The sequence below is a fragment of the Sardina pilchardus genome, chromosome 11, assembly GCF_963854185.1.
Source record: "Sardina pilchardus chromosome 11, fSarPil1.1, whole genome shotgun sequence".
NCBI classification, from domain to species: Eukaryota; Metazoa; Chordata; class Actinopteri; order Clupeiformes; family Clupeidae; genus Sardina; species Sardina pilchardus.
In genome coordinates, this window is record NC_085004.1 from 17544663 (window position 1) to 17616751 (window position 72089).

A 72089-nucleotide genomic window follows, 5' to 3' on the forward strand; every position below is an offset into this window, starting at 1 on the left:
TATGTGCATAGACAATGCAGTGGCTGCCACCTTATAGAACTCGACGGACGATGCGGTATCTAGTTTTCTAATATTTATGAGGAAGAGGGTAGCTGCCACATTCTGATTCAACCAGAGGGTTCGTCCAGAGGATGATGTAAGAATTATTAATGTTCATACTGATGTGAAAGATGATTTAACACACTCATACTTGGCCCACTGGTGTGTGTGTGCATTTTTATTACTATTATTATTATTATTTTATTAATTCATAATTATTTTAGGTCAGCATCCTGAGTGCAGGTCCCTTGTCGTGCTTGTCTTCCAGAATTTTGAAAAAGTTGTCTGAACGTGCAAGCATAAAGAAACAGATTCAAACAGCTATTGATAACTGTAAAGCTATTTACAATATCCAAGCCAAAATACCACACATCATGAAGCTTTTCAGAGACCAATGGGTTAGCTGATTTCAGGGTAATGGCTAGTATCTCTACCAAATTAATCACATTAATAGGCGTCCAGAAAATCATAACAGCTACAACAATGGCAGTCACCAGTCTGGTCAGTCTGTGGTTGCTAAAGAAGGCAGTCTGATTCACCTTTTTATGGAGGCAGTAGTAAGAGCTCACTATGACGCAGACTGGAAGAACAAACACCAGCAGAGTTTCACACAAGAAAATGGCAACAGTCTCATGATCAGACCTTGAGATTTGCCGACAGTAGTTGTCCCGTCCATCCTGTAATATGTGAGCAATGGCAGCTGAAGGGCTGGAGAGAATACATGCAAATATCCACAGACAGAAGAGCAGAACCTTTTCTCCTTTCCTGCCCAGTTTGGCCCACTGGTTCCGATTAATAACCATCAGGTACCTTTGGACACTCATCACAGTTACTGTCAACACGCCAGAGTACACACTGGTGTAGGTGAGGAAGACCAGAAACTTGCAGAGAGCTGGGCTGAAGCTCTGATCAACGTTCCCGTCGTAGATCCATGCAGGTAAGGTGCTCAAACATAAGATGTCAGAGACAGCCAGATTCAGCATCAGATGCAGGGTGAAATTGTCCTTCTTAAAGTGCCGAAGGATGACCACCACGACTACAAAGTTCCCAGGAATACCTATTAGAAGACAGGCTGAGCAACACATTACAAATTTGGTCCACTACTAAGGCACTGGTGGTGTTTGAGTATGTGTTGTTTAGAATCTCCATGTTGCCAGTGTGAGGGTGCATCTCCTGAGATTCAGTACTGTAAAGTTGTGTATGTGAACAGCAAGTGAGAGCAAACTTTGCCAAGAGTGGTTAAATAAGGCTTTCTTTAGATTATGACTTCCTGTGGCAGCAAGACTTTCTGATTATTAAAGTGATATTATCTTTACCAAGAAAAACATATTTGACCTGTTACAGCTGATAATGGAGAAACAAAGTCACACATGAAAACAGGAACAAGAAATGGGATATGAGCGATGGTCATGACCTCTGGCTCAAGGACTAAGTGTGCACCTGACAAGTATTTATCAACTACACTGTACACTCTGAAAAGGTTTGGAGAATTCAAAATCCAAATTCTGCTATAAGAAAAAAAGACATAAGAAAAGAAAGGTCATTTCAAGACCAAATCAAACTGTAATTGCATCTCTGCGGAACTACAGCAGTGGGCTTTATCAGGTGCACTTCACCAAAACAATGTTTTAGTGGTTGCTAAGTTGTTGCTAGGAAAATCATGTAAGTTGCCATGGTGGTCGCTAGGGTCATACTATGGTTTTGGTTGCTAGGCTGTTGCTAAGGTATTTCATATGATTGTGAGGGTGTTTCTAAAGCACATTGATGGATGCTATGCTAAATAACACTACTGTTGCTAGGTGGTTGCTATGATGGTTACATTATATATGGTGACATTATAGTGGTGGTTGCTAAGTTGTTGCAAGGGCAATTAAGATAGTTGCTAGGGTATATATGGTGGTTGCTATGCTAAATAATGTGGCTACTATGGTTGCTAGATTCTTGCTAGGCTAATTAAGATGGTTGCTAAGGCTCTGCGAGGATATAAATGGTGGATGCTATGCCAATTAAAGCCATGTATGTGCTATTGCTAGGGCAATCATGTTGATTGCTGTGGTGGTTGCTAGGGTCACATTATAGTAGTGGTTGCTAGGTTGTTGTTGTGCTCATTTACATGCACGCTATCCACCAGCAAGCAAGCAAGTAAAGCTACTAGGTCTTCTTGTATTGTGAGATGCCGTGACAACTGAGTGCATTTGGAGTGCTGCTATTTATTCACGAGTGTCTCATTCCCTGAAAAGCCACCTCTGCTGACTTTAGCGAACCCACACTGGAGAGTATTATACTGACTTTAGCGAACCCACACTGGAGAGAACTCACTCCCTATGTTTTTAAATGATAATAAAGAAGAGTTTATTTTTGGACACACGCCTCTCTGGCTTTCTGTGACCCCGAACCCGTGTTGCCTGGTAGCTGAACCTAGTAGTAACCAGTCTCAGAGAATTCATATTCTGAGGGGAAGGGCCTCAGATGGCGTAGTCGACATGTTGCAATGTATAGCAAACCATCCACTTTGCCAGGAGCACAAGAGAACATTAGTTCTAGAGTTAGTAACAGAGTTATATCTTACCCTTTATCGCAACTTATCTCTGTGGGGCAATGAACATGTCAACCACAGGGCACACAGGAAGGATATGAAGAAAAGGCGAATGATGTTGCTCAAAGATCACAGTCTCAACTAAGTGTACCACAAAGTGGTACAAAATATAACCACCTATAGTGTTGCCATGTCTGTGAGGAGAGTGAAGCACGCTTCTCAACTTCTCTCCATTCTCTACTCCTGCAATTCCTTGCAAACTGCAAATGCTACCACACTCTCCCCTGAGCTGTGCAATGATCATTGAAACTCAAATTCTTGCTTACTGTATATATGTACATTTTACAAAATGATTACATGTTTCAAATAAAGCCATACTCATGCTCATATTCATAAGGTGACACGTGTGCATCTGCACAGACATGCATTGCACTGTTGCAGTAAGTCTGTAACAACAGACAGCAGATACTTTGGTGACACTAAGATGCAAATCTGCACCCACATTGCACAAGTACGCTTCTGTCATTGTGCAACATTGGTCATATTACGCGTCACTGTGCTGTATGGGGAGTACGTTATAAAAGGGCAGAAAAACACATCATCAATGTCACATTTTCATTAAATCTTGAAAACTTTATAATGCACTCAAATATTTCCTTACTATTTAAATTCACACAATACACCCAACTGGATGTTGCTAATTTTCAAATGCCAATGCACCTCTTTAAGGTCAAATGTCAAAATAGGGCTCTGAGTCAATGTCTAGGGGTGCCTCTCTCATTTGGGCTTTTAGACGTCCTCCCTCGCTCATCTGGCCTCGATTCTCACCGATCTACATAAAGAATGATGGGGCGGCAACAATAGTCTATCCAGTGTTAGTTATAGATCAGTGTGAACGCCCCTCGAGGAGGCATGTTGAGAAGCACCTTAGGACTGTCAGTTTCAGCACATAAAGGGAAAGTGGGTTGTTCCATTAAGCCTGTAGCTTCCTTTTAACTATAGCCCCCCTACAGGCTAAATGGAATAACCCACTCTCAGTGAATTAAGATAAACTAGGCTTACAATGTCAACTGGGTTATTACACACAGAGAAGTGAAGGGTGTGTATTCACTCATCTCATTCTGGGGTAGACAACAAATAAGCTAATTTCTCAAAAAGTTAGCATGTCCCTGGTACACAGTCATGTTGGAACAAGAAGTGGTCATCCCCAAACTGTTCCACAAAAGGAGCATGGAATTGTCCAAAATCTCTTAATGCTTAAGCATTTAGAGTTCCTTTCACTGCAAGAGACCAAGCCAGTTCGGGAATGGACCCTTCCGGTTCCAACGAGACTGTGCACCAGTGCACAAAGCAAGGTCCATAAAGACATGGATGACAGAGTTTGGTGTAGGTGAACTTGACTGGCCTGCACAGAGTCCTGACCTCAACCCAACAGAACACCTTTGGGATGAATTAGAGCACAGACTGAGAGCCAGTCTCCTCGCCCAGCGCCAGTGTGTGACCTCACAAATGTGATTATGGAAGAATGCTCAAAAATCCCCTTCAACACACTCCTAAACCTTGTGGAAAGCCTTCCCAGAAAAGTTGAAGCAGTTATAGCTGCAAAGGGTGGACCGATGTCATATTAAATCCTATGGATTAAGAATAGAATGCGACTGAAGTTCATATGGGGGTCAAGGCAGGTGACCCAATACTTTTGGCAATATAGTTTATGTCTTTTTGTATGCCATGGTACTTCTCTGCTATATCTGATAGACTTCTTGGTGATTATTCAAGGTCAAGTTCTTCATTTCATGGTGTCAGGTTAATCGTAAATTCTCGTAATGTTTACCACTGCTTCAGTTTTGCCCTAATGCTACATTTAATCCTTTGTTGGCCATGCAATTTATCTTGAGGAATGTCTGTGCCATCTTTTACTGGTGAATATATACATGTAACTGAGAAATAAGAGGTAGTGGTCCTTTAGACCAAGTAGTTGGCAAGAAACAGGTGAGATTAAGAATGAGTTTATTTATTGCATGCATGAAGGTCAAAGTCTGTATTACTGTCCTTGAAAAAAAAAAGTCGTACACATTACAGTGTTAAAGCTGCTGAATTAAAGGAAAAAAAAACCCATCATAACTTGTTGATCTAAACCAGCACTGCTAATTATACTAATTTACATACAGAGCAGTGTTACAGTACATACTTTTTCCATTTATATGTAATCGTTTCCTCATTCTTCTCTTTGGTTCTTAAAGGGACCCTATGCAGTTTTGACAAATTATTTGCTGTTTTCTCGCAGTTTTCTCTACAGAGCTCCCCTAAAGCTTCAGAACAAGCAGTTTGACAACGCTTTACTGCTTTACCCGCTTTCTGCTTTTCTTCACCGGCTCTGCCATGACAAATGTCTAAGAGGCTCCATCACTCATTGTTCTAGCTAGTGTGGTATGTATGTGTGTAGTGCCATAAAGCAATTTGCTACATTACGAGACTGCAAGTCTCACTGGACCAAAGTTACAAGGCTGGACACTAGGGCCACTGTTCAACATGGAAAAAGTCATAAAACCATTCCAATGACTCCAAAACTGTAAATTAAGTTAAGTTAAGCTAAGTTATTAAAAAAAATAATTAAAATAAAAAAATATCCTGCACAGTTCCCCTTTGACCAAAGGCTCAGTCCAACAATTGACAAACTGGAATTTCAGAGAAAAAAATAAATAAAATAAAAAATGGCATGCATATCGGTCACTCTCCACTGTGCGTATTGCCAGGCTCTGCTCTGTTAGGTCTAATAGAATTTCGAAAATGTTTTCTGAAAGTGTAAGCATAAAGAAGTGGGTTCACACAACTATTAAGAAATGTAAAGCTATGTACAATATTTGTCCTTAAATTGCAATAAACAAGAAGCTTTTCAGAGGCTGATGGGTAAGTTGATTTCAGAGCAATGGCTAGTATATGTACAAGATTAATCACATGAACAGGCAACCAGAGGATCACGAACATCAGCACAATGGTAGTTACCACTCTGGTCAGTCTGTGGTTGCTGAAGAATGCTGTCTGGTTGACCTTTTTATGGAGGCAGCAGTAAGAGCTCACTATGATGGAAAATGGAAGAACAAACCCCAGCAGAGTCTCACACAAGAGAATAGCGAGAGTCTCCTGATGTAGCCCCGAGATTCGCCAGCAGTAGTGGCGCTGTCCTTCCTCTACTATGTGAGCTCTGGTTGCAGGGCTGGAGAGAATACAAGCAAATATCCACAGACAGAAGAGCAGAACTTTTTCTCCTTTCCTGCCCAGCTTGGCCCACTGGTTTCTATGAAGTACCACCAGGTACCTTTGGACACTCATCATAGTTACAGTCAACACACCAGAGTACATACTGGTGAACACAAGGAAGAAAATAAACTTGCAGAGAGCTTGGCTGAAGATCCAATCAACGTTCAAATAGTAGATCCATACAGGTATGGAGATCAAATATAAGATGTCAGAGACAGCCAGATTCAGCATCAGATGCAGGGTGAAGTTGTCCTTCTTAAAGTGCCGAAGGATGACCACCATGACTATAATGTTCCCAGGAATACCTATCAGAAAAGAAAGACTCAGCAACACAGTGCTAACTTGTTTCTCAGAAGTGCTGGTGATGTTTAAGTTTGAGTCATTTAGATCCTGCATGTTGCTTCAGTGTGAGGGTTGCATCTAATGAGTACTAGTGCTGTAATTGCTGTGAACAGCAAATATGAGCAACCCAAGAGTGGCTAAATGAGTCTTTATTTAGATTGTCACTTCCTGCTTCCACTTCCGGCACACATTCATTAGATGTGAGTTTTGTGGTAAGTGTTGTGTGTTTTGTTTCTTGGAAATATCCTGCCTCCTACAGCTGACAATTGAGAAACGTCTCACACATCTGAAAACAAGAAATAAGCTATGAGTAGCATTTCCTATGCACCTACAGACAGTGGTGAGGACTAACAAGAGGAGGGTTCTGAGGGGGGGAGGGGGGTTGCTCAGTTTTGGAGCATATATGCATGCAATTTTTTTGTGTTAGCAAAGCATAGTTGTCACTATAGTCTTTGAGCTAGGCTCCATGCAATTGAAACTCTCCTCAATCTACATCTTGTTGGTGATTACTTATAATGTTTTCATAACCTTGGTTGTTTTTGTTGCGGTGTTTGGAGTCTGGGATGTCCACAGAAACTGTTTTTTTTGCCACACACACATACACACTGACCAGGCCATAAGTTGTATATCTGAGCCATCAATGCTAATGACAAATCTATAGGGATAAAGGAAAAAGTTAGCCATGAAACTCTTTAATGTTGCCAAAATATGCAGATACTATCATGTTTATAGATGACACAAAGCAGTACAGTCCTTACTTCCTGATATTTTGAAGTCATTATGTCCTCAATATTCTCTGATTCTAAAGGTTCAGTTCAGCAATGGACAATGGGATTTCAGCAAATAAAACCTTGTTAGACAATAAACAATACTGAAACTACTACTATAACTAATGCTACTACTACTACTACTACTACTACTACTACTACTACTACTAATAATAATAATAATAAATCATAATAAAATAAAAACGTGTGAAATCTGTAAGTAAGCAAGCATGAATCTCTGAGGTCACAGTTCAATGTTCTGAGTGCAGGCCTCTTCTCTCTCTTGTCTTCCAGAATTTTGAAAAAGTTGTCTGAATGTGCACGCATAAATAAGTGGGTTCACACAACTGTTGAGAACTGTAAAACTATTTACAATACCTATGCTAAAATGCCACACATCATGAAGCTTATCAGAGACCAATGGATAAGTTGATTTCAGGGTAATGGCTAGTATCTTTACAAGATTAATCACATGAACAGGTAACCAGAAGATCACAAAAGTCACCGAAATGGCAGCCACCACTTTGCTCAGTCTTTGGTTGCTGAAGAAGGCTGTCTGATTGACCTTTTTATGGAGGCAGTAGTAAGAGCTCACTATGATGCAGATCGGAAGAACAAACATCAGCAGAGTCTCGATGATAAGATGATCAGGCTTCGAGATTCGCCAGCAGAAGTGGTCCTCTCCATTCTTTAGTACGTGAGCTCTGGCAACTGAAGGGCTGGAGAGAATACATGCAAATATCCACAGACAGAAGAGCAGAACTTTTTCTCCTTTCCTGCCCAGCTTGGCCCATTGGTTCCGATGAAGAACCACCAGGTACCTTTGGACACTCATCACAGTCACGGTCAACACACCTGAATACATACTGGTGAAGGTGAGGAAGACCACAATCTTGCAGAGAGGTGGGCTGAGGTTGTGATTACCGCTCACCTCGTAGATCCACGCAGGTAAAGTGCTCAAACATAAGATGTCAGAGACAGCCAGATTCAGCATCAGATGCAGGGTGAAGTTGTCCTTCTTAAAGTGCCGAAGGATGACCACCACGACTACAATGTTCCCAGGAATACCTATCAGAAAGCAGAGGCTCAGCAACACAGCGCTTACTTGGTTCTCTACTGAATTGCTGGTGATGTTTGAGTTTGAGTCGTTAAGAACGTCCATGTTGTCTCAGTATGAGGTGTGCATCTAATGATAGTTAGTTATGTAGTTATGCCTGTCACGAAAGTGACAGCAAACTTGCCACAAGTGGTTAAAACAGGCTTCCTGTGGTTGCTACACTTGAATTGACAGCCATGGAAACATTTTTTTTGCAAATACATTCAAATGTATTTTACATTGTAAATAATAACCAAAAAGTAGGTAATGAGCATGTCCTCAACCTTGTCTTTATTGTTGTATGATAATTGATATTATCCACATTTAATATCATGAAATACTACATCATGAATAACAAAAATGCTGAAAGAGTTCAAATGCATGTCTGACCACATGCAGACACAGGATATGAGCTTAACAAATGCCACAGATCTGTTTGAACATGTCTCTGGTTTTATTGCATTGTATTTCATTTAGTAGCCTTAGTTATTTTTAAAAGTCCTCGGTTCAGCCCTGATTCAGCCAAGTGCACTAAAATTAGATAATAAGTACATGACTGCTTATCAGAGCAGCAGTGTACTGTACCATCACGTAATGAGTATATCTGAAGAAATGTGCACGGTAGTTTACACCAAGCACACAGTGAACTAGCCTACTATATCAAGATTACAAAACAGAAATCAAACACAAAAGTATTGTTTTTAGCAAAATTGATACCAGACGAAAAATAAATAGGCCTGTATTTTCTGTTGCTGTTCATCTTAGTTTTATAAAGCCAATCATCTTTGACTGACCCTAAATCATGTAACTGCAAACCTTTTATATGCTACAAAAACGTAAAAGCATTACACAGAACTACCAAAAACAACCAACAAAAGCATTTTGTGTGGAGGTAGCCTACAGTGCAACCACAGGAGAACGTTGTGGTTCTGTGATTCCCAAAATACATAACCAGAGGGAACGTTCTCTAAACGTTAGTTCTTGGTTTGCCTTTAGAGAACCAAATATAACATTCTCTATGCGTTAGGTGTTACTAGGGTTGCATCTGTGCAAAACGTGACCAATGTTAACGTTTTCATTTAGCTATTGTGATCATCGATGCAATCAGAGTAGCAGTCGCAAAATGTTGGTACCAACTTTTTAAATTTTTTTTGCATTTGCAAATACAGTTGAAATGAAACAGAGGAATGTGATTTGTTGATGTTGCTATTTTTGGGATTCTGTTTGGCTAACGTGGGCTCGAGCTTCTTGTTACACTACTACCTACAGGTTTCGCATGCTCTTGACGGCATATACACGGGTTAGTGTCAACGAAAACTTTTCTGAAAACTGACAAGTGTGCACATTATTTTTGAAAAAGGAATATGGGAGGAATAGGGAAGGAAATATTTGTTTATCAAATACCCATGTATGTGTGAACGTATAGCCTAAGACACATGCAAACAACTCTTTTGCGCCAAGCGTTTGATCACAAAATCACATCATTATAGGCCTTGTGATTGTGGACTGGCCACAATCGAGTCAACCAATTTCTCACTATCAAAGTGGTTCAAAACAAGGGAAGTAACCAGAGATAGCTGTATTCCCCTTCTATGTCAAACCAGAGATTAGGGGTTCATGGCAGAGGATGAAATTTGATTAATGCTCATATTGATGTGAAAGTTTAACATTGGCCCTCTTGTCTAAAAACATTTGATAGTGATTATTATCACTTGTGACTTATTGCTGGATTTTTGAAAGGAGCATCATGTTGTCGGTGAAGCTATAAACATGAAAGATATAGTATTGCCGTAGGCCAACTACTGTTACCCAGAGACAGATGGGGAAAGGAGGTGATTATTTATTACATACATGATGGTCAAATTCTTTATTAATGTACTTGGCAGTCACAGGAAATGGCGTATATACACCACAGCGGCAACTTAGCTGCCGAATTTTAAAAGAAGTCAAAACAGAACTGATACAACCAAGCCAGAATAGCTGATAAAAATAAAAGGAAAGGTAGCCATTCAACTCCTTGATGTTGCTGGAACATGTGGATACTATTATGTATTATTACTGTCTGCATTATATATTTTTCCCTCACTCTGCTCTGGTTTATAACCATTGTAAAGTTGCAGTCCAGCGTAGACAAGCTGGAACTGCAATTTCAGCAAATAAATGTCCGTGTGGTCAGAGTTCAGACTCATGAGTGCAGGCCACTGCTCTCTCTTCTTGTTTTCCAGAATTTTGAAAAAGTTGTCTGAATGTGCAAGCATAAAGAAGCGGGTTCACACAACTATTAATGAATGTGAAGCTATTTACAATATTTGTGCTAACATTCCACAAGTAAAGAAGCTTTGCAGAGGCTGATGGGTCAGCTGATTTCAGGGCAATGGCTAGTATCTTTACAAGATTAATCGCATGAACAGGCAACCAGAGGATCCCAAAAGTCAGCACAATAGTAGTCACCAGTTTGGTCAGTCTCCGGTTGCTGAAGAAGGCTGCTGGTTGACCTTCTTATGGAGGCAGCAGTAAGAGCTCACTATGATGGAGAATGGAAGAGCAAACCCTAGCAGAGTCTCACACAAGAGGATGGCCAGAGTCTCCTGATCTTGCCCCAAGATTCGCCAGCAGTAGTGGCTCTGTCCTTCCTCTACTATGTGAGCTCTGGTTGCAGGGCTGGAGAGAATACAAGCAAGTGTCCAGAGACAGAAAAGCAGAACTTGTTCTCCTTTCCTGCCCAGCTTGGCCCACTGGTTCCGATGAAGAACCACCAGGTATCTTTGGACACTCATCACAGTCACGGTCAACACACCTGAGTACATACTGGTGAACACGAGGAAGAAAAGAAACTTGCAGAGAGCTTGGCTGAAGATCCAAGCAACATTCACCTCGTAGATCCATACAGGTAAGGAGATCAAACATAAGATGTCAGAGACAGCCAGATTCAGCATCAGATGCAGGGTGAAGTTGTCCTTCTTAAAGTGGCGAAGGATTACCACCACAACTACAATGTTCCCAGGAATACCTATCAGAAAACAGAGGCTCAGCAACACAGTGCTAACTTTGTTCTCTACTGAAGTGCTGGTGATGTTTGAGTTTGAGTCGTTCAGAACCTCCATTTTGCCTCAGTGTGATGTGTGCATCTAATGAGAAGTAGTGCTGTAGTTATGTCTGTGAACAGCAACTGATATCAAACTTGCCTCAAGTTGTTAAATAAGGGTGTATTTAGAGAGTGGCTTCCTCTGGCCGCAACACCTATTGTACTAGGTGAGAGCTTATAAAGGTGTGTGCATCTAAGGAGAACTAGTGCTGTAGTTATGTCTGAAAAGCAAGTGAGAACAAACTTGTCACAAGTGGTTAAAACAGGAAACTTGAAAATTGACAGCCATTGAAACAGTTTTTTTTTTCAAATACATTCAAATATTTTTGCAAAAAATAACCAATAAGTAGGCAATGAACATGTCCTCAACCTTGTCTTTATTGTTGTATGGTAATTGGTATTATCCACATTTATTATCATGAAATACTACATCATGAATAAAAAAAAATATGAAAGAATTCAAATATGCTGCATGTCTGACAACAGACACAGGATATGACCTATAGAGAGTAGCGCCTCACCTCAGAGCTGCATGACCCTCATAGACCTCTGAAGTTCGCCTACAAAAAAGCCACCATCTTTGCCCAAATAAGGAGATCCGGTATCTTGAGATTTTTTCTATGGGAAAATAACATGGGGATTTTCAATAATCGCACCTGTTAAACTCTCGCGGGGATGATGACGTTTGAAATGCAGACGTTTTTCACTACACAGTTTTGTCCACTGCCTTCTAATGGATACGGTGATCTTCGGCAGGTGAAGACAGCACATTTTGATCTTTGCTACCCCAAAGCTAACTTACAATGCAACTTGCCATAGGCAGTTAGCTTCAATTAACTCCCGGATCTCCTTATATGGGCAAAGATGGCAGCTTTGGATCCTTTTTGTAGGCGAACTTCAGAGGTCTATAGCCTTCACCACCAGTTTTACAACCCTCTTATCCTCTCTAACCCCTCTGATCTCATTGTTTCTGTCCATCACCTGTTTTCCCCTTTTCTATTGCCATTTTGGAGACCAGTTTAGCTAGACTCCCCCAGGGTCCTTGCCCAGAACTTGGTTGCTATCTTGTAAATCCATATACTAGTCAGAGGTGTAGTGGTAAAATAAGAGGTGGGTAAACTATGAGTTCTGTGATTACGGTACGGTGGACTGTGCCATGCAGTATCAGATTTTCATAAAGGCATTCAGAACATGTTTGATGATGGCGGAGGTTATTATTCAATGTTTATAATGATACCAAATATATCAATGATTTCTAGAGTGTTGATGAATGTATGTTGTGATTGTGGGTAATACTGTAACCAAACGTTGAGTTTTGCATCTAATGATAGTTAGCGCTGTAGTTATGCTTATGCCTGTAACGAAAGTGACAGCAAACTTGCCACAAGTGGTTAAAACAGGCTTCCTGTGGTTGCTACACTTGAATTGACAGCCATTGAAACATTTTTTTTTTTGCAAATACATTCAAATGTATTTTACATTGCAAATAATAACCAAAAAGTAGGTAATGAGCATGTCCTCAACCTTGTCTTTATTGTTGTATGATAATTGATATTATTTACATTTAATATCATGAAATACTACATCATGAATAACAAAAATGCTGAAAGAGTTCAAATGCATGTCTGACCACATGCAGACACAGGATATGAGCTTAACAAATGCCACAGATCTGTTTGAACATGTCTCTGGTTTTATTGCATCGTATTTCATTTAGTGGCCTTAGTTATTTTTAAAAGTCCTCGGTTCAGCCCTGATTCGGCCAAGTGCACTAAAATTAGATAATAAGTAGCCTATATGACTGCTTATCAGAGCAGCAGTGTACTGTACCATCACATAATGAGTTATCTGAAGAAATGTGCACGGTAGCCTACACCAAGCACTCAGTGAACTAGCCTACTATATCAAGATTACAAAACAGAAATCAAACACAAAAGTATTGTTTTTAGCAAAATTGATACCACGAGAAATAAATAGGCCTGTATTTTCTTTTGCTGTTCATCTTAGTTTTATAAAGCCAATCATCTTTGACTGAACCTAAATCATGTAACTGCAAACCTTTTATATGCTACAAAAACGTAAAAGCATTACACAGAACAACCAAAAACAAACAGCAAAAACATTTTGTGTGGAGGTAGCCTACAGTGCAACCACAGGAGAACGTTGTGGTTCTGTGATTCCCGAAATGCGTAACCAGAGGGAACGTTCTCTAAACGTTAGTTCTTGGTTTGCCTTTAGAGAACCAAATATAACATTCTCTATGCGTTAGGTGTTACTAGGGTTGCATCTGTGCAAAAAGTGTGACCAATGTTAACGTTTTAATTTAGCTATTGTGATCATCGATGCATTCAGAGTAGCAGTCGCAAAATGTTGGTACCAACTTTTTTGCATTTGCAAATACATAGGGTTACATCTGTGCAAAAAGTGTGATCGATGTTAACGTTTTCATTTAGCTATTGTGATCATCGATGCATTCAGAGTAGCAGTCGCAAAATGTTGGTACCAACTTTTTTCGTTTTTTTTGCATTTGCAATTATACAGTTGAAATGAAACAGAGGAATGTGATTTGTTGATGTTGCTATTTTTGGGATTCTGTTTGGCTAACGTGGGCTCAAGCTTCTTGTTACACTACTACCTACAGGTTTTGCATGCTCTTGATGGCATATACACGGGTTAGTGTCAACGAAAACTTTTCTGAAAACAACATTATTTTTGAAAAAGGAGGAAAGGAAATATTTGTTTATCAAATATTTGAGTATGTGTGAACGTATAGCCTAAGACACATGCAAACAACTCTTTTGCGCCAAGCTATTTGTTTTTGCACCGCGGAACGTTTCTCACTGGATGAGTTTCAGACGGACCGATTATACTGGAGCACCAAGTAACGCGCATGAGTTCGGTTCAGACAAAACAACCACAGTGGCACAGTGAACATGAACAAAGAAGCTGATGTGACCGCGTTGGTTGGCCCCGTGGATGGGAAATGTTGTTACAAAAAACGAACGGATGGAAGCGTCGATAAGGGCATGGTTGTGTGCAATAAGGAATTCGCTTATCACCGCAGGTATCACCTCAGTGCAAAACATAAAGCAGCTAGCGTGGACAAAGTATTGTGATACTCCAGACACTTGAGGGAAACCTCTGAGCTTTATTTATTGAACAAATAGCAACCGAGTTGCTGTTACAGCCACAACTCACTAGAGTTCTCAACGGACCTGAAAATTACAACCCGACCCGACCCGGCCCGTGGCTTTCAAAGCCCGAGCCCGATGTAACCCGACACATAAATTTGAATTATCTACCCGAACCCAGCCCGCGGCCCGACGCCGGCGGTCGAGTTTTCCTATGTTATCTATGGAGACGTACGGTCGTTAAGGGAACAATTATGTGCAGTGGCCAACCTAACCCACGTAAAAACCTAGTGAAACGATATTTTCCACAATAGAAACATAATATAAATGGGAAAACTTACTGCTCTTGCTATAAAAAAGGCAGAATCATCCACAGAGCATGATATTTCAATAACCGCTTCATACACGCTTCATGATGAGTTGTTAGCTATAGCCCAGAGGTGTGGACTCGAGTCATGTGACTTGGACTCGAGTCAGACTCGAGTCATGAATTTGATGACTTTAGACTCGACTTGACAAAATATAAAAAGACTTGCAACTCGACTTGGACTTGAACATCAATGACTCGGACTTTCACTTGGACTTGCGCCTATTGACTTGTAAAGACTTGCTACTTCCCATAAAAAAAAAAACAAAGATAAAAAGACAAAAGTATGTTAACACGGACTGATCTATCTCTGTGTGTGCGCCTGTGCGTGTGTGGCAGAGACCCGTATTCGGCACAAGATCCAATCAAATCACTTAGATTGTTTTGATTCGACAGCGGCCAACCACGCGGAACAAGCGTCCAGGGCCAGACAACGAACGTGAATGCGCTAGCAAAATGATACCGATTATTTCGTCTGCCTACAAAAATTACGTGGAGACCAACAAGAAACGAATCACGGTGTGTAGAACTTGTTAAATTCCTCCCAACTTCATCCGAGCCTTCATCACATTAAATCCATTCCACTGGTTACCAGGAGGAGAATAGCCTAGCCTACCTTAACGTTTTGTTTTGAGCACTGGTTGTCACTCATTGGATATATCAAACTCCATGTCATGTAATGGTAGAACGGGACAACACAATGCCATGCCACGGTAACCTACCTAAATCATAGAAGTTAACATTGCAAGATATTTTCTATGACACCAGAAATATTTCCTTTACCTTGTTAGTTTTTTTAACATTCATTTTATTTAATGAAAACTATATCCTTGAACTATGCGTGACTATTTTGCTAAAACCGAATGAAACCTACTTCTTAAAGTGACAGGCACTCAATTAGACCTACACACCACCCCTGCAATATCATTAAAGACGTAATAATATGAAGTATTCAAATTACTGAATATTTTTAATTATAAGTAATTATGCAGATCCTAAAATGCTATAAATTGTTAACAAAATATGTAACGGTTTTGCCTATATTTTTGTAATGTAATAAACGGTCACTACCTGTTTCACTCAATTTTAAAAAAGACTCGAAAGGACTCGAAATTCAAAACGTAGGACTTGGGACTTGACTTGAGACTTGTTGGCCTTTGACTTGGACTTGACTCGGGACTTGCCTGTCTTGACTCGGGACTTGACTCGGGACTTGAGGGCAATGAATTGAGACTGACTTGTGACTTGCCAAACAATGACTTTGTCCCACCTCTGCTATAGCCTATCCACGAAGACGTATAGCCCAGCAATATACTGCCATTTCATTTTGTTCAAGGAGACAGCTTCTTAGAACTTGCACAGGAACTCATAAATGTTGGTGCAACACATGACAGAGCTGCCGCAAGCTCTGTCGTTCCATCTCCCAACACAGTAGCCTAGCGTCACGTCTGCCCCCGCTCCATGATTGCATGCACCTTGCATGCAGCAGCCAGACTGTCTTTACGATAGATAAATAGGCCTAGATTGATCCCCATAGAGCAGCGATGATTACTAAATGTTTTTTTTTTCCCCACTGAATGGAAAATATTTAGTCCGAGGACCGTCCCGACCTGAGTCATCTGCTTATTATTTTCGACCCGAACCCGGCCCGAACCCGCGGGTCCCAGTAATCCACCGCACCTAATTCCATGTCCAACTTCCATAGACCTAAAAGAAACTTCACACTCCGAACCACATATACAAGCACACACGCAAACTCCACCCCCCAGACACAACAATTTCATGAACTCAACTCAAGGTAACAGGTGACACACAATTAACAGGATATCACAGTATTATAGTTACAGAAGGTCTACCTATCTATAGGCTACCTGAATTTCTGAAAATGTACTATTTCTAAATATGGTATTGCTACACTTTATGGCAAAAATTGCACTGGTCTGTCGGACTTATTAATAAACAATATTTTTGTTGCTTAAGCTTAGGCCTATGTATTCAGTCATTATCCAATAGTAGGCTATACTAAAAATCCATGGGAAAAAAAAATACTTCTCACTGTTCTCAGGTCATATATTTATATGCGATTAATTTCGATTAATTAATTACAAAGCCTCTAATTAATTAGATTGTTTTTTTTAATCGAGTCCCAGCCCTACTAAAAACATTTGAAATTGATTATCACTTGTGACTTATTGCTGGACTTTTGAAAGGATGATGTTGTCGGTGAAGATATAAACATGAAAGATATAGTAATGCCGTAGGCCAACTACTGTTACCCAGAGACAGATGAGAAAAGGAGGTGATTATTTATTACATACATGATGGTCAAATGTTTTATTAATGTACTTGGCAGTCACAGGAAAAGGAGTATATATACAGCGACAACTTAGCTGCTGAATTTTAAAAGAAGTCAAAACATAACTGATACATCCAAGCCAGAATAGCTATTGATAAAAAATAAAAGGAAAGGTAGCCATTCAACTCTTTGATATTGCTGGAACATGTGGATACTATTATGTATTATATATTTTTCCCTCACTCTGCTCTGGTTTATAACCATTGTAAAGTTGCAGTCCAGCGAGACAAGCTGGAACTGGAATTTCAGCAAATAAATGTGTTCAGCAGCAAACTTGCTAAAGCAAGCAACAAATTATCAGAAATCCGTAAGCAGGCAATGCATATGTGTGGTCAGAGTTCAGACTCATGAGTGCAGGCCACTGCTCTCTCTTCTTGTTTTCCAGAATTTTGAAAAAGTTGTCTGAATGTGCAAGCATAAAGAAGCGGGTTCACACAACTATTAAGAAATGTAAAGCTTTGTACAATATTTGTGCTAACATTACACAAGTAAAGAAGCTTTGCAGAGGCTGATGGGTTAGCTGATTTCAGGGCAATGGCTAGTATCTTTACAAGATTAATCACATGAACAGGCAACCAGAGGATCCCAAATGTCAGCACAATAGTAGTCACCAGTTTGGTCAGTCTCCGGTTGCTGAAAAATGCTGTCTGGTTGACCTTCTTATGGAGGCAACAGTAGGAGCTCACTATGATGGAGAATGGAAGAACAAACCCCAGCACAGTCTCACACAAAGGAACAGCGAGAGTCTCCTGGTCTAGCCAGCAGTAGTGGCTCTGTCCTTCCTCTACTATGTGAGCTCTGGCAGCTGAAGGGCTGGACAGAATACATGCAAGTGTCCACAGACAGAAGAGCAAAACTCTTTCTCCTTTCCTGCCCAGCTTGGCCCATTGGTTCCGATGAAGAACCACCAGGTACCTCTGGACACTCATCACAGTCACGGTCAACACGCCAGAGTACATACTGGTGAACACGAGGAAGTAAAGGAACTTGCAGAGAGCTTGGCTGAAGATACACTCAACGTTCAAGTAGTAGATCCATACAGGTAAGGAGATCAAACATAAGATGTCAGAGACAGCCAGATTCAGCATCAGATGCAGGGTGAAGTTGTCCTTCTTAAAGTGCCTAAGGATGACCACCACGACTACAATATTCCCAGGAATACCTATCAGAAAACAGAGGCTCAGCAACACAGTGCTAACTTGGTTCTCTACTGAAGTGCTGGTGATGTTTGAGTTGTTAACCTCCATGTTGCCTCAGTGTGATGTGTGCATCTAATGAGAACTAGTGCTGTAATTACTGTGAACAGCAAATGAGCAAACCAAGAGTGGTTAAATAAGTCTTTATTTAGATTGCCACTTCCTGCCTACTTCCTGCACATATACTGTAGATGTCAAGTTAAGTCAAGTTTATTTATATAGCCAGTGTTGGGAAGGTTACTTTAGAAATGTAATGTGTTACAGTTACAAGTTACCCTGTTTAAAATGTAATAGTAGCGTAACTATTTGAATGACTTTATCTGAGTAATCCCAGGAAAAAATGAACTGTAAACTTTCACAGTAAAAAGTGGAATTTTCATAGTTCTATCATTGCCTTTATAGTTCCACCGTGAACATATCATAACTTGACTATGAACTCTTGCATTACTATGAACTTCATGGTCACCACCTCTGATGCGGACTTTAAAGTTTACAGTTAATAAGTAAACATGATGGTTGACTGCAATTCAGTTTATAGTCAGACTGTGGTCTTCATAGTTGTGAGGTTTACTATGAAGTTTACTGTTCAACTATCAAAATGAACTGTACAATTTCACAGTTAAGCAGTAAAATTCACAGTTCAACTTGTATATTTTTATAGTTCACTGCCTTTATAGTTTGACCATGAACATATCATAATTTGACTACGAAGTCTCGCATTACTTTGAACCTCTTGGTCACCACCTCTGATGCAGACTTTAAAGTTTACAGTTAATAAGTAAACATGATGGTTGACTGCAATTCAGCTTATAGTCAGACTGTGGTCTTCATAGTTGTGAGGTTTACTATGAAGTTTACTGTTCAACTATCAAAATGAACTGTACAATTTCACAGTTAAGCAGTAAAATTCACAGTTCAACTTGTATTATTTTATAGTTCACTGCCTTTATAGTTTGACCATGGGTTACATGTCGGCAGTCCGACATCCTGCCAGTCCGACATCCCTTTCGTCCGACATGCCGCTATTCAGACATGGTGTTACTCCGACATGCTGCCAATCCGACACATTTTAGTACCCCCATTCCGACAGTTTACAAATCCTATTTTTTTCCACGTCAATTTAACGGACCCTATGAGCCTGACGGACGCAAAGTGCGTCAAAAGACACACCCATTCTTCTCTGTTAGGCCTACATTGCTCCGCGATTATTAGTCACAGCGAGATGAGACCTATATTGCATGAAAGAGCTCAGAACCGGGGCTTTCCAACGAGACTAAACACGTGTCTGTACGATGAAGTAGCCTATGAAAATAAAAATAAAATCATGAATTTAAATGAAAGTATATCATATAGTCTATATTGCTCTGCGTTCACCCACGCAGCCACTGCTCTCGCTTGAATTACTCCGGGACCAGGCATCGCACAGACATAACACGCATATCAAATGAAAGAGGTGAAACAGAGCTTTCCATTGATACCAAACACATCGATCCTTTGGTATTATAGAAACAGACGAAGTGACAAACAAATACGAATCATATAGCTTCGGCTACCGCAACTTTCGTTTGATTTACTCGTGAAACCGTGGTTAAAAAGATACGGCTTGCATGTCAGATAAAAGAGGAGAGCTAGAGCTATCCACAGATACCAAAAACAACCTTCTAGGCCGTAAAACAGACGAAGTGACAGCAAATTAATAACTTAATTTAGCTCCACTTAGTCCGCGAATAATGAACAGAGAAGAAAACTTGCCATGTCTAACTGCTTTCACTTCCCCGAGTCGTGCACGCAATAGACACATAACCATATCAAGAAGTCTTCACAACATTTTAAATGTGAATCTTTATTATTTTACACAATTGGATATAGTTATGACATTAATAGCCTATTAATGACCTCATATCGGAATGGCACGTTGTTTGAAAAAAAAGATAAATACCGCCACTGCGACCATGAAAAAAAAAAATGTCGGAGTGGTGGGACTTTCTCCCATAAAGAGACATGCCTCCACTACGACAATTGGACGTCAGTGTCGGAGTGCTGGTATGTCGGAATGAACGGCGGTAGCCTTGACCATGAACATATCATAATTTGACTACGAAGTCTCGCATTACTTTGAACCTCTTGGTCACCACCTCTGATGCAGACTTTAAAGTTTACAGTTAATAAATAAACATGATTGACTGCAATTCAGCTTATAGTCAGACTGTGGTCTTCATAGTTGTGAGGTTTACTATGAAGTTTACTGTTCAACTATCAAAATGAACTGTACAATTTCACAGTTAAGCAGTAAAATTCACAGTTCAACTTGTATTATTTTATAGTTCACTGCCTTTATAGTTTGACCATGAACATATCATAATTTGACTACGAAGTCTCGCATTACTTTGAACCTCTTGGTCACCACCTCTGATGCAGACTTTAAAGTTTACAGTTAATAAGTAAACATGATGGTTGACTGCAATTCAGCTTATAGTAAGACTGTGGTCTTCAGAGTTGTGAGGTTTATGAAGTTTACTGTTCAACTATCAAAATGAACTGTAAGCAGTGAAATTCACAGTTCAACTTGTATTAGGCCTATTTTATAGTTCACTGCCTTTATAGTTCGACCATGAACATATCATAATTTGACTGAACTCTCTCTTTACTATGAACTTCTTGGTCACCACCTCAGATGCAGACTTTAACATTTAGGCTATAGTTAATAAATAAACATGATGGTTGACGGCAATTCAGTGGTCTTTGTGAGATTATGAAGACCAGTGAAGTTGATGAAGTGAGATGACGTTCACAGTTCAACTAAAGATTTTCAACAACAAAATCAAATCACATTTCTGACATAATACTGGGTATACTGGCTGGGAAAAACTAGATGTACCGCAAAGTGGTACAAAATATGACCGCCGCTCAGTCCTGCACATTCTCTCCGCAAAAATAAATCACGCATGTCAATTTGTTTCCATCTCCTACTCCATCCCCTACTGCATCATTGTATGTAAATGAGTGTGTGCATGTGTGCGCTTGCTTTTGTGTATGTGCTTCTCTGTGAGTTTTCGCTTGGTAGTTTGTGAGGTGGGGGTAATGGGATGTGTTTGTGAGTATGGGGGTGTGCATGCGTGTGGGTGTGTTTGTATGTGTTTGTGCATGCAGGTGCATGTTTGCGTGCATATGGCTGCCTGTCTACTGTGTGTGTATGCGTGTTTCTTTGAGTGTGTGTGTATTGTGTGTGTGTGTACTGTACGTGCATGTGTTTGAGTATGATTATGTGTGTGTGTGTGTGTCTGTGCTTGTCTGTGTGTGTGTTTCTGTGTGTGCCTGCATGTGTGTGCATGTGTGCGTGCATGCGTGTGCGTAGTGTACAGTCAATAAATGTACACATACACCGTTTTCCAAATTATTATGGAAATTGGATTCAAGTGTCATAATCATTTAATTTTATTAAGCTCATGGATGGTATTCTGTATCAGGGCTCTTTAGATCATTGAAATCTAGTGAGTCATTAAACTAGGTAGGTAAGCCCTATGAAAAGGAATTAAGAGAGCAACTGCTAAAAATGCCATTGCAAAGCACCAAACAGGCATTTGCCTTTGGAGTCCCACAAACCTGAAGATGCAAGATCCTCAAGACGTTTGCAAGTGTGCATAAACCCATATCGGCCACTCCTAAACGATGCTCACAAGCAGAAACGGTTGCAGTGGGTTCAGGAATACATGAAGACTAATTTTCAAACTGGTTTCAGTGCCATGCAACTTCCGTGGTACAAAAAATAAGAACTGTGCCTTCCGTAGCTAAATCATGACAAATGCTGCAAAGTCATTGGCTGCCCCCATCTTCCCCTGACCTCGACCCTATTGGGTCATTCTACGTCAGGTCAACCAGAGCGCACGCACTTGCGTCTCAAATTTAAAAATAAATAAATAAATACTATGTGTAGCCTACCTATGTTACCCAGGAGACACTCTGTACATTTTCTTTGTGCTAAGATCAATACCCATTACAGGCAGTTTTACGGGGGAAGGGGGGTGTCAATTTTGTTCTGCCTCTTTATTGTCAAAGTTCACAAGCTCATTTCTCAAGAACTAAAATATGTAAGAGGCTCAACTGTTGCAGCCTGGTGCATACAGTAAATAGGAAGAGTATGCAGTACAATCACCACAAGTGGTCTGGATGATCCTGCATGGTGGCAGTCCCTCAAGTTAATCAAATTTGCATTGCAGTTCTTGACTGGGCTCTATTAACGCCTTCAGAAGACATATTTTTACTCAACATATAGGCTCTTGATGCCCCTCACACAGTTGATGTTGCACTCCTGAAGAGTGGGGTAATATAGGTGTTTTAGTGTTTAAATAATTCACAAGACACCGTGCTGCTGTTCATCAGCTTGGCTGCTGTATTAATGTTCACAAATACAGGAAAACAAAACAAAGTACATAGTGTTACCCATGCTTTCCTTCGCGCTAGCATGAGTACGTTGCTAGTCACATTCTTTGTCATAGTTCTAACTAAATCTCCTAACGAGCGTGTATGAAAATAACAAAATCTTTCTTCTACGGTCGTAACTGCATAACACAATGAAAATCCCAGCACACATGCCTACCTGAAGAGTGGGGTAATATAGGTGTTTTAGTGTTTAAAATAATTCACAAGACACCGTGCTGCTGTTCATCAGCTTGGCTGCTGTATTAATGTTAACAAGCAGCTACTGTCATGTATGTGCGCATGCGTGTGGGTAACACAAGTTCATACATAAGCATGTAACGGCGCGAAGCCGAGTCAGTTACTGAGTTACTCTCCTGCTGTGCAGCTCCTTGAACACAATAAAGTCAAGTGGATTATACTCGGGCGTGGCCATCATTTTATATATAAGCAGAGACTTACACATGGTGTCAGAAGTAACGCGACGACGAAAGCGGAATGGCAAGATTTCATCCACCCGAGAACTTGGATTTTACTCGACCGGAGCAGTGGCCGGAGTGGCGGCAACGGTTTCAGAGGTATCGTTTGGCGATGAAGCTAAATGGAGAAAGCGGTGCTGTACAGGTTAGCACGCTATTGTATGCGCTAGGAGGCTGAACAAGTGTTCAACACCTTCGTGTTCGACGACGAAGAGGAGGGTGATGATTATGATGTAGTTTTAGAGAAATTAAACACATATTTCATACCTAAAGTGAACGTGATTCATGAGAGGGCGCGTTTTTACCTCAGAGTGCAAAAGCAAGGGGAATCAGCGGAGGAGTATATAAGAACGCTTTATGAGCTAGCCGAGACATGCCAATTCGGTGGGGCTAAAGTTGAAAACATTCGCGACAGGCTAGTCATAGGGATCCTCGACAAGGAATTATCGGAGAAACTACAACTGACTGCTGACCTAAAGCTGGACAGAGCGGTGGAAATGGTGCGGCAGTCTGAACAGATAAAGGGACAAGTTAGCCAACAGGCTAAAGCTAGCTCCACGGACGCTAGCTACCTCAGCGAAGTGGCGCGAAGGCAAGCTCGCACTTCGAACCCTCGCGCAGGAGGGGGATGGGGACAGCAGCGTGGAGGCAGCAACCACAACGGTCGAAAACCAGCGTACCAGGACAAGAGTGGAGAAAGAAAAAAATGCTTCAGATGCGGTAAGGACCACCCTAAACAAGCGAACTGTGTTGCCAGGACTGCTCAGTGCAGACATTGCCAGAAAATTGGACATTTCGCCATAGTTTGTAGATCAGCTAAAGTCAACGAGATTGTTAACGTCAGGTCAGAGCATGAGGCAAGCCAGAGTAGTGACCAGTTCCTTGGAGAGATTAAATCGGCGTGCACGATCGCTGATTCCACCACACCGTGGACTGTTAAATTACACGTCAGCAACACGCCAGTCGTCTTTAAAATTGATACTGGTGCCGACACTAGCGTGATATCAGAGGACACTTACCGTAAACTCAAACAGCAGCCTGCTTTAGCCAGGGACAACTCGTCTCTCGACAGCCCAGGAGGCAAACTCAGTTGCCTTGGACTCTTTCATACAATGGTGAAATATGCAGGCCGGTACTATACATTCACCATCCACGTAATCAGAACCGCTAACGGCAGCGACCTGCTGGGACGCAATGTGGCTGTGGCCATGGGCCTTGTTAAAAGACTGAACGAAATTCAGAGCACCTTTGATGCAGAGCTGGGCCTATTGAAGGTCAAGCCAGTCAAAATCCGCCTCAGAGAGGATGCTGTCCCGTACAGTGTGAGCACTGCGAGGAGAGTGTCGGCCCCTTTGTTCCCCAAGGTCAGAGCTGAGCTGGAGAGGATGGTGAGATGTGGCGTCATCGAGGAGGTGAAGGAGCCGACGGAGTGGTGCGCTCCTATGGTCCCGGTCCCGAAAAAGTCAGGCGAGGTGAGGATCTGTGTCGATCTAAAACGGCTCAACACAGCCATAAAGAGAGAGAGGTATGTGTTGCCCACCATAGATGACATACTGCCGAGGCTGGCAGACTCACGCGTGTTTTCACTGCTGGATGCAGCCAGCGGGTTGTGAGCTTAGACTGCTAAGCTCACAACATTCATCACACCGATGGGGAGATACTTTTTCAGGAGGCTCCCTTTCGGAATCTCCAGTGCCTCCGAAATCTTTCAGAGGGAGATGTCGGTGCTGTTCCGCGACCAGGTGGGAGTGGAGGTGTTTATGGACGACATCCTCGTCCATGGCCAGGACGAGAGCCAGCACGAAGAGAGACTCCAGGCAGCCCTACGTATCTTGAAGGACGCTGGCTTAAAGCTCAATGAGGGGAAGTGCTGCCTACGTCAGAAAAGGCTGACATACCTGGGTCACTGCATCGACGAGGAGGGCATTCGGCCCGACCCATCCAAGGTGAGCGCCATTATGGAGATGCAAGCACCATGTGATGTGCCAGGCCTGAGGAGGTTCCTAGGTATGGTGCACTACCTGGGGAGATACTTGCCCAACCTGTCAGACACAGTGAAGCCCCTCAATGACCTGCTGAAGAGCGATGCAGCATGGACCTGGGACACGTCCCAGGCAGAGGCCTTCAGTCAGGTAAAGCGAAACGTGTGCACAACACCCACACTGGCATTTTACGACATTAACAAGCCTACAATAGTCAGCGCAGACGCCAGCAGCTACGGGCTAGGCAGCGTGCTGTTACAGCGACACACTGATGGTCTTAAACCAGTGGCATTCTGTTCTAGGACACTGACAGACTCTGAGACGCGCTACGCGCAAATAGAGAAAGAATGCTTAGCAGCAGTCTGGGCTTGCGAAAGATTCTCACATTACTTGTACGGGCTAGAGCATTTCACAGTGCACACGGACCACAAGCCGTTGGTGCCTCTGATCAATAATAAAGACCTTGACACAGTCCCTCTGCGATGCCAACGTCTGCTCATGCGCCTGATGAAGTACAACCCCACTGCAGAATATGTGCCAGGCAAAACGCTAACAGTAGCTGACACACTTTCTAGACAGCCATTGCCTGTAATGCTAAATGAAGTGTCAGAACTAACCTGTGATGTCTCAGCATTTGAAGATGCAGCCCACTCAGCATGGCCAGTGTCTCCGTCCAAGATGGAACGGATTAAGCTGGAGACAACTGCAGACTACGAGCTCCAGGTGGTGAAGAGTCTGGTGGCTCGTGGCTGGCCAAACCATGTGAGTAACGTCCCGGCACAAGCAAAAGCATACCACCAGTGGGGAAACAGCCTGTCTGTCTCGAAAGGACTGTTGCTGTACGGGGAACGCATCGTCATCCCGCACAGCATGAGACAAGACATACTCAACCGTCTGCACGACGGGCACCAGGGCATCACTAAATGCAAAGAGAGGGCGCGCATGAGCGTGTGGTGGCCCGGCCTGGAGAGAGAGATCCAGGACCTTGTGACAAGGTGTCCGGAATGCCTGCAGGTCAGACCAACACAGAGGAAGGAGCCGCTGATCACAACGCAGCTACCGTCCAGGCCCTGGCAGAGGATTGCAGCAGACATATGTGAGTACGAGAAAAAGAACTATTTAATTGTCATTGACTATTTCTCTCGTTACCTGGAGATCGCCCACCTACCTAACATGACCAGCCAGACCACCTGTGCCCGGCTGAAGAACATCTTTGCGCGCTGGGGGTGTCCGGACGAGCTGTACACAGACAATGGAGGACAATTTGTGAGTAAAGACTTTAAAGACTTTTCTGAAACCTATGACTTCACACACATCACTTCCAGCCCCCACTACCCTCAGTCTAATGGTGAGGCTGAGAGAGCCGTACAGACGGCCAAAAGGATTCTGCGGCAGGCTGACCCGTTTCTGGCTCTTATGAGCTACAGAGCCACACCCCTACAAGCCACCGGTGCCAGCCCTGCGCAGCTTATGTTGGGTCGTCAAATAAAGACAACGCTGCCCACTCTTGAAACGGTCCTGGCTCCCAGGTGGCCAGACTTCCAAACGGTCAGACAGGCCGACGCCAGGGCCAAGGAAGGCTACAGGCGAGCCTACAACAGGCGTCATGGCGCCCAAGCGCTCCCGCCTCTCAACCCAGGGTCAAGTGTGGTGTTGAAACTGGACAATGAGTCTGGCTGGACGACGACAGGGACAGTCCAGAGTGACCACCATGCTCCAAGATCCTACCTGGTCCAGACCGACCGGGGAGTCCTAAGGCGGAACAGGCGCCACCTGCGCCCAGCCTTCGACCCAGCTGGTCAGCACGGCGAGGACGAGACTGTTCAGGTGAGCGAGCAGCAACCACGTGAGACAGAGCACGCAAGCGAGCGTGCATCCTGCTGCCCAGGGCTCACCCCAAAGACAGACTGTGTCCACAGAGCCTGCAGCACACGTCCCGACCCGGATGTCAACCAGGGGCAGAGTCATCCGCCCACCAGAAAGGCTAAAAGACTTTGTTGTTGGCCACACATAGCTCGCCAACTTGGAGCAGAATAATCTCCGGCAGCTATGAAGGTTAATGGGTAGTCCACCCCATTACCTTAGGTTATAATGTTAAATGTCTGGTTGATTGTAAAAAAAAAAAAAAAAAAAAAGGAATGTGATTATTGTTCAACACATGTACACAGACTTTATTGCAGCAATGTATTGTAAGTTTCAAGAATGAAATGCATAGCTTAGAATGTTTCTACATGTTTAAGAGTTAAAAATTACAGATATTGTGGAAAAGAGAACAGGCAACTTTCATGCACAGATAGATTAATAGTTAATTGTTTTGCCACTTCTACAATTTCAGTGTTGCCCAGTTATGGCAGTGACAACCCTTATAAATTGTGTCTGGGTCTCATAAAGGGGGAGATGTCATGTATGTGCGCATGCGTGTGGGTAACACAAGTTCATACATAAGCATGTAACGGCGCGAAGCCGAGTCAGTTACTGAGTTACTCTCCTGCTGTGCAGCTCCTTGAACACAATAAAGTCAAGTGGATTATACTCGGGCGTGGCCATCATTTTATATATAAGCAGAGACTTACACAGCTACTTCCCCCCTTACTTAGCAGCATATCTCCCAAACAGGTAGCGCCCTCTAGTGGTTACAAAAACAATTATAGTAAAAGTAATTCACATAATAAACAGTGTTGTTTGTTACATTTTACAAATCGTAATTTCATACACATGCGTTTTAATTTCCCTTTTAAACAGGTAATATAGTAATATAGTACACACTAAACTCATGAACAGGTCATATAGCACACACTTAACTAATAATCACCACATTGACACTCACACCAACACGTACACAAATGCAGTTGAGTTGCAGGTTGCAGTTGGGGATGGAGTAGGAGATGGAAACAAATTGACAAGCGGTATTTATATTTGCGGAGAGAATTGGTATTGGTACAAAATAAGACCGCCGCTCCTGCACATTCTCTCTGCAAAAATAATCTAAAATAAATAGTCTACTAATTTGTTTCCATCTGCTCCATCCCCTACTGCAACTTATGTAAAAGCACTTGCTTTAGTTTATCAATTAATGTTATTAACCTAATATTTAGCCTATATTATCAAATATGAGACTACTTTTTAATAACCATATGTCTAACCATATGTTTTATAGCTGTAATATAGCCTAATGAAAATAATTCAGCTTCCTACTTAGTTTTGACGTGTCAGATGCTTTTGGCGCCATACAACTTGATGACGCTGTCATCATACCAAGGGAGACGTTGGATGAAAGATTAGCTATGAAGACAACTCTGGTTATATCCATCTCCTCATAAATTGGACTTATTTTTCATAGCTGAGTTGAAAGAGGAGGCGAGAGGAGAGATTTCGAAAATTGGATACTGAGGCACACGAAATTGAAGGGTAAGTGCAGTTTGTCTTTATGTTTGTATCGTTAGCTAATACAGAAAATGTAAACCACCATCTTCATGGCTAACAATAGCTATCCACTAACGTTAGCTAGCTGGCTAGTTGAGGTATAACGCAGTCCGAGTCCCAGGGCCATAACCGTATTCAGGAGCGGACGTGACGTACGTATTACTTGGATGTGATTGGTCGATGACCTACAATCGTGACTGCATCCGCCGCAAAATTAATCCCGCGGTCTTTTCATAGACAGTAAAAGATAGGGTCTTTTCACCACAGCCAAAACGCGGAAGCAACGTGGATTTTACGTGCCTACGTTTATGTCAAACACATCGTGATTGGCTCATGAAGGAGCAGATACGTGAAACACGCTGCACATAGCCATATGGAGAAAGGTAGGAAACATCGTTTTTTCTCGTCCTTCAAATTTAATAATAGTTTGTTTTTTTATGTCGATCAAAATAATATTTACTGGTCAACAGACTTTCACATGTGTAAATGCTGGAAAGGGCGATCTTTAGCCCAATTCAAAGTAAAATGACTTAGGTGTAAGTAGGTTAGCCAACAATAACGTTATCCTACGTTATCCTACGTGGTAATTAGCTTAATAAATTATTGTTCTCGTTGGTTATATGTTAACAATAACGTTATCCTACGTTATCCTACGTGGTAATTAGCTTAATAAATTATTGTTCTCGTTGGTTATATGTTATATCCAACTCTTGGCTCTAACAACATATTAAAAAGCTGTGTAACACACTGAAATGTAAACTCTCAAATTGTAGATAGGCCTACATGGGAAATGAATGGCTAAATGCAATGACTATTCAATATGTTTGCATTTGAAATTTGTCTCATGTAAAAAGACGTGCAAAATACTGCAACATCTACTTTATAGCTATAAACAAAGTCCTTTAAGTGTCTCTGCTATAAATCAGTGGAATACTGATACTGGGGGGTGTTGATTTATTAATTGATTAATTTATTAATGTGACTGCTGAGCCTGTATCTTGTCATGGTTTTTCTTAAATTAAATCTAAAACATTACTATTGTTAAGTATTTTGCTAATTGGTATTATCTGTTAAGGGTCAAATAATTTTGCCTTGTTTTTCTGTTGTTTCTGTCCAGTAGGTGAGTGTTGATCATTTGTTTGGTACCTATTCCCCCAAGAGGGGTGCCAGTGTCCTGATGCTGACCAGTGCCACCGGTTCCGCCACTTGGTTCCTGCTGGAGCCTTAGCACCAACTGGATGAGGGGACTCCTCTCTGTGTTGAATTCCCGGCTGTCTAAGGCTTTGAAGTGGTATGATATGGGGTCACTAATCCTCAAATGCTGCCAGAAGGCTCTCTTTTCAATTTTATTCAAAAGTATCTGTCAATGTAAAGCACACAGAAGGGTGGAATATATCTTATTATGCCATAAATGGCACCTGCTCCTCACAAGCATTCCAAAAATATATGATTTAGGCTACTTAATGTGATCTGTCTTGTTACACCCTAAAAACTACCACTACTCAAAAGTGTCCGTCAATGCAAACTTAATGTGATCTGTCTTCATGTTACAGGAGAGTGGTGTCAAACTACAAGACCGCCAGCATGTAAACAAGGCCTTGTTTGTCCTTGTTTGGCTACTCACCACTCTTCTAATTCCTGAAGAGGCTGAAGCATGCTGGCCTTGACACCTCAGTCCTTGCTTCCATTAACAGCTGTGTTATGGTCTACTGCAACGGGTGGATAAGGAGGGCAAATGACAGGTATTTTACATCACTTTTACATTACTTTTACTGTCATATTTAGAAAATACTCAAAAAGGTAAAACTTTACTTTTTTGATATCAAAACTTACACCTGGCTTGACATAGTTGGATTGGCGTTAGTGAAACGAGTTGCGCAAGGATTACCAGACAACGCTATTCGCTTTATCACTTATCTTGGATGTCTTAATTCTGCTTTTGTGAAACCCCACTGCTGTTGTTGTCTGTTGTTGTTGTTGTTGTTCTGTGGTGTATGTGTTATTGTTGTGTGCACTGGTAGTGACGTTGTTGTGTGTTGTTTTTTGGTGGGCTGATGGTTGTTGTAGACTGTTTTTGAAAAAGAACACTAACTGTAGGCATATCAATGCTCTTGGATGGGGATTTTTGTTGTTGTTGTTGTTGTGTGATCGTTGTTGTTGTTGTGTGATCATTGTTGTGTGATCGTTGTTGTTGTGTGATGTGTGATGTGTGATCATTGTTGTTTTTGTTGTTGTGTGATAGTTGTATGATTGTTGTTGTTGTTGTGTGATCGTTGTTGTTGTGTGATTGTTCTTGTGTGATGTTGTTGTGTGATTGTTGTTGCTGTGTGTGATCGTGTTGTTGTTGTTGTGTGATTGTTGTTGTTATTGTGTGATCGTTGTTGTAGTGTGATTGTTGTTATTGTGTGATCATTGGTGTAGTGTGATCGTTGTTATTGAGTGATCGTTGTTATTGTGTGATCATTGTTGTTGTGTGATTGTTGTTGTTGTGTGATCCTTGTTGTTGTGTGATCCTTGTTGTTGTTGTTGTGTGATCATTGTTGTTGTTGTTGTTGTTGTTGTGTGATCATTGTTGTGTGAAAGTCGTTGTTGATGTTGTTGTTGTGTGAACGTTGTTGTTGTGTGATGATTGTTGTTGTTGTTGTTGTGTGATCATTGTTGTTGTGTGATTGTTGATGTTGTGTGATGTGTGATCATTGTTGTTGTTGTTGTTGTGTGATCATTGTTGTGTGATCGTTGTTATTGTGTGATTGTTCTTGTGTGATGTTGTTGTGTGATTGTTCTTGTTGTTGTATGATTGTTGTTGTTGTGTGATCGTGTTGTTGTTGTTGTGTGATTGTTGTTGTTATTGTGTGATCATTGTTCTAGTGTGATCGTTGTTATTGTGTGATCATTGTTGTTGTTGTGTGATCGTTGTGTGATTGTTGTTGTTGTGTGATCATTGTTGTTATTGTTGTTGTAGTGTGATCCTTGTTGTTGTTGTTGTGTGATCATTGTTGTTGTTGTTGTTGTTGTTGTGTGATCATTGTTGTGTGAAAGTCGTTGTTGATGTTGTTGTTGTGTGAACGTTGTTGTTGTGTGATGATTGTTGTTGTTGTTGTGTGATCATTGTTGTTGTGTGATTGTTGATGTTGTGTGATGTGTGATCATTGTTGTTGTTGTTGTTGTGTGATCATTGTTGTGTGATCGTTGTTATTGTGTGATTGTTCTTGTGTGATGTTGTTGTGTGATTGTTGTTGTTGTTGTATGATTGTTGTTGTTGTGTGATCGTGTTGTTGTTGTTGTGTGATTGTTGTTGTTATTGTGTGATCATTGTTCTAGTGTGATCGTTGTTATTGTGTGATCATTGTTGTTGTTGTGTGATCGTTGTGTGATTGTTGTTGTTGTGTGATCATTGTTGTTATTGTTGTTGTAGTGTGATCCTTGTTGTTGTTGTTGTGTGATCATTGTTGTGTGAACGTTGTTGTTGTTGTTGTGTGATCATTGTTGTGTGAACGTTGTTGTTGTTGTTGTTGTTGTGTGAACATAGTTGTTGTTGTGTGATTGTTGTTGTTGTTGTTGTTGTTGTGTGATCGTTGCTGTAGTAGTGCTTCAGTGATGGTCTTTTCACGTTCTGTGTGTTTTGTTTCCCTCTGTTTGCAGGCAGTGTGCTGTGAGGACTGCTGCCCTGATTCATACGGAAGAACCAAGCCCGCAAGATGGTGTTATCAAGCACACAGAAGGGGGGAATATAGCTTATTGTACCTTAAATGACAAGTGCTCATCACAAGCATTCCAAAAATATATGATTTAGGCTACTTAATGTGATCTGTCTTCGAGTTACACCCTAAAAACTACCAACACTGTCAAAAGAGTCCGTCAATGCAAACGGTCGTGTCCTCCTGGCAGATGGTGTTATCAAGCACACAGAAGGGTGGAATATAGTTTATTGTACCTTAAATGACAAGTACTCATCACAAGCATTCCAAAAATATATGATATAGGCTACTTAATGTGATCTGTCTTCGAGTTACACCCTATAAACTACCAACACTGTCAAAAGTGTCCGTCAATGCAAACGGTGGCATCCTCCTGGCAGATGGTGTTATCAAGCACACAGAAGGGTGGAATATAGTTTATTGTACCTTAAATGACAAGTACTCATCACAAGCATTCCAAAAATGTATGATTTAGGCTACTTAATGTGATCTGTCTTCGAGTTACACCCTACAAACTACCAACACTGTCAAAAGTGTCAGTCAATGCAAACGGTCGCGTCCTCCTGGCAGATGGTGTTATGAAGCACACAGAAGGGTGGAATATAGCTTATTGTACCTTAAATGACAAGCACTCATCACAAGCATTCCAAAAATATATGATTTAAATTACTTAATGTGATCTGTCTTCGAGTTACACCCTAAAAACTACCAACACTGTCAAAAGTGTCCGTCAATGCAAACGGTGGCATCCTCCTGGCAGATGGTGTTATCAAGCACACAGAAGGGTGGAATATAGTTTATTGTACCTTAAATGACAAGTACTCATCACAAGCATTCCAAAAATGTATGATTTAGGCTACTTAATGTGATCTGTCTTCGAGTTACACCCTACAAACTACCAACACTGTCAAAAGTGTCAGTCAATGCAAACGGTCGCGTCCTCCTGGCAGATGGTGTTATGAAGCACACAGAAGGGTGGAATATAGCTTATTGTACCTTAAATGACAAGCACTCATCACAAGCAGATAACACCATCTGCCAGGAGGACACGACCGTTTGCATTGACGGACTTGTCATTTAAGGTACAATAAGCTATATTCCCCCCTTCTGTGTGCTTGATAACACCATCTTGCGGGCTTGGTTCTTCCGTATGAATCAGGGCAGCAGTCCTCACAGCACACTGCCTGCAAACAGAGGGAAACAAAACACACAGAACGTGAAAAGACCATCACTGAAGCACTACTACAGCAACGATCACACAACAACAACAACAACGATCACACAACAACAACAATCACACAACAACAACAACAACAACAACAATCACACAACAACAACTATGTTCACACAACAACAACAACAACAACAACGTTCACACAACAATGATCACACAACAACAACAACAACGTTCACACAACAATGATCACACAACAACAACAACAAGGATCACACTACAACAACAATAACAACAATGATCACACAACAACAACAATCACACAACGATCACACAACAACAACAATGATCACACAATAACAACGATCACACTAGAACAATGATCACACAATAACAACAACAATCACACAACAACAACAACACGATCACACAACAACAACAATCATACAACAACAACAACAATCACACAACAACATCACACAAGAACAATCACACAATAACAACGATCACACAACAATGATCACACAACAACAACAACAACAATGATCACACATCACACAACATCAACAATCACACAACAACAATGATCACACAACAACAACAACAATCATCACACAACAACAACGTTCACACAACAACAACATCAACAACGACTTTCACACAACAATGATCACACAACAACAACAACAACAACAACAACAATGATCACACAACAACAACAACAAGGATCACACAACAACAAGGATCACACAACAACAACAATCACACAACAACAATGATCACACAATAACAACGATCACTCAATAACAACGATCACACTACACCAATGATCACACAATAACAACAATCACACTACAACAACGATCACACAATAACAACAACAATCACACAACAACAACAACACGATCACACACAGCAACAACAATCACACAACAACATCACACAAGAACAATCACACAACAACAACGATCACACAACAACAACAACAATCATACAACTATCACACAACAACAAAAACAACAATGATCACACATCACACATCACACAACAACAACGATCACACAACAATGATCACACAACAACAACAACGATCACACAACAACAACAACAACAAAAATCCCCATCCAAGAGCATTGATATGCCTACAGTTAGTGTTCTTTTTCAAAAACAGTCTACAACAACCATCAGCCCACCAAAAAACAACACACAACAACGTCACTACCAGTGCACACAACAATAACACATACACCACAGAACAACAACAACAACAACAGACAACAACAGCAGTGGGGTTTCACAAAAGCAGAATTAAGACATCCAAGATAAGTGATAAAGCGAATAGCGTTGTCTGGTAATCCTTGCGCAACTCGTTTCACTAACGCCAATCCAACTATGTCAAGCCAGGTGTAAGTTTTGATATCAAAAAAGTAAAGTTTTACCTTTTTGAGTATTTTCTAAATATGACAGTAAAAGTAATGTAAAAGTGATGTAAAATACCTGTCATTTGCCCTCCTTATCCACCCGTTGCAGTAGACCATAACACAGCTGTTAATGGAAGCAAGGACTGAGGTGTCAAGGCCAGCATGCTTCAGCCTCTTCAGGAATTAGAAGAGTGGTGAGTAGCCAAACAAGGACAAACAAGGCCTTGTTTACATGCTGGCGGTCTTGTAGTTTGACACCACTCTCCTGTAACATGAAGACAGATCACATTAAGTTTGCATTGACGGACACTTTTGAGTAGTGGTAGTTTTTAGGGTGTAACAAGACAGATCACATTAAGTAGCCTAAATCATATATTTTTGGAATGCTTGTGAGGAGCAGGTGCCATTTATGGCATAATAAGATATATTCCACCCTTCTGTGTGCTTTACATTGACAGATACTTTTGAATAAAATTGAAAAGAGAGCCTTCTGGCAGCATTTGAGGATTAGTGACCCCATATCATACCACTTCAAAGCCTTAGACAGCCGGGAATTCAACACAGAGAGGAGTCCCCTCATCCAGTTGGTGCTAAGGCTCCAGCAGGAACCAAGTGGCGGAACCGGTGGCACTGGTCAGCATCAGGACACTGGCACCCCTCTTGGGGGAATAGGTACCAAACAAATGATCAACACTCACCTACTGGACAGAAACAACAGAAAAACAAGGCAAAATTATTTGACCCTTAACAGATAATACCAATTAGCAAAATACTTAACAATAGTAATGTTTTAGATTTAATTTAAGAAAAACCATGACAAGATACAGGCTCAGCAGTCACATTAATAAATTAATCAATTAATAAATCAACACCCCCCAGTATCAGTATTCCACTGATTTATAGCAGAGACACTTAAAGGACTTTGTTTATAGCTATAAAGTAGATGTTGCAGTATTTTGCACGTCTTTTTACATGAGACAAATTTCAAATGCAAACATATTGAATAGTCATTGCATTTAGCCATTCATTTCCCATGTAGGCCTATCTACAATTTGAGAGTTTACATTTCAGTGTGTTACACAGCTTTTTAATATGTTGTTAGAGCCAAGAGTTGGATATAACATATAACCAACGAGAACAATAATTTATTAAGCTAATTACCACGTAGGATAACGTAGGATAACGTTATTGTTAACATATAACCAACGAGAACAATAATTTATTAAGCTAATTACCACGTAGGATAACGTAGGATAACGTTATTGTTGGCTAACCTACTTACACCTAAGTCATTTTACTTTGAATTGGGCTAAAGATCGCCCTTTCCAGCATTTACACATGTGAAAGTCTGTTGACCAGTAAATATTATTTTGATCGACATAAAAAAACAAACTATTATTAAATTTGAGGGACGAGAAAAAACGATGTTTCCTACCTTTCTCCATATGGCTATGTGCAGCGTGTTTCACGTATCTGCTCCTTCATGAGCCAATCACGATGTGTTTGACATAAACGTAGGCACGTAAAATCCACGTTGCTTCCGCGTTTTGGCTGTGGTGAAAAGACCGCGGGATTAATTTTGCGGCGGATGCAGTCACGATTGTAGGTCATCGACCAATCACATCCAAGTAATACGTACGTCACGTCCGCTCCTGAATACGGTTATGGCCCTGGGACTCGGACTGCGTTATACCTCGGCTAGTTAACTAGAGCTTTGTTAGCAAGGGGGCAGCGAACGTTCTGAGAGTGTAGACAGTATGGCGGCCGCCATGCTAACGAGAAGACCGTGGCTAGCTGGCCATTCCATTGAATCCTATGGGGCGTAAGCGCCACTTTGACATCAAATTACGTTAGAGCTGAAGCGTTTTAAGCCTTTATATGAACATTTTCTATTGTCGGGGTACATACTACATTGTGAAATTGACATAATAATCTCGTAACTGTCTTATCGGCTGAGTAATTAACGTTTTTCGAAAGTCAATGCTAAAGTGTTAAAGGCGCATGCGTCCAGCGAGAGTAAAGCGTCGCCATAGGTCAGACTCGGTCAGACTACGTGCCTACGTCACATGTACGACAACTGAGCCTGCGCAGGAGACCTATGACGGAATAAGAAGACCTAAAAAAACCGTTGAAATTTGCTTCCTCGGTCTCTGCTGCCGTCTACGTGATAGCTCTGTCCATATCTTTTACTGTCTATGTTTGTTAGGGTGAATGAAGGCCTTGTTTAGGATTAATTCGGCACCTTTTTGTCACTTCGTGCTACAAATAACATGCAGCTAATATGTGACTGACGTTAGCTATCTAGCTATGTGTAATATCAATGTTCAACCGTGACATTAGTGGCTAATGATTATTACCTTCCACATTTAGCTGTTCAGCATCTATGGGAGGCTTTGAACAAAACGGGCGTAGCGCAATGTGGCAAGTGAGAGTGTGATAATTACCTAACATAACTATCTACTAAGACAAGAGTAATGCAATTTACATCCTGCATGTCTGAGTCTTGACTTTTAAGATGAAGAAATAAAGAAAGCCTTCTGTACCTCACAGAGGATTTGCTGGGTGTTAATGGGTGTCAAAGTCCAGGTCCCAGTAGAACTGAATTCTGAAGGTGGGCTTAGCTCATTTCAGTTTTCAATATATGTTTTAAATTGCAATGCCAACATGTATGATGTGTTATATTGCCCTTGATCTTTCTGTAATCTCTTTAGGCTATACTTTTACTGCATTTGTAAATATTACAGTTCCTATGTTGCCATGTTGGCAAAAGTATTCCACCTGCTTTGACCCGCACATGAAATTAAGGGCGCTTTCACACCACTAATTCGATTATTTGGTCTAGGGGTGTCACGATATCAGAATTTCACAATACGATTATCATGTCAAAAAATATCACGATAACGATATTATCGCGATATCTATAGTAATAATGCAAAGAAGGCAGTCCTTCAAAAATATGTACATTTTATTAATTTAGAATAAATAACATGGAACAGTGTTTGATGACATACAGCACATATAACATACAATCATTTAAAACAAGTACTTAAACAAGACTTGTGTGTGTGTGACAGAGAGAGAGTGTGTGTGTGTGTGTGTGTGGTGAAAGAGAGAGAGTGTGTGAGTGTGTGTATGAGAGAGAGAGAGAGAGAGAGAGAGAGAGAGAGTGAGTGGTGTGTGTAAGACAGATAGTGTGTGAGTGTGTGTATGTATGAGGGAGGGAGAGAGTGAGTGAGTCAATGTGTGTCTGTGTGTGTGTGTGTGTGTGTGTGAGAGAGAGAGAGAGAGAGATATTTTGGTTTTATGTAAATAAAAGTTCAAAAGTTCAGAGTTCATTTAAAAATAAATAACAGAACAGTGTAAATGACGTATAGCACATAACATACAATCATTCAAAATAAGGAACGAGAAACTTTAACAAGGTGTGTGTGCGTGTGTGTGTGTCATTGTGAGTGAGTGAGTGAGTGAGTGAGTTAGAGAGGGAGGGAGAGAGAGAGAGATTATTGCAGGTTTTTATGTAAAAAAACGAGCATATTAAGCTTATCTGGTTTTAAGCAGGAGCGGGAGGCTGTTTGGATGTTTCCTGAAGAGCTGAACACCCTTTCCGAACAGACACTTGTGGCTGGTGTGCAAAGAAGCTTTTTTGCCAGCTTGGCCAGCCTGGGAAATTGTGTTTGATGGGTTTTCCACCATTTCAGTGGATCTTCTTCCGTTGGTGCAGGCATGGCAGAGTACCTTGACAGTTCTAGGGTCAGCATCTGTTCTGGAGTGGAGTCCCGTTCTCTCTCCTCTTGCTGTTTTCTCATTGCCAGGGTTTTGAGGAGACCAGAAATTCCCTTTGATGATGCAGAGCTGGCTTGAGTGATGTCTTGGTGTCCAGCAGCTGAATCGGTGCCAGCTTCCTCCACAATATCATTCTCTACCTCTCTTTTTAGAAGAGGAAGTACGTCCTCGTTTTCAACAAAACCCGAGGGTCAAGGGCACATGTCATAATGACAAGATCAGCTATTTTTGGATCTAAGTACCGGGACAGAAGATCTTGTTTGATGGCACTCTTCATGCTGCCCACTAGGTTGCTGTCCCCATCCTCCATGGCCAGGATGTCCTCAGTAAGATGTAGTAGCACTGGTTTGAGGGCAGAGACAGAGATACAAGTCTCTGAAGACAGTGAGTCGGTGAAGGCTCTTAGTGGCTTGAGTACTCTGGCTGTGTCTTCAAGTGTTGAAATATATGCTCCTTTAAGCACAAGGTGCCTGGTGTTCCGGTCTGCCATGAGTGTGGCAGCCACTGCAGCATGTTGTTCAACAAACCTGAAAGCACACAATGTAATTGGTTATGTTTATTATACGGCTCTTCATTATGCAAGTAGAACGCTCTGTTGACTTGACTTGAATGGGCTTTAGCAAAGGTCTATGGTCACTTGCTTTCCATATAATGACCACCACTGAACCATTAATGACGACTGTCAATGGCAACGAATTTTATGCTTGAGATTCACATCTATACATTATCCCTTACGTACTGAAAACATGAAAGAAAATGATGAACAGAGAAAATAGTTAAGCAAGTGTGTGTGTGTGTGTGTGTGTGAGAGAGAGAGAGAGAGAGAGAGACTACTGCTTATGGTTTAACATACCTTGAGACCATGTCGTAAGTAGATCCCCACCTAGTCACTACGTCTTGGACGAGGGTATGTTGTGGGATGTTCATCTCCATTTGGATCTTTGCTAGCTCCCTTCTTCTCTTCCAGGAGTGGTTGAAGCCCTGAACAACACTCCTGCACGCCTTGATTGCTACATCCACCCTGTCAATTTTTAAAGATTTCCCTATAGCTAGATTCAAATTGTGGCCAAAGCAGCTCATCCAAACTGTTTCAGTTTTAAATGCAGCCTTCATGTTGGCAGCGTTGTCTGTCGTCACGCTGACCACTGCGTTCTTACTGATGCCCCAGTCCTCCAACAGATTGTTGAAGGTCATTCTGATGTTCTCGCTGGTGTGGTCGAGGGGGAGGAATGCTGTTTCGAGGCATGCTGATTTCAGCTCCCATCCAGATGTTATGAAATGAGTAGTTAAACTCATATATGGGTGGCCTGTCACACTCGTCCAAAGATCAGTAGTAAATGCAAAATGTTCCCCTTCCTGCAACAAGCTCACAACACCAGCCTTGTTTTTTAAGTAGAGCTTCGGAATAGCTTTCTCTGAAAAAAACTGTCTCCGAGGGATCTTATATTTTGGAGCCAGCTGTTTCACAAAGGCACAAAATCCTGGCCTCTCCACCATTCTGAAAGGCATCATGTCTTTGGCAATAAAATATGTCAGTGCCTCTGTGATGGCCTCTGCATCATGTTCTGCAGCCTCATCTACCTTCCTTTTTCTGTTGAAAGTTTCGAACATGCTCAGCTGTCTTTCTGTACTTCCTTGACCACGTTTTCTGGATGCTGCCTGTGCCTAATCACCAGAAGAAAAAAAAAAAAAAAAAAAGACAATGTAAATATAAGGCTATTTTCACATTACTGGTCACTTTTATTAGCCTATCTGTTTTCACCAATGTGACTTCTAAAGGATTCCTAGTTTAAGCCTAAACTGTAGCAACTCTAGGTTTAAATAGGGTTCAAATAGACCATTCCGCCCTGTCAATCAAGACGAGAAATAGGCCTATCAGACAGGCTACCACCATATCGGAACGACACCTATTATCGCACTTAGGCTACGTGTATGTGTCACTTAATATTCATTTCTATACAAACACACCGTAAGTGTATCCAAATTAGCTATCAAGCTATGTAGCCTACCAAAAATTACATTTTACCGTGGCTGTAAGGTTACGTGTACAAAACATCGTTGTTTTAGAATTTTAGAATAATTGGTGTCGTGTGGTAGAACTTAGTAAAAAGTAAGATGTCTCGCGGCTCCTGTTACATTGTATCACTGTGCCAGCCACCCAAAGGTTTAACGGCAGTGCTTGCTAGTGCTAACGAACAATAATCAGAGTCTGTACTGTTCTGTTCATCATTAATTCATTCATTCTTTCATCTTCTAAGCTAAATTCCTTATCAGATATGTTAGTTATACTGTAGGCTAATAGCACTCAACTTAGGACATCATCGTAAAGTTATCAGCTTACTTACCCTCTCCACGGTAACAAAGTGATTGGGGTGGTGAATTCTTAAGTGGGAGGCGAGGTTTGTAGTATTTCCACCTTTGGCGATCACTGTCACACCGCACTCTCTGCATACCGGGGCTTCCTGTACAAGACTGCCGTCCTGTTTTCTCAGCCCAAAATATTCCCATACGGGAGAAAACACTTTTTTGGCTGGGGGAAAAAGTTGATCCATATTTCGACTTTCGAGAAGCTTGCGAAGCCAGTAGAAAGTTAGCGAGCAGGAAAAATGACATCAAACGTCGCTATAGCGACCATACAGTCGCGTGCATAGACTAATAGTTCTATAATCTATTAGGTTGCGTGTGTGACTTTTAGGAGGGAGAGAGAGAAATGGAGAAAGCGCTCGAGAGAAACAACAAGCACGAAAAGCATATTTATTTAAAAACGATTGTGTCATACGATAATATCGTTTATACATTATTCATACGATATTCATATTTTTATATTTTATCATCGCGGTGATCGTAACACCGGTATATCGCGACACCCCTAATTTGGTCCGCTTCAGGCAGTGAAATTGTTATTATGTAGCATATAGACTCCAGTGAGGTCCGCTTTCACACCAGAAAACGAACCAAAATTAGTCCGATTGATTTTTTTCTCAATGTTTATCTTCCGGTAGAAATCGGCGCCAATTTTGACTCACTATTTTGACCTACAGTCTATGGTTTGGACCCCAGTTCGCGTTCTCACCAGAGGGACCGCACCAGAGGTCTACTTTTGGTGCGGAGTCAAGCGGACCGAGACCTCCTCTTTTTGGAGGTCTCGGTCCGCTTGTTTTGGTGCGCACCCGAGTGCGATTAATGCTTTCACACCAACGAAAACGAACCAAACTAAGAGGTTTTGGTACGAATGGACCGTTTGGTGCGCACCAAACGATGTTGGTGTGAAAGCACCCTTAGTGATATCCCATTCTTAATCCGTAGAGTGTAATATGACGTTGGTCCATCCTTTGCAGCATTAGCAGCTTCAACTCTGCTGGGGAGGCTTTCCACAAGGTTTGGGAGTGTGATTAAGGGAACTTTTTTGTACCATTCTTCTAGAAGCACATTTGTGAGGTCACACACTGATGTTGGACGAGAAGGCCTGGCTCTCAGTCTCCACTCTAATTCATCCCAAAGGTGATCTATAGGGTTGAGGAGTAGGTGAATCAAGGCAGGTGACCCAATTATTTTGGCAACATTTAGAGCTGTTTTTACTGTAGGAGATGTGTTGTGCTAACGAAATGGGGACGTACACTTTCTATAGGAGGTTTACATTGTAAACATCTTGTGAATGTTCCAGCATAGGCTATCACAGAGAAGATGAGACTACAGTGTCTGCCTAGCTTTAGCAGTGGTGATTTTATTCTGTTAAACAATGAAAATATTGTTGTTATACAATGTCACTCTCCCCTTGAACATTTCTCTCTCTCCCTCTCTCTCTCTCTCTCTCTCTCACATACACACTCACATCTCTCTCTCTCTCTCTCTCTCTCTCTCTCTCTCTCACACACACATATCCTCTACAATGTTTCCCCTAGAAATGTTTCCAGCAGTGGCTATTGCCTGTCGGAAGGTGTAATCAAGTCACGGTAGGGTTTTTTTTTTATTTTTTATCTATTGATGAAAATAATTTGGCTTAATATGTGACCATTCACAGCGAAATCAGTCGTTTTGCGCACATCGTTATTTTGAGTAAATCAGCAATAACAAACTTCCGGGTTAAAATGTTGAATTTCACGTTTTCGCATAATTCGGCTGTATACAGTCTACAGTTTCATATCGTGAACGCATTTCACTGAAAAACCTACGTTTTGACTGTTAAACCCGGCGAAGATTCAACACATTTGCTGTCATTCCCGTTGTGCACGCGCCGCTTAAACAGGTGGTTTCTCCTCTTCTGGCATATCATGACAGGAGAACCATGTCAACTTTGGATGCGGTTATCTTCACGATAGTTTCTGTAATACCCTCGATATACATATTGTTGGAAAGCTTAGTTTATGGACGTTCATGTGAGCACAATAACTTAATTTTGTAGATTTTACCAAAGCGACTGTTTTCGCTATGGAGGGTCACATACTGTATGTCCTGAATAATGGGAGGCTAAGCCAGGATTTAATGCACTCAACTTGTCATGACTTTCAGAAAACAATTTCAACAATGATGTTGGCTGTTATGCTTTTAGGCTTATAATGTGAAAATGTTGCAGTGCTGCTGAAAATCCAATGCATGCGCTGTGCTGCTGCTAAATACATTATAGGGGAAACATTGCCCTCTATACCCCATATATGTCTGTTTCTCATTTACTCTCAGGAAAGATCAGGGGAAAAATGCTGTTTAACTTTTTCAAATTTGTTTTTTTTGTTCGTTAAGGCAGTTGATGCTGAGTGTGGATCAAACCATTGTACACAACAACATGCCCTCCATCATTCATGTTGTTTTTCCTTTAACATGAATTACAAAACTGGCACCAACCCTGGAGTTTCTACAGAGGTAAAGTCTTTTTGGAGTTCATTCTTTAACATTTCCACTTTATTAAATATAATAGCTGCTATGGTGGCGTGGGGGACTTCTCATTTAATGCTTGAAATGGGGGCAGTGTCCCAACTGGCTACAGTGCCCATACCATGGTCCACAGCAGCGTCTCTCAACCTTTGGGTCACGGGACGTTCTGAAAGACTTGCGGACTGAATTCCAATTTAATGAATAAATAAACAATTCCGCAGTCTACAAATGTCAAAGCCCCCATTCCAACATTATGCTATCTGAACCTGATTCTGCACATGATTAGACCTACCAACAGTTTTGAACATTCAACCAATCATCTGCTGGCCGTGGATATCAGATATTTAATTTAAATTCCAGCATCACTTACTTTGGCGGTGCGCTACTCTTGTCTCTTGCAAAGATCTAGCCTGCTAGTGTAATACACCAGGGATACATTTCTTAAAAATATCGCTAAGTAGGCATGTGGAAACGGTGCACTGCAATGTCATCCGAAGTGGAATTTCAATTGCTGTCACTTGCGACCTGCAGAAAAAGTTTTCAGAGTGCTTTTGCCTTTTAGTAGGCTACCACCTATTTATGTAAAGCTGGCTTCTCTGCTCTCACGCAGCTAAAGAACAGAGGTGCATTCAAATTTGGCAAACAGTGAACGTTCGTGGTGAACATGTTTTCTTTGAACAGTTGAATATAAATGATTTGGTGTTCATTTCATTCCATTTTAACTGAAATTGCATTGTTGCCTTCATCAAACTCTCGTCCACTGCATGTTCGCGGAGAATTACCCCTTCAGACTGTTTGTGACTGTTTGCAAACGTTCGCCGAGATCAAGGCCAACGGAAAACTGTTTACAAACCTTTGCCTATGTTTGCAAATTTGACTGAACCTCTGTATCCCTATGTGTAGGCTATCCATTAGGCTATTAAATGTGTATTCATCTTTTTGAATGTGTAATATTTGTTTTATTTACTAAAATAAATTGTCAAATTATTGGCTTGATGAATGAGTCCTCTAAATTTGGTTTTGGGTCACGACTGAGTTGGTATATTCAAATTTGGGTCATGGGGGGGGAAAGGTTGAGAACCATTGGTCTACAGTATGTACCCATGGGAATCTGGGTTCTAGTCTGATACGGTAATTTCCCGATCCCACTCCATCTCTCTTTCCCATTTGCTATCTGTCACTTTCTCCACTGTTTTATCTGAATAAAGGCAGAAAGAGTAATAATAATAATAATACAAAAATATGTATTGCTTGAATGGTGGTTTTGTTGATTGAGGTTTTGTATTAACAGTCTGTTTTTCTTTTTCTCTTTTCTTTCTCTTTCTCAAGGTGTTTCTATTCCATCAACCCAGAGAATAGATCTAAGGTGGAGAAGACAAGCACATGTCTTCATATGTACCCTAGAGTTCTCAGCCCAGTTCACTGGTCATGATGTCTGATTATTGACTAAGCTCAGTAAGAGTTTACTTTGATGTCTTTATCTACTCAGTTCTTTAAGGTAAAGAGTTCAACATAGCATTACGTTTACATGCCATTGTTACTGAGTGCTTTTTGTCAGTTTGTTGTACACTAAATGTCTGTGAATGGTTTCCCTTGAATTGACAGATTGTTTGCTCCAATAAAGTATTTGTGGTTAAAAAAAAAACTTCTGTGAGACAGCTCTAGATCTGTGTATGAACAGATGATGAAACATATTTTTATAGAAGGCTGGTATTTCAGATCTATACTTAACTTAAGTCTATGCAGTTACAATATTAAGATGTTGCTTTTGCAGTCATAAATAGTTATTAATACATCAAAAGACATTACATCATAAATAACTTTTGAGGGGTATCTACAGACAAATTAAATAGCAGTCCTATAATGAGGCTTTTGATATTTTTCAGTTAAATTGAGTGGCAACTTAATGTACATTTACTGAAGAAAAAAAATGTTTATAGCATTATGGTCATGTTAATTTACCAGTTGTTTTGTAAAGATGCTTGGTTATTAAACCGACTTTCAGACAACACAGCTGACGTTTTCTTCCACAAAAAATTACCCAGTACTATACTTTTTTTGTAGAAGAATGTGAATGCCAAACTGTGAACTATTCAGTTCACAAGTAGACATTTAATTTTCATCATAACCTGTGAATTTGGACCAAATTATCAAGAACTGCAATTAACTTTTATAGAAGAATTGTAAACATGGAAAGTGAACATTAATAGTTCAACCATGAAGTATTTTACAGTTTTAATATGAATTTTCACAGTTACATTTTCAAAGTAGAACTGTGAATGCTAAACCGTGAAACATTCACAAGTTGACATCAACTTTCACAGTTAATGTCATAGTAATTTCGACCAATTTACCACGAGCTGCTATCAATTTCCATAGTAGAACTGTAAACATGGATGATTGTTTTACAGTGAACTTTCAACTATGAAGTATATTACTTTGTAATATGAAATTTCACAGTTCATTTTTATACATTTTCAAAGTAGAATTGTGAACGCTAAACTGTGAAACATTCACAAGTTGATATTTTTTACCATCAAATTTGACAGTTAATTACATAGTGATTTCGACCAATTTACCACGAACAGCTATGAATTTTCATAGTAGAATTGTAAACATGGATGATTATTTTAAAGTGAACTTTCAACCATGAAGTACTGTGTAATATGAAATTTCACTGTTCATTTTTTATACATTTTCATAGTAGAACTGTGAATGCTAAACTATGAAACATTCACAAGTTCATATTTTTTACCATGAACTTTGACAGTGAATTTCATAGTAATTTGGACCAATTTACCACGAACGGCTATGAATTTTCATAGTAGAGCTGTAAACATGGATGATTATTTTACAGTTAATTTTAAAGTTCAACCATGAAGTATATTACTGTGTAATATGAAATTTCACAGTTCATTTTTATACATTTTCATAGTAGAACTGTGAATGCTAAACTATGAAACATTCACAAGTTGATATTTTTTACTATGAACTTTGACAGTGAATTTCATAGTAATTTGGACCAATTTACCACGAACGGCTATGAATTTTCATAGTAGAACTGTAAACATGGATGATTATTTTACAGTTAGCTTTAATGTTCAACCATGATATTTTTTACCATCAAATTTGACAGTTAATTTCATAGTAATTTGGACCAATTTACCACGAATGGCTATGAATTTTCATAGTAGAACTGTAAACATGGATGATTATTTTACAGTTAGCTTTAAAGTTCAACCATGATATTTTTTACCATGAACTTTGACAGTTAATTTCATAGTAATTTGGACCAATTTACCACGAACGGCTATGAATTTTCATAGTAGAACTGTAAACATGGATGATTATTTTACAGTTAGCTTTAAAGTTCAACCATGATATTTTTTACCATGAACTTTGACAGTTAATTTCATAGTAATTTGGACCAATTTACCACGAACGGCTATGAATTTTCATAGTAGAACGGTAAACATGGATGATTATTTTACAGTTAACTTTAAAGTTCCACCATGAAGTATTTTAAAGTTTTATTATGAAATTTCACAGTTCATTTTTACCTGGGATGTAACTAATTAGTGTGCTTGCAAAAGCACACTATTGTTCTTCCTATTATTATCATTTATCTTAACGCCAACTTTTGTCTCCCTAACTTGTCCTAGGGATTTGGAGCTAAAGACACCGTTCCACCTCTCACGCGTGCGTCCTGATGCGACGATGGTGGCTTGTATACAGCTTTTTGATACGCCTTGTCGTTCTCCCGTTATTCCAGTTTTTCCGGTCGATTTTTTCCCATAGGAATGAATGGAAAAGCAACTTTTGAGCGCTGATGCCCACACATTTTTCCACCTGTAGCCCAAACCGTAAGACATAAAGTCATGAAATTTGGTACACTGATAGAGGAGACTACCCTGATTGACACCACCAGGTTTCATGCTCGCCACTCTCACGCTCTAGCGCCACCAACTGGTCAAAGTTGGAAAACACGTTAATGCCTGTAACGTTTGATCCGTATGGCCGATTTTGATAAAACGTATACCATTGGAATCATCTGACTCAGCTGATTCCAACGCACCATGTGATGTAATTTTCCGCCATGATGGATTTTCCACCATTTTGAATTTTGTCCAAAGTCAAAGTAAAGCGACTCTGGCCGCATAGTTCCTCCGATCGTCATGAAACTTGGCACGTGTGATCTACAGACCAAGGCGGATCAACCGCCTTGATTTCGCCTTCATACGTCCAAGCGTTCGCCTGTGATAACCAATTAAATTCAGCAAGCGAAGCCGCCAAACAGGAAGTGTGCCTATCTTGGAAATACTGTGACGTATGAAAGCCATATTTGGTGGGATGACTTGAGACCCCATCCAAAGCACCCTCAATAAATTTGGTGTTATTCGGTCTGTCGATGGCTCTATAATTAGCAAAAACGTGTGTGTTGACGAATGTATACTATTAAGCAGAATAGCTCATCTTAAATTGCTTAAATAATGCCAAAAGGACATTCCAGAGTGATTTAAGATACAATGTTGATATTTTTTTTTAAAAAAATCAAAGTATGCCAATTCTTGCAAAAGTAACTGGGACAGGATCCACCATCTCGTTAGTATCATGACAGCTTAGTTGTATCGCAGCATTGTGCCGACATCTTTGTCAGACAGGCCTGAGATAATCCACAACGGTGCACTGTGGGTTGTCGGCAGCGTTGTCTCATCCCGAGACTGCGTATATCTGAACGACGCCATGGCCTCGAGAGGCAAGTACGGACTTACTCGTTGTTAATTGAAGTCAATGTCCAGGTGGTATATAAGGTTGCAATCACACGAGTTTTCACTGTGACGGTGTTTCGTTTTTGACAATTTGTAATAGTTTCTCTTCGTAATGAATTGCTATTTAGGAGATTGTAATGATTACAGGATATCGTTTGATATATTTGTGATGTTTTGAGAGTAATTCGATTTTATTTCTTGTTATTTACCATAAATGACCGGAGCATTCTGGGTAAATCACTTCCTGTAATGCACCAGTCATTATGTTCGTGCACTTTCTGAGCGAGAGAGACATTGTGCTATCTTTGGCGTGCGTGTGATGATAATTGACCATAAAGTGAGTTTGACACCTCATTCCTACATGTTTATTGTTTAGTCAATAATATTGTCACGGTCTGAGCCGACCAAGATTTCGTTTATGTTATTGCACTAGTATTTACCAGTCATTTGTTATGTTAGAGCGCCATCTACTGGCCTTATCAGAATCTACTTTGGAGTGTAGTAGGCTAGTTAATACTTCCTGCTTAGCGTTAAAACGAGAGAAGTCACTGAGATGATTCACACTGGTTGCTGTCTGGACAATTTATGTTTTTCACCTGCTATAGTTATTTCTTACCCATACGAAGGCAATGCCTGTAAGTATACATTGTTCTGGTGAAATATGTGTTTAGACATAAGTACAGAAAATAAGATATGTTTAAGAGAAAGATTTATTTGTTTTTTGATATAGTGGCAATTCGCTATATGCGTGGTTAGACAAGACAAATGGACTGAAAATAGTTTATTTTTGTATCCACAGTTTTACAGCATAAATGAAGGAAAGGAGAAAAAAGTGAAGATTTCCTGCATTCTTTGTTCGTCCTAGCCTAGTGATTGTAAACTTGCTGGATAGCTGAGCTAGCTCAGAACTTATGAGGCCAGTAGCCTAGCCTACAATATTTACTGTTCAGCATATGTTGTAACGTGCCTGAAACATGTTGTTTAACGTCTTTAGAAGATTTAACGGAGATTAGGCCTATTGTTTACTGTCGCTTTGCATTTTTATATGTAGGCTACTGCTTTTGTATTCGTTGTGTATCCTTTGAATGTGCACAAGTTTACACCTGTAAGGTATTAGCGTGTAGAATTCATTATAGTTTGAGTGATTATGTAGAAAAGGCCGGGACTTTTGTGTGTTCGCTGTGATTTAGCATTTGTCGCGATATTTCATGTGGTAAACTCGCGTGCCTTCCTGTTAAGTTTCTTATTTTTGTTAGCAGGCCTACCTGCAGAGACGTGCAAGTTCGTTGTGCACTAAAACAGAGATAATTAATTTACCTTTTGACAATTCCTGCAGTTATCCTGAGTAATCCAGTCTTTGACATTCAGAGTTGCGAGTCATTGATGAAAAGTAAGTTTGTATGATGTTTACATCGAGTTAATTCACACTGGTATGCAAGAGGTTTGCTTGTTAAACTTGCTCTTGACATTATTTCCATGAAGTAATATAGTGTAAGTGTTCTTTGAAATTATAATACTTCATGTGTTTCGCTTAGGAATCTACCGTTTAGCGTGTTGTAAGGATGTTGCATTTCCAAATAGAGGAAGTTTTTAACGCTATTACACCGTACCATTTTACGCCGCTAGATGGCGTAATTGACCACATAATAACTGTAGTCACGAACAAAAAGGTTCCCTTTCTATCTTGAAGGGGTTAGCGTTGCTGTATGTGTGTCCTGGCTTACAATTCAGTTTATTGAGCTTAGTGTTGATGCATTTCTGTATGCTGCAGATATATTATTTGTAAGACTAGAACCTAAATTGTATTTGTCTTTTTCTTATTTCAGACTATCTATATATATATATATAAATAGCCACACCCATATTTCTCTGTATGGAAATCCTGAATGTCTCTGCTGGAACAATACAAAGTTAAACCCCATCTCTTCTCCGTCCTATATTCTAACCGATATACCATCCAGTATATTGCCACTACCCTACCCGAATCAGTGCAAACCTATAACCTCCCCAGTAATAATAGTAATTATAATTAGGTAAAAATAATAGTTTCCGCTTTAGGGAGAAATCCCAGAATTCCACTACAGCTAAGGAAAGTGGGAGCTACGTTTTTCGACTCGGTAGGCAAGCTTATGTGTGGAGACTTAACCCTTTCATGCACGCATTATGAAAAAAAGTGTCTAGATTTTTTTTTTATTGATTTTAGTACTCTATATGAGCCCAATATTGAAAATCAGTTGGAATTTTTTAAAAATATGCTTTTATATAGAAGTTATGTTATTGTCCACGTATGTGGACAGTGCGCAACAAAGGGGTAAAAAAGGATAAAATGTAATGACAGAAAATGTGGAAACTATGGCCCTCTACTTCCTCCATACTACCCACCCAGCCCTCTACTACCCCCATACTACCCACCCACCTCTCTACTACCTCCATACTACCCGCCCAACCCCTCTACTACCCCCATTATTGCTCACGACCCTCACCCACCCCTCTACTACCCCCATATTACCCACCTCTACTACCACCACTACCCAACCACCCCTCTACTACATCCATACTACCCACCCCTCTACTACTAATCCATCCACACCTCTAGTACTCTCATACCCACCCCTCTACTACCAACCCAACCCTCTACTACCCCCATATTACCATACCACCTTGGCATTACCACATGTAATTAGGTCATTATTTATAAATATGTTTACCAAATGTTTGTTTCTTTGTAATTTAAAGCAATTAAAATCATATTTGAAAAAAAAAAAAAAAAAAGTCCTAGTTACAAAATCTAATTTTTGGCCATTTAACTCCTCTGTTGCGCAACGTCCACATACGTGGACAGTTGCTTTTTAGGGTCTACAGACTCCATTTTACATCCGATTTAATTTCTGAAAACATAGAGTTGTTCAACACACTCTCCTGTACAGCATAATATTTTTTTTTACATGATTTTGCCTTCTTGAGTACTAGCTTTTTACAGATATGCCTGGAGCATTCAGCATATGGCCATTACTGTCACTCATGCTGAATTGATGATGTCATCAAGCAGTCAATATTCCAAATATAAGATGATACATATTGTTAATATATTGCCAAGGACCTACTAAAACTGCCCTGAAGTGGATTGGTGTATATCAACATGATAAATAAGTAGAAAACAGAGTTAAAGTTACTGTCCACGCATGTGGACGTTGCGCATGAAAGGGTTAAACTGGGAAGTTTGGCCCACTTATAGCAGTTAACAATTCTAGGTCCAATTAATTACATCCAACACAAAGTGTTATAGAAAGTATTACTGTGTGTTTCATTTAACTATTGTTCATGGTAAACATTTGATTAATTTAGGCTATGGGTGGTATAGGTGAATTATTACCACACAGTTACTATTTAGAACTACGTAATCCTTAATTGAGATTTAATTGAAAGTGATAGGTTGAACTTTTAAAAAGGGGTTTAAAAACTATTTTTGTACTTTCATTTTATTATGTCATACTGAACTGAATTCTAAGAGTTGAAAACAAAGGATGCAATAAATGTTTTGTGATGGTTGCATTATGCATAGTATTTCATTTAGGATAAGCTATATCAAAGCAGGTAGAAGTAACTGTAGTCACTTGACATTTCTGAGGATTTACATATTTCCACCAGGGCAGTGGTAAAGACATTCTTCAGTGGAGGCACCACACTAGTTAATCACGCTATCAACATCTTCTTTCCTTTTCTTCTGTTATTACTATTCTTTAACTTTATGGTAGACAGCGAGTCCAGCAAATTGAGAACCTAGGATCCTGTTTATGTTTATGAATGTGACTCCAGTATATGTTGAGACATAAGGGTGGAAAAATAGGTTACATTTATATAATGCAAATGATTAAGTTAACAATATCATTGAATATGTTGTACAAACAAGAAGAGCGAAAGGGTAAACTTTTAAGAAATCATCATCCACATCATACTGTAGTTTGACGCTGTGTGGGGTTATGGACTTGACAGTTTTGCATGAAATTGCCCATACAGTATATACATATATATATATTAAGATTTGACACATTGCAGTTTTTTAATGCAGGGATTATTAATAAATCAAAGAATTGTGGGTAGATGTGGGTGAACTGTGCAACATGCAGTTTGTGGACAAGAGGCAGACGTAACAGACAGATATTTGGGTTTGAAAGGGGTGTGTGTATGTGTGTGTGTGTGTGTGTGTGTGTGTGTGTGTGTGTGCCCTGTTGCCGGTGTACAGTATTTCTGAATATGAATGCTGTCTGGACAGGAAATGGCATAGCTTTTATCACATGCAACCAATCCAAAATCGATTTCATATTCAGAAACGTTAACCAGTAACAGCCTGGTTGCTTTGACATATCAACACCAAATTTGATCCTATTACACCATTTGAACAGGTGAGTCGTCCTGTTTATTCTACCATCAATTTGAGGCTATAACACATTGCAACTTACTCAACAGTGAGTAAACAGTAGATGTTCCCGCAATTCTCCTAACATTACTCGTATTTGTTCTAGAAACATGCCTAGTTCCTTAGGCTCCTTCCTTCTTTCAGTGGTTACGTGTTTCATGCTGGCTACACGTGAACAACTCATACATAATTCAACACAAGGTCTACAGACCTTAGAGGTGTACATTTCATTTCCATACATCAAAGCGTTCGCCCATGGCAGCCAATCAAATTCGATGGCGAAGCCTCCAAACAGGAAGTGAGGTCAAATCTCGGAAACGCTTTGAGGTGTCAAGACCATATTTGGTGGGATGATTTTGGACACCATCCAAAGTAGCCTCAGTAAATTTGGTGTAATTTGGCCACTAGGGGGCGTCGCAATTAGCAAACATGCATTTTGTCTCATATCTCTTTACGTCTTTGGGATGACATCCACATTTTTACATTGAGGTGCTCTGGGACATACCACTGATGAACCTAGGCAACCCTTCACGTCAGTTTAAGAATTCGGCAATCGAGGGCAACGCCGCCAAACTCAAAGCAGCTTCGCGTCTTGGCCAAACTTTGGCGCTTTGACCTGAGGGCGAGCGGTCGCGTCTCCTGCCGGGAAGCTGTCGCGGCGCGTCGGAGCAAGCACACTTCGCACTTTCCCATCGGGGAAATGCATTCTAGTTACAATTTGATTACTTTTTGATTACTTTTCTGATTTTTTAATGATAGTCCCCAAATCCATGCGAAGATTTCGGCCTTGGTCTCCAGGCTGCTGAGCAGTTCGGTAAAAGCGCTCATGGCAGCATGGGCATTCTCAGGCTATATTGAGCCCCTTTTAATTAATTAGCATCATATTTTTGCATGAGGATAATATAATGATAATCACCGCAAGGTCAGACTTCAAAAATCAATCTGAGCTAACATACAGATCACACCAGGGGCGTAGCGTGCGACGGTGCAGTCGGTGCAACGCACCGGGGTCACTGAGCTTCGCAGGGCCCTTTGCATTTCGGAATTTGCCCCGCACCTCCTAGGTTTACGACATAAACTCAACTGTTGTCAACAATGACGCCATCTCTTCCTATACAACAAAGTGGGCGAACTGATTGCTATTTAAATCCTTCACTATCTCCTATAACTTGGTCTCATGGTGGCACCTATCCATTCCCCAATTCTTGTATTTTCTCCTACTTTCCATATCATTTTGATTTTACTAATGACATTTCAATGTTAGAATCAAAATTAATCAATAAAACTAATAGGCCTACCATTAATGATTATTTTATCGTCAACTTACAAGATGTTGTAACATGGCCTGCTGGGAAATCTGTTTGTCCAGTCATAACATTTTTACGTCATCTCTGATCATAGGCTGCTGCACATGCTAGCAAATGTAAACAGGTAGGCTATAGGCTACTACTCTTACTAAAGTCGTGGAAAGTCAGCAAATTAATAAAGACAAATCTGAGGAGTGCCATGGGTCAGGAGCGACTGAGTGGATTGGCCATACTCTCCATCGAAAATGACAGGGCGAGGAAATTGGATTTCACCACAATAGTGAACGAGTTTGCTGAGCAGAAGACACGCAAAGTTGGCCTACACTTCTGACGGGTGAGTCCAAGGGTTTTTGCTTATACGGCAACTGATCGGCGAACAGGTTAGTTAAATGGCCGCTGTGCTGTGCCATAATTTGTGTCTGTTTGTTCTTTGATGAGTTTGCAGAGAGAGGCGCGCTCAAACTCCAAGATATCTCCTTCGGGTGCGAGTTAAATATCGTATTCCAATGTACAAAATAACCGCACTCACTAGCTAATTATCTTATACTTTATTGTAGCACCATGCCTATAAAACAAACGCGTTTCAGCGTCGAGCCGTCCTCAGTGTGTTCTTTGATGAGGCCATTGTTGTGCTGCAAGGGAACGTGGTGTGTTCAGTTGAATGAATTTGTATGCATTCTGTTTTTGATCGTAGGCTGTGTGCAAGTTACGCAAATAGTCGCTGTCCATGTAATAATGACCGTGCGTGCGTTCTTTCCCTCTGTGGTCGGTCGGGGGGGGGGGGGGGGGGTCCAGCGCCAGACTTGCACCGGGGCCTTGCGCAACTACGCTGATGGCGCTGTAGACGTGATAGTTTAGTAATTAAATTACGTAATGCAATTACATGTAATGTGTTACTCCTCAACAGCGCATTTCATACAGGGGTCATTCAATGTGCTTTACATAAACAAAAACCAAACAGTAATAGCAGATAAAGGCATAGATGAGCAAAGAGTAATAATGATAATAATAGTAATTATAATAAAATAACAAATAAAAAGAAAGCAATAAAGAATAATTAACATTAGACTTAAGGTGGAATAACTAGAAGACAGGTCTGTTTTTAACTATAGACTTTGCCAGAGTCTAATTTAGCAAACCAGTGATAGTGATCCTTCTCAAACACCCAGAGCTGTTGCCACTCTTTGGAGATTCGTTGACGTAGGCCCATCTGTGTGCGCACACAATATTTCCTTTCTTACTGGGGAGACCTTAATGTCCAGGGCCGATAGCTCAGCCGTCCCTGACGCTGACTACCACCCAACAAAAACAGGGGCCCTACTCACCTGAATCTCCCTTTGCCCAACAAAGGGCAGAACGTAGTACTTAAAAGGAACAAACCAGTACTACTCACCATGAGTGCAATTCTCCGGCATGTTGAGGGATCACACATCAGGTTTCAATTTCCAAAACAAAATAAAACTTATAAGGAAAGCATAAAATCAATTAAAAATAAAGAGTTATACAGCACAAAAGACTCAAGGTGGAATAAAAAGACATTTAGCAGAAAGCATCTGAGAACAATTTTGTCTTAAGTCTAGATTTAAAACTGGCTGCAGTTGGGGCCTTTTTAATGTCATCCGGAAGTTGGTTCCAAAGCTGAGCTGCATAGCAGCTAAAAGCTGCTTCATCATGTTTAGTTCTAACAGCGGGTTTTACTAAAGCCTACCTTACATTGCCAGACTTTGCAAAGATTTGGAAAAGATTTTTGAAAGACTACAGTCTCAGACCCTCTCACATCTAAAGACAATTCATTGAGTTTTTAGTCACAGACTAGTCACAGGCCAGTCTCAGATTAGGATTTTGCAAAGACTGTGGTCACTATTTACAAGACTGCTGCTAGATTCCTTCAAATTATTTCCATCGTGCACTAGGCTATACGTCATCATCAACAGGAACTCACATGATAGGCTACTCATATCAAAGTATTTTTTTCGCGTTTCTGCAGCATTGTTTGATAGTGTGACATCACTAACAGATATAGAGTTGTTCTGTCACGTAGAATAGCCGACTAATAAATTATAAGAAATGAAATAACAAATAATCATACAGGCTACAGCTGTCGCCTATTTTGCCCCTTCCGTTTTCGAGTTCGTCGACCGAGATCACTATTGGTTTTTAATGTTCACGTCACTATTTGCATGAGCCACGACTGAAAAGACTTACGATAATATCAAACATGTTTGATATTGTCGTAACGGCAAAACTAGAAAAAGACTGACTCCGACAGACTTAAAACCTCTAAGATTGGCACCTTACACTAAACGATTTAGATGACGGGAGCGCGCCGAGATTCTAGTACAACTGGCAAGATTTCCGATTTCCGATTTCCGATTCCCGATTTTGGAAAAGTAGTCGGCGACTGTTAAAACAGACCAAAATCGTGCAATGTAAGCCAGCCTTAACAGGTTTTTCTCCTGAGACCTGAGAGGACGAGAAGGTGTGTACTGCTGAAACATGTCTGATAGGTATTTAGGTCCTGCTCCATTTACTGATTTATAAACAAGCAGTAGTGCTTTAAAGTCAATTCTGTGACTTACTGGAAGCCAGTGCAGAGATTTAAGAATTGGAGTAATGTGCTCAGTTCTTTTTGTTTTTGTGAGAACCCGCTGCTGCATTTTGAATCACCTGAAGCTGTTTGATAGTCTTTTTAGGAAGGCCTGTGAACAGTCCATTGCAGTAATCAACCCTTAAGTCTTTCCTCCTTTTTACCAAATACAATGACTTCAGTTTTTTCTTTGTTCAGCTGAAGAACATTTTGAGACATCCAAGTGTTGATTTGTTCTATACACTGACACAGAGAATCAAGGGGACCATAGTCGTTAGGAGACAGAGCTAAGTAGATTTGTGTGTCATCTACATAGCTATGATATGAAATCAAATTATTTTGGATGATTTGTCCAAGTGGGAGCATATAGAGGTTGAATAATAGTGGCCCCAAGATTGACCCCTGGGGAACACCACAGGTCAAGGACGTTGGTGTTGAGGTACAGTTGCCGATGGCAACAAAGAATCTCCTCTCTTGTAGATATGATTTGAGCTAGTTGGTAACTATGCCTGTAAATCCAACCCAGTGTTCTAGTCTGTGTAGTAAAATATTGTGGTCAACAGTGTCAAATGCTGCACTAAGGTCCAATAGCACTGGGACTGATGTTTTACCAGAATCTTTGTTGAGACATATGTCATTGAAAACCTTAACGAGAGCTGTTTCAGTGCTGTGATTTGCCCAAAAACCAAAATCTGCGGCTATAAGGTGAAAAACGTTTTGAAGAAATTTGTTGGCAGGGTGTCTAAGACACATGTGGAGGAGCTGAGAATCTGTACCGTTTTTTCAAGTGTTTCGTAGTCTATCAAATTGAACTCTGACATCAAGTTAAGTTTCCCTCTATTTGTAGCTGGAAGTTCCGGGTGTTAAATGAGTAATTTAGCAGATATATTGAGTCTGATTTTTGTCAATTTTATCTTTAAAAAAAGATGAAAACTCATTGCATGTATTAAGCCTACCTTACATTGCCAGACTTTGCAAAGATTTGGAAAAGATTTTTGAAAGACTACAGTCTCAGACCCTCTCACATCTAAAGACAATTCATTGAGTTTTTAGTCACAGACTAGTCACAGGCCAGTCTCAGATTAGGATTTTGCAAAGACTGTGGTCACTATTTACAAGACTGCTGCTAGATTCCTTCAAATTATTTCCATCGTGCACTAGGCTATACGTCATCATCAACAGGAACTCACATGATAGGCTACTCATATCAAAGTAATTTTTTCGCGTTTCTGCAGCATTGTTTGATAGTGTGACATCACTAACAGATATAGAGTTGTTCTGTCACGTAGAATAGCCGACTAATAAATTATAAGAAATGAAATAACAAATAATCATACAGGCTACAGCTGTCGCCTATTTTGCCCCTTCCGTTTTCGTGTTCGTCGACCGAGGTCACTATTGGTTTTTAATGTTCACGTCACTATTTGCATGAGCCACGACTGAAAAGACTTACGATAATATCAAACATGTTTGATATTGTCGTAACGGCAAAACTAGAAAAAGACTGACTCCGACGGACTTAAAACCGCTAAGATTGGCACCTTACACTAAACGATTTAGATGACGGGAGCGCGCCAAGATTCTAGTACAACTGGCAAGATTTCCGCCCGATTTTGGAAAAGTAGTCGGCGACTGTTAAAACAGACCAAAATCGTGCAATGTAAGCCAGCCTTAAGTTGAGAGAAGTTCGGGTGTTAATTGTGAGGGAGGACTTGTTAACTTATCTACAGTGGAAAATAAAACACGAGTGTTATTTGAACTTCTACTGATGATGTTAGAAAAGAATGATTGTCTTGCTTTGCATATTTCAGAGTAATATGAGCGGAGCATCTCTTTATGGATTTCATAGTGGATCTGAAGTTTGTATTTACGTCATTTTCTTTCAGTCTTCCTGCACTCTCTTTTTAGGAGTTTAACTGCTGGATTTTTCCATGGTGCTTTCTGTTTCTCCTTAACTTTCTTGAATTTTAATGGAGCAATGTCATCCATAATATTTGCCATTTTGCATTAAAGTGATCCAGTAAGTCTTCTACCAAGTCTGACAGATTACTTGACGCCTGTGAGAGTGCTTGCTCAAAAAGAACACTTGTCTGTTCATTTATTATTCTCCTTTTTACCAACATAGATCTGTTCTGACTGTGTGGGGACATAGACACATCAAAGAACACGCAGAAATGATCAGATAACGCCAGGTCTTTAACAGCTGTAGAAACATTGAGACCCTTTGTGATAACAAGGACGAGTCTATGGCCTTGAGAGTATGTTGGCTCCTGTATATGCTGTGTTAGGGAGAAAGTATCGATTAGTGCAATGAATTCCTTGGCATAATTGTTTTCAGGATTATCCACATGCAGGTTTAGATCCCCTGATATGATAAGACAGTCAAACTCTATGCAAATTACTGATAGCAGTTCACCTAACTCTTCAAGAAATACTTTAGCTGAATGTCATGGAGGCCTCTAAATAGTCAGTAATAAAATCTGAGGAGAAGACTTAATGCTTGCACATAGATATTCAAATGAAGTAAATTCACCAAATGATGACTGATTGCACTGAAAGGATGCCTTGAAAATTGCCTCTTTTATTTGCTCTGGTGGCACTCAAAAAACTGAAATTTGGGGGAGCTCGATGAGGGTAGCAGCACTGTTTGCTTGGTCTAACCATGTCTCAGTTAAAGGGATATTCCGCCATTTTTGGAAATACGCTCATTTTCCACCTCCCCTCGAGCAAAACAATCAATATTTACCTTGTTCCCGTTCATCCAGCCATTCTGTGAGTCTGGCGATACAACTTTTAGCTTCAGCCTAGCATAGAACCTGCTAGCTTCATGTTTAAAAGTGACTAAGATTTCTGGTAATTTTCTCATTTAAAACGTGTCTCCTCTCAAGTTAGAAAGTGCAATAAGACCAACTGAAAATGAAACCTGGCGTTTTTCTAGGCTGATTTGACATGGAACTACACTCTCATCTGGCGTAATAATCGAGGCAACTAGCACACTACTGGCACTACTACTGCTTGTTGTCTATGGGGACTATTTTCAGATGCTGCGTACGATATCACTGCGCCTATGGTACGTTTGCAAGTTGCCTCCATTTTTGCCGGGAACATCATATGCTTGGATGGGGATGGTGATGGGTATGTAGGGGATCCTGAGGAGTTTATGGTGGGGTGGTTATTGGGTGTGAGTGGTGATGTGAAATCTGGTCCAGAGTCTCCATCTGCCTGCTGAGGTCCTGGGGGGTGTGTTGCATCGCTTTCCATCTGAGGTCCTGTGGGGGTTGTTTCTTTGCTTTCAGCAAGTATTCCAGTGTATTCCATGTTGTTATGGCTTTGTGGTGACTTGGGAGGGGCACTGGTACATGACCCTTCCTTTCTGATAGCCTCCCAGCAGCTTTGATAGGTGCTCTCTCCTCCTGCCCATTACATCCATGTTTGCTGAGATTGCGCAGAGTTTGAAGCCAGTGATTGACTACTGTATGAATCATTTCAGCAGTACCCACCTTATCAGGTCCAGTGGACATGGCTGGGCATTGTTGTTCTGGTTGTTTATGTTTCTCCAAGGTCTGCATGTTGATGTCCTCAGTTTGTTCCGTCTGTGTCGCTACTGAGCACTTATCAGAAGCTTGGCAGAAAAAATGTTGGGTGCAAGAGAGAGAGGTGATAGTTTTGGGTTAAGATCTTGGCCCCAGTCCAACTCAGCTCTGTGCTTTTTGGTCTGAAATAGTCCCTGTGATTCCAGAAAAGGTTAAAATTGTCAATAAAATTCATCCCAATTGAAAAGCATGTTTTTGCGAGCCAGGTGTTCAAACTGAATAGTCTGGTAAAAACAAAGCCTCCCTCTGCTGGGAGTGGGCCACTGATGAAAGTTTGTAATCAGCCCAAATAGGGCAGTGAAAAGTTCCTTGAAATCTTTTTGGACGTACAGTTGTTCTTTGTAAATGTCATTTGCACCAACATGCACAATAATGTGCTTGATAGTTGCATATTTTGACACCAGTTCTGTCAGTTTGTTTTTTGTGTCAGACACTGAAACATTTGGGAAACAACATACAACCATCCTTTCCCCATTTAAAAGTCTCACAGCTGAGTCGCCTAGAACGAGGGTTGTGGGATGAACAGGTGCCGAGTGTTGCTTCTTGTCTGTGCCCATCTTTCTATTGTTGTGGTTTGATCGCTGCCTGTTTTGAGTTTTTTCCCTGGGAAATTCCTCTCTCACGTCCTGGAGGCATTTAAATCTGTTCCATAGTTTTAGGGGCTCTGGGTCTCCCCTAGGGCTACAAGCCCTATTGCAGTTTGCTGATCTATCTGTATTTCTGATTCGAGGCCTGGAGTGAACATCTGAGTTTACTGGTGTAGAGGTACTTACAGTTCTTGTATTTTGTTTTTTGCTTTTTGGCCGGTGCCACGGCTCGGAACTCTCATTTTCCTTTGTGAGGTCGATGCATTCAATGCTATTGGCAGACTTCAGAGTTACATTCAATGCATTTCCAGTTGTCGCTGTACTCACTTCATGAGATGTCTCTCGTAGTTCATCCGTCTTTGATGAAAGGGCATCAATCTTTGATTCCAAAGCAGAAATCCTCTGTTTTAGTTCAGTACATTTTCAACATGATCTCCTGCGTCTCGGGCCGGAGGAGTGCATGTTGTTCAATCCAACTTAAGGTGACTTGCCGTTTAAAGTCAAAATTAACTACTAAAGTTGCACTGTCTTTACTAACCTAGCTTGTAAATGAGATAAAAGAAAGAAAAAGAGTGGAAATTGCTAAAGGGATAGGTGAAGCAGGAGCAGCGAGAAATGCGTCCTACTCGCTTGAGTAGGAGGAGTAGAGATGTGAGATACTGAAACTAAGTTTCCCGAAAAAAAAACCTACAGACGTTGTTGATCAGTGCGCATCGGAGGTCTTTCACAGAGTGTTGAAGAATGTTTCCTGAAATGAAGCCCGTCACAATAATGCAGCACACTGATATGGATCACTTCCTCACCTTGAGTGTCTGCTCTGCTGTAGGCTACTCTCGCAGTCCATATCTTTGGTCTACTGCCTTCTTTCATTATTTTTTTAAAAAGTGGATAAATGGAAAAATGTGGGTGAATACAGTAGCCTAGGCTACGATAAACAAGTTTTGGCCTTAGTCTTACGGCTGTCGATTTTTAAATGTAGCCTACATCACATGCGAAATCGGGCACGTAGCCTAATTATTAGGCTACCTGGATTTAATATAGCAAGTCCATAGACTTTGTTCATCCTATATTATATGCTTTTAAAATTAAATGTGCTGCAGGGAAGCATGGGGGAAGTCAGTTTAGGTTGTCCTGTAATACATCGCAACATTGGAGCACAAAACACTCAGAGGTTTATTTGACCATGCAATGCAATTTCAACCAGAGGATCACAAAAGTCACCATAATGGTAGCCATCAGTTTGGTCAATCTGTGGTTAAAGATCTAATCAATGTTCAAGTAGTAGATCCATACAGGTAAGGAGATCTTGAGCCAGGCTCCGTCATTTTGGCCCATACCACTTGAGGGGAATACGTTTCAGTGATCTCACGGTATACCACCCTAGAATTATGGCGATAGCATATTGCATTTGTGGAAGCATTTTGTGTTTTACGGTTGTCTATAGTCTGTGCCGGGATATACAATATTATAGGTGAATTGGACCAAATCTTAACATATATCCACAAAACCTCCTATATTAGGATCAAGAAACTTAAACACTTGATAGTGAGGTTCAAAATTCCTTTTTTTTTTTTGCTGTTGTTGTTTTGTTTTTTAATATAGAACTTTTTCTAAATGTTATAACTGTGGGTATATCAAATATGGGTATTTTGAATACAGGAATTTGTCGCTCAGTTAGCAATGAAGACAAACAGGCTACATGCAGACGTGCAACAGTTGGCAAGGAACTAACCAAGAGTGTTAGCTTAGAAAGGTTTTTTTTTTATTGTGTATCTTTGATGTATTGGGATTTCAACAAATGAAGCCTACTACTACTAACTACTACTACTACCACACGTACAACAACTAATAATATTAATGCAAATATTTAAAAAATCTCATCTATAAGTAAGGAAGCATGAATCTCTGAGATCACAGTTCAATGTCCTGGCTCCTGTGTGCAGGCCCCTTCTCTCTCTTGTCTTCCAGAATTGTTTTCACCATGATCTTGACCTTTGACCCTGTGTGCTTGAGTAGGAAAAAGTTGTCTGTATGTGCAAGCATAAAGAAGCGGGTTCACACAACTGTTGAGAACTGTAAAGCTATTTACAATATGATTATTAACCACAAATAATTAAGCTTGTCAGAGAAAAGTTGTTTTCAGGGTAATGGCTAGTATGTTTACAAAATTAATCACATGAACAGGTAACCAGAAGATCACAATGAAAGTCAGCACAATGGCAGTCACCAGTTTGGTCAGTCTGTGGTTGCTGAAGAAGGTTGTCTGGTTGACCTTCTTATGGAGGCAGCAGTAAGAGGTCACTATGATAGAGATTGGAAGAAGAAACACCAGCAGAATCTCACACAAGAAAATGGCAACAGTCTCCTGATCAGACCTCGAGATTCGCCAGCAGAAGTGGTCCTCTCGAGTCTCGACGCTTTATTATGTGAGCAATGGCAGCTGAAGGGCTGGAGAGAATACATGCAAATATCCACAGACAGAAGAGCAGAACTTTTTCACCTTGCCTGCCCAGCTTGGCCCACTGGTTCCGATGAAGAACCACCAGGTACCTTTGGACACTCATCACAGTTACGGTCAACACACCTGAATACATACTGGTGAAGGTGAGGAAGACCACAATCTTGCAGATAGGTGGGCTGAGGTTGTGATTACCGCTCACCTCGTAGATCCATGCAGGTAAAGCCTACCTTACACTGACAAGATTTTGGAAAGATTCTTGAAAGATTGTAGTCTTTTGAGTAAAGCTTGAATGATGGGCATTAGTTCAAAGACTACAATCTTTCAAGAATCTTTCTCAAATCTTGTCAGTGTAAGGCTGGGATTATACTTGCCATTAGACCAAGCGTAAGCGTATGCGCCCGTGTGCGACCTGCTGTGTCCTGTGTACAGACTCGCTGCAGCATTACGCACCTTACTGGAGGTCTTCACCAGGGGGAGACTAGTAGCCTAATGTCAGATGTGGATGTGGCCATGTGCCATTGTTTACTCTCATGATTGCCCCCAACTTTGATGTCGATAATGCATCTTGCAGTCACTTTCTTTTGGCAATGATCGCCCCCTACTTTCTTGTCAGTATTGCATCTCGCGGACGCGTCGTGTTCGCTTGCGACGACGTGCACGACCTACGCACCAAACGACCGCAAAATACGCGAGGTAGCCATGATGCGTACACGAAAACGTTGTCTACAGCAAGTCTAAACGTGCCTTAAGGTAGGCTTAAAGTGCTCAAACATAAGATGTCAGAGACAGCCAGATTCAGCATCAGATGCAGGGTGAAGTTGTCCTTCTTAAAGTGCCGAAGGATGACCACCACGACTACAATGTTCCCAGGAATACCTGTCAGAAAGCAGAGGCTCAGCAACACAGCGCTAACTTGGTTCTCTACTGAATTGCTGGTGATGTTTGAGTTTGAGTCGTTCAGAACCTCCATGTTGCCTCAGTATGAGGTGTGCATCTAATGATAGTTAGCGCTGTAGTTATGCCTGTAATGAAAGTGACAGCAAACTTGCCACAAGTGGTTAAAACAGGCTTCCTGTGGTTGCTACACTTGAATTGACAGCCATTGAAACATTTTTTTTTTTTGCAAATACATTCAAATGTATTTTACATTGCAAATAATAACCAAAAAGTAGGTAATGAGCATGTCCTCAACCTTGTCTTTATTGTATGATAATTGATATTATCCACATTTAATATCATGAAATACTCGATATCATGAAATAATCGGTTCGCCTCAAGGCGTTTTATTCGAAAGGTACTCAGAATAGACATTATTCACAACCCAAACTTGGGACACAAGAGGGCTTCTCGGCCCCCCAAAAGACATTTAAACCGAAAAGTACTTTTCTTCCCCCTGCCAACAACTCCTCAGTAGAGACTTTTTGCCGGCTGGTGGAACAGGACACGTTCTCCTGCCTGAAGAGTGGGATGGGCACAATTAAATCTAACTTGTTAACGTCTGAAAAAGAGGCATTGAAGGCACTTATGTCTGATACTGATATTGTGATAAAACCTGCCGACAAGGGAGGGTCTATTGTTATTCAAGATGTGTCTGTTTATGTCAATGAAATAGAGAGGCAGCTGGGAGACACAAATGCTTATGAGCGCTTACGCGCTGATCCAACTGTAAAATTCAGTGAGGAGATAAAATCTAAATTGAAAAAAGCATTGTCTGACTCGAACATTACTGACCACGAATACAAGTATTTGGTTCAAACTAACCCCGTAAGACCAGTAATCTATACTCTTCCAAAAATGCATAAGAGGTTAAACAATCCACCTGGTCGACCCATTGTGTCAGGCAATCAATCTATCACTGAGCCCCTCTCCCAATTTGTAGACCATCATATAAAACAACTTGTATATAATTTGCCCTCTTTTCTGAAGGACACAACAGACTTCCTTAAGAAACTCTCATGTATCGGGAAAGTAAGCCCGTTGGACCTACTATGCACTATGGATGTGACTAGCCTATACACAAATATACCGCACACAGAGGGGTTAGCGGCCTTGGAACATTACCTACAGATTAGTCAATCACCACACACAGAGTTCCTCACTTCATTAGCTCATGAAGTATTAATCAAAAACTATTTCATGTTTCAGAACAAGTATTTCTTGCAGATCCAGGGGACTGCAATGGGTTCACCCATGGCACCAAACTATGCCAATCTGTTTATGGGGAAATTTGAAGAAGATTTCATTTACTCTAACAACTTGTTCAAGCATCATTTAAAAGTATGGTATAGGTACATTGATGACATCTTTTTTATATGGCAAGGCTCCAGGGATGAATTAGACGCTTTTAATGATTATGTGAACAGCAGACTCACTTCGCTTAAATTCACTTTGAACTGTGATGCCAATGTTATGCCTTTTCTGGATGTATTGGTGAAGAGGGGTGCGAACTCATTATGCACTGAGATTTATCGAAAGGAAACAGACCGTAATGCCTATTTGAATTATCGAAGCTTTCATCCACCTTCACTTAAACGTAGTCTACTGTATAGTCAACTCTTGCGGGTGCGTCGCATTTGTGACAGTGAACAAGCGTTTGAGAGACAGGCTGGGGAGATGTACCAGAGGTTCTTGGACAGGGGATATGATCCCACACTATTGCAGGAGACTTTGGAGCGTGTGCGTATTATCCAACGGTCTGATTTGTTGACCGATCGCGCACATGGACAGACACGTAACACACCTGTAACCCTTGTGTCCACCTATGGACAAATATCAAACACACTTAAAGGTATTGTAAACCGACACTGGCACATCCTAAGTAGTGACCCGAATATTGGCCAAGAGTTCCAAGACCCCCCACGCACTTGCTATAAGAGAGCGCCCAATCTGAGGGACCAGTTAGTTCGGTCATATCTCCCTGCAGCAATGTCTTCACCGTTTCCATTTAAAGTATCTCACGGGAATGTTAGGTGCTTAAATTGTGCAGCATGTAACAGGATGATAACCGAGAAAAGTTTCACTCATCCCGTAGACAACAGAACATACAAAGTGCGAGGCCGCATCACCTGTTTATCAACATTTGTTGTGTATTTGTTGACATGTCCCTGTGGGTTACATTACGTGGGTAAGACAAAACGCCATTTAAAAACTAGGATTTTTGAACACAAAAGCGCAATTAGAAGAAAAGATGAAAAATCGTCAGTTGCCAGACACTTTAATGCAGTGGGCCATGATGTAAATGCTCTCAGGTTTATGGGCTTGGAAATTGTGAATCGTTCTCCAAGAGGGGGGGACCGCGAGAACCGCCTCCTTCAGCGCGAGGCTTGGTATATCTTCAATCTGAACACCTGTATTCCCAATGGAATGAATGAAGAATTGATATTAAGTTGTTTTTTGTAAAACGTATTTACTTTGTTGCATTTTTTGTGTATAGCTTTTAATTGGTGTAATGTGTTGGCCTGATCACATAATTGTTAAATTATGATGAATAATTATTGTCATTTTGCTACTATTGGTTGATGAGGGAATGATCTGTAATGGGTGTGGGTATTTAAGACTTCTGTCCACTATTGTAACATACGTACACACTGAGGAAGGCAGAGCGCCGAAACGCGTCTGTGTGAATAAATGGTGATTGTTTATGCATAGTGCGGCCTATCTCTTGTTTCCATGATAGTCTATACTTTGGTCAGCACTCTAAAAAAGTTATAAGTCTTGAGTGAAGCCTGCTCCTACCTTTATGAATATCATGAAATACTACATCATGAATAACAAAAATGCTGAAAGAGTTCAAATGCATGTCTGACCACATGCAGACACAGGATATGAGCTTAACAAATGCCACAGATCTGTTTGAACATGTCTCTGGTTTTATTGCATCGTATTTCATTTAGTGGCCTTAGTTATTTTTAAAAGTCCTCAGTTCAGCCCTGATTCGGCCAAGTGCACTAAAATTAGATAATAAGTAGCCTATATGACTGCTTATCAGAGCAGCAGTGTACTGTACCATCACGTAATGAGTTATCTGAAGAAATGTGCACGGTACACCAAGCACGCAGTGAACATTACAAAACAGAAATCTAACACAAAAGTATTGTTTTTTAGCAAAATTGATACCAGACGAAAAATAAATAGGCCTGTATTTTCTTTTGCTGTTCATCTTAGTTTTATAAAGCCAATCATCTTTGACTGAACCTAAATCATGTAACTGCAAACCTTTTATATGCTACAAAAACGTAAAAGCATTACACAGAACAACCAAAAACAACCAACAAAAACATTTTGTGTGGAGGTAGCCTACAGTGCAACCACAGGAGAACGTTGTGGTTCTGTGATTCCCGAAATGCATAACCAGAGGGAACGTTCTCTAAACGTTAGTTCTTGGTTTGCCTTTAGAGAACCAAATATAACATTCTCTATGCGTTAGGTGTTACTAGGGTTGCATCTGTGCAAAAAGTGTGACCAATGTTAACGTTTTCATTAATCGATGCATTCAGAGTAGCAAAATGTTGGAACCAACTTTTTTCATTTTTTGCATTTGCAAATACAGTTGAAATGAAACAGAGGAATGTGATTCGTTGATGTTGCTATTTTTGGGACTCTGTTTGGCTAACGTGGGCTCGAGCTTCTTGTTACACTACTACCTACAGGTTTCGCATGCTCTTGACGACATATACACGGGTTAGTGTCAACGAAAACGTTTCTGAAAACTGACAAGTGTGCACAACGTTATTTTTGAAAAAGGAGGGAAGGAAATATTTGTTTATCAAATACCCGTGTATGTGTGAACGTATAGCCTAAGACACATGCAAACAACTCTTTTGCGCCAAGCGTTCGATCTCAAAATCACATCATTAATAGGCCTTGTGATTGTGGACTGGCCACCAATTTCTCACTATCAAAGTGGTTCAAAACAAGGGAAGTAACCAGAGATAGCTGTATTCCCCTTCTATGTCAAACCAGAGATTAGGGGTTTATGGCAGAGGATGAAATTTGATTAACGCTCATGTGAAACTTTAACATTGGCCCTTAAAACATTTGACAGTGATTATCACTTGTGACTTATTGCTGGACTTTTGAAAGGAGCATCATGTTGTCGGTAAAGATATAAACATGAAAGATATAGTAATGCCGTAGGCCAACTACTGTTACCCAGAGACAGATGGGAAAAGGAGATGACAATTTATACATGATGGTCAAATTCTTTATTAATGTACTTGGCAGTCACAGGAAGTATACACTACAGCGACAACTAGCTGCTGAATTTTAAAAGAAGAAGTCAAAACATAACTGATACATCCAAGCCAGAATAGCTATTGATAAAAATAAAAGGAAAGGTATAGCCATTAAACTCTTTGATATTGCTGGAACATGTGGATACTATTATGTATTATATATTTTCCCCTCACTCTGCTCTGGTTTATAACCATTGTAAAGTTGCAGTCCAGCGTAGACAAGCTGGAACTGGAATTTCAGCAAATAGCTGCTAAATGTGTTCAGCAACAAACTTGCTAAAACAAGCAACAAATTATCGGAAATCTGTAAGCAGGCATGCATCTGTGTGGTCAGAGTTCAGACTCATGAGTGCAGGTCACTGCTCTCTCTTCTTGTTTTCCAGAATTTTGAAAAAGTTGTCTGAATGTGCAAGCATAAAGAAGCGGGTTCACACAACTATTAAGAAATGTAAAGCTATTCACAATATTTGTGCTAAGATTCCACAAGTAAAGAAGCTTTGCAGAGGCTGATGGGTTAGCTGATTTCAGGGCAATAGCAATTATCTTTACCAAATTAATCACGTGAACAGGCAGCCAGAGGATCCCAAAAGTCAGCACAATAGTAGTCACCAGTTTGGTCAGTCTCCGGTTGCTGAAGAAGGCTGTCTGGTTGACCTTCTTATGGAGGCAGCAGTAAGAGCTCACTATGATGGAGAATGGAAGAGCAAACCCTAGCAGAGTCTCACACAAGAGGATGGCCAGAGTCTCCTGATCTTGCCCCAAGATTCGCCAGCAGTAGTGGCTCTGTCCTTCCTCTACTATGTGAGCTCTGGTTGCAGGGCTGGAGAGAATACAAGCAAGTGTCCAGAGACAGAAGAGCAGAACTTTTTCTCCTTTCCTGCCCAGCTTGGCCCACTGGTTCCGATGAAGAACCACCAGGTATCTTTGGACACTCATCACAGTCACGGTCAACACACCTGAGTACATACTGGTGAACACGAGGAAGAAAAGAAACTTGCAGAGAGCTTGGCTGAAGATCCAATCAACATTCAAGTCGTAGATCCATACAGGTAAGGAGATCAAACATAAGATGTCAGAGACAGCCAGATTCAGCATCAGATGCAGGGTGAAGTTGTCCTTCTTAAAGTGACGAAGGATTACCACCACGACTATAATGTTCCCAGGAATACCTATCAGAAAACAGAGGCTCAGCAACACAGTGCTAACTTGGTTCTCTACTGAAGTGCTGGTGATGTTTGAGTTTGACTCGTTCAGAACCTCCATTTTGCCTCAGTGTGATGTGTGCATCTAATGAGAAGTAGTGCTGTAGTTATGTCTGTGAACAGCAACTGAGATCAAACTTGCCTGAAGTTGTTAAATAAGGGTGTATTTAGAGAGTGGCTTCCTCTGGCCGCAACACCTATTGTAGGCTACTAGGTGAGAGCTTATAAAGGTGTGTGCATCTAAGGAGAACTAGTGCTGTAGTTATGTCTGAAAAGCAAGTGAGAACAAACTTGTCACAAGTGGTTAAAACAGGAAACTTGAAAATTGACAGCCATTGAAACAGTTTTTTTTTTTCAAATACATTCAAATATTTTTGCAAATAATAACCAATTATTATCATGAAATACTACATCATGAATAAAAAAAAATATGAAAGAATTCAAATATGCTGCATGTCTGACAACAGACACAGGATATGACCTATAGAGAGTAGCGCCTCACCTTAGAGCTGCATGACTCTCATAGCCTTCACCACCAGTTTTACAACCCTCTTATCCTCTCTAACCCCTCTGATCTCATTGTTTCTGTCCATCACCTGTTTTCCCCTTTTCTATTGCCATTTTGGAGACCAGTTTAGCTAGACTCCCCCAGGGTCCTTGCCCAGAACTTGGTTGCTATCTTGTAAATCCATATATTAGTCAGAGGTGTAGTGGTAAAATAAGAGGTGGGTAAACTATGAGTTCTGTGATCAGGGTAAGGTGGACTGTGCCATGCAGTATCAGATTTTCATAAAGGCATTCAGAACATGTTTGATGATGGCGGAGGTTATTATTCAATGTTTATAATGATACCAAATATATCAATGATTTCTAGTGTTGATGAATGTATGTTGTGATTGTGGGTAATACTGTAACAAAACGTTGAGTTTTGTCTTTGTAGCTTTTTTATTTAACATCAACTCTCATGCATGTCTTGTTCAGCTCCCCATCTCTTGTCTCTCACACTACACACACACACACACACACACACAGGTTGGTCATACATGATACAACAAACAGGGGTAACACACAGACATTCACACTGACAACATTCATACAGGAGGTTGCAATCATCATAACATGTAAACACAACACACACAACAACACATGACATCACCCAACTCAACTGCAGAGCATTCTGGGAGTTCAACTCCGGAACAGTGCGACCTACAATACTGTGTGATATCTGAATGTTAAAAGGTGAATAACGTCTTTTGAGAGGTGGATAAACTCTATTTCTAAAATTTCACAGGTGGATAAATTGTGATTACTCGCATTTAGCCTCCACTAAATCCCTGCGTACAGATAGTTAGATCAAACAAACAATGTCAGAGACAGCCAGATTCAGCATCAGATGCAGGGTGAAGTTGTCCTTCTTAAAGTGGCGAAGGATGACCACCACGACTACAATGTTCCCAGGAGCACCTATCAGAAAGCAGAGGTTCAGCAACACAGTGCTAACTTGGTTCTCCACTGAAGTACTGGTGATGTTTGAGTTTGAGCTGTTTAGATCCTGCATGTTGCCCCAGTGTGATGTGTGCATCTAATGAGAAGTAGTGCTGTAGTTATGTCTGTGAACAGCAACTGAGATCAAACTTGCCTGAAGTTGTTAAATAAGGGTGTATTTAGAGAGTGGCTTCCTCTGGCCGCAACACCTATTGTGCTGTACATAGGTGAGAGCTTATAAAGTTGGTCAAAAGTTGGCATGTGTGAATACCACATGCCCGTCATGGGGTATGTTGTGAATACATTGTGCTAATCATGTTGTGATCTTGCTGGAGCGAGGTTGGTGTTGTGAAGTCTTGCGCACACGCAGTTCTGCCCAAAATAGATGCCTGATAAGTCAGGTCACTTTCATTTATATACCGTAATTTCCCGACTATTAGCCGCGGCTTACATTGATTTTGCAAAATTTCTTCAGCTATGAGGTTAATACAAGGGGGCTGTTATTATGGTCTTAATATGGTTTTGTTTCTTTTAACTTGCATAAAACACTGCGGCTTATACACAATGCGGCTTATATGCGGGAAATTGCTGTAGCGCTTTTATATGCAGAGTGGAACCCTTAGAGAAATGCCCGAAATCCCTTGTAATATGGCCATCGAGTGGAGGGACTTAGGAGTGCCTAAAAGGACTTTGGTAGTAGTTACTACTAAAAGTACTAAATAGTGAACAGCCATACAAACAACGTTTCAAAACCCCATTATTGTATTTATCATGAAATTATACATCATCAATAAATAAAAAATTATAGAAATGCTGAAATAGTTTTAATGTGCTGCATGCCTGACCATAAAAACAGGAAATGAGCTCTGAATGACCCCTCACCTAAGAGCTGCACAACACATACTGTAGCACACACCCCTGATTGCATCACTTCTGTCACTTACCGCTGCTCTTGGTATTTGCATTTGACCAGTTCTGCTAACTTCCCCAGTGTTCCTGTTGCTTCAACACATATCAGATGATAAGAAA

The 72089-nt window shown here is 40.7% G+C and overlaps 1 protein-coding gene and 3 long non-coding RNA genes across 6 annotated transcripts; 2 read left to right on the top strand and 2 right to left on the bottom strand.

Annotated features, from left to right (window-relative positions):
* Nucleotides 1-28739: 28739 nt before the first annotated feature.
* Nucleotides 28740-33187, top strand: LOC134096237 (uncharacterized). Of its 2 annotated transcripts, none has more exons than XR_009940728.1 (4): nucleotides 28740-28856; nucleotides 29591-29764; nucleotides 30027-30215; nucleotides 32116-33187. It is a non-coding gene; the product is annotated as an uncharacterized LOC134096237 (long non-coding RNA). The 2 variants fall into 2 exon arrangements; XR_009940729.1 differs by having other exon boundaries at nucleotides 28742-28856; nucleotides 29594-29764.
* Nucleotides 33188-33246: 59 nt separating this feature from the next.
* Nucleotides 33247-36316, bottom strand: LOC134095818 (uncharacterized). 2 transcript variants are annotated; one of them, XR_009940622.1, is made up of 4 exons: nucleotides 36202-36316; nucleotides 35294-35464; nucleotides 34843-35031; nucleotides 33247-33355 (listed from the first exon to the last, which is right to left on the bottom strand). It is a non-coding gene; the product is annotated as an uncharacterized LOC134095818 (long non-coding RNA). The 2 variants fall into 2 exon arrangements; XR_009940621.1 differs by having other exon boundaries at nucleotides 35294-35467.
* A 2381-nt stretch (nucleotides 36317-38697) lies between these two features.
* LOC134095263 (E3 SUMO-protein ligase ZBED1-like) lies at nucleotides 38698-39743 on the bottom strand. Its single transcript, XM_062548713.1, has 2 exons — nucleotides 39403-39743; nucleotides 38698-39076 (listed from the first exon to the last, which is right to left on the bottom strand). Exons 1-2 carry the CDS (start codon nucleotides 39741-39743, stop codon nucleotides 38698-38700), a joined length of 720 nt encoding a protein of 239 aa, XP_062404697.1.
* Nucleotides 39744-42270: 2527 nt separating this feature from the next.
* LOC134095219 (uncharacterized) lies at nucleotides 42271-45004 on the top strand. Its single transcript, XR_009940554.1, has 3 exons — nucleotides 42271-42502; nucleotides 43287-43406; nucleotides 44748-45004. It is a non-coding gene; the product is annotated as an uncharacterized LOC134095219 (long non-coding RNA).
* Nucleotides 45005-72089: the final 27085 nt, after the last annotated feature.

Excerpts from the sequence above, each read along its gene's own strand:
- LOC134095263 (XM_062548713.1), bottom strand. The coding sequence starts at position 39,743 with ATGACCTTCAACAATCTGTTGGAGGACTGGGGCATCAGTAAGAACGCA. Across the intron at positions 39,077-39,402 it reads ACTTACGACATGGTCTCAAG|GTTTGTTGAACAACATGCTG; the intron begins GTATGTTAAACC and ends GTGTGCTTTCAG.